The sequence below is a fragment of the Abrus precatorius genome, unplaced genomic scaffold, assembly GCF_003935025.1.
Source record: "Abrus precatorius isolate BTA unplaced genomic scaffold, Abrus_2018 Scaffold7, whole genome shotgun sequence".
Taxonomy (NCBI): Eukaryota; Viridiplantae; Streptophyta; class Magnoliopsida; order Fabales; family Fabaceae; genus Abrus; species Abrus precatorius.
In genome coordinates, this window is record NW_020874417.1 from 21,947,421 (window position 1) to 22,019,509 (window position 72,089).

At 32.6% G+C, this 72,089-nt stretch overlaps 2 protein-coding genes and 2 non-coding genes across 4 annotated transcripts; 2 read left to right on the forward strand and 2 right to left on the reverse strand.

The window, feature by feature from the left end:
- Nucleotides 1-6,747: 6,747 nt before the first annotated feature.
- LOC113873923 lies at nucleotides 6,748-6,854 on the reverse strand. Its single transcript, XR_003505989.1, has one exon. It is a non-coding gene; the product is annotated as a small nucleolar RNA R71 (small nucleolar RNA).
- A 3,094-nt stretch (nucleotides 6,855-9,948) lies between these two features.
- LOC113871173 (sucrose transport protein SUC8-like) lies at nucleotides 9,949-13,717 on the forward strand. Its single transcript, XM_027508046.1, has 4 exons — nucleotides 9,949-11,240; nucleotides 12,641-12,704; nucleotides 12,885-12,928; nucleotides 13,339-13,717. The coding sequence occupies exons 1-4, from the start codon at nucleotides 10,008-10,010 to the stop codon at nucleotides 13,519-13,521; spliced, it is 1,524 nt and encodes a 507-aa protein (XP_027363847.1). The 5' UTR covers nucleotides 9,949-10,007; the 3' UTR covers nucleotides 13,522-13,717.
- A 40,285-nt stretch (nucleotides 13,718-54,002) lies between these two features.
- Nucleotides 54,003-54,407, forward strand: LOC113871620. The gene has a single exon (XM_027508716.1). It carries the CDS (start codon nucleotides 54,003-54,005, stop codon nucleotides 54,405-54,407), a length of 405 nt encoding a protein of 134 aa, XP_027364517.1.
- A 12,397-nt stretch (nucleotides 54,408-66,804) lies between these two features.
- Nucleotides 66,805-66,911, reverse strand: LOC113873985. Its single transcript, XR_003506049.1, has one exon. It is a non-coding gene; the product is annotated as a small nucleolar RNA R71 (small nucleolar RNA).
- Between the last annotated feature and the right edge of the window lie 5,178 nt (nucleotides 66,912-72,089).

The window sequence follows — 72,089 nt, forward strand, 5'->3', positions numbered from 1 at the left end:
AGAAATTAGGGTACGGAGTTTTTGACATTTCTTTAGATTCTTTTGCCACTTTTAGAGCATTTTGCAGAGCTTAGGATCCTTGGGTGACAGCCAAGGCTAATCTTAGGGTTTGATTTACAATTTCCTTTCATTTTCCTTTAATTCTTACATTATGATGTTGATTTCCCTTTGTTTCCATCTTGAATTTGTAAGACCCATCCCTATGGAGGGCTAAACTTTCTTGTAATCCTTAGTGAGTTCATGGGTTCTTGAATCCTTGGATATGAATGTCAATATAATTCCCTTTCTCTCATGAATTTACATTTCCCAACTCTTTGAATTGAATTAATGGTTGAATGAGGGGGATATTGCTTAATTAACCCTAATTCATTTTAATGAAATTCTTAACTTAGTTTGCTTAATCCTAAGTTAATTTCTAAGGTAGCGTTATCTTAGGAATGAGAGATTGGAGCCCATGTAAATTGCTTAATTTGTATGGGATGTTAAGGTTAATTCTTGCTTTTTGAGTTACCCTAATTCAGAGGAAGAGGAAAAGTATTGAATCTTGAGAGAGATAAGGATAGAATTGCATGAACAAACTAAGGATTGCAGATTTCATTGATTGGATTCATTAATTTTATCACTTGTCTTTATATTAAAATTGGAATTACACAAAACCCCTTTGTTTTTAATTGCTTTTATAGTAAATGTTCACAACATGTTCAATGTATGTTACAAACCAAAGTCGTTGGAGACAACCTAGGCTTGCACCCTAGATACTACAAATTTTTTTCTGCATATTTTGATGAAGGTTGACGACAAATCTTTTTGCAAAATGAAATCAAAACTTATCATTCATCAACCTTAATCATCATTAAATATTCATCCAACACAGAAATTCATCACACAAGTTCACACGTCACACAATCAATACAAGGTGTCGGAGGTCAGACACCTCCGGACTCAGCCTTATCGTACAATCCATCACTCACATTTCTCAATAATAGCCATAGAGTCATCTATCCTAAGGTTGGGCATTATTTTAACTACTCCCAAATGATGTTTTCGCATTAAAAGTGTAATATTCCTTCCAGAACAGATTTATTCACAGCCTTTATTACAAATTACATTTAGATAGTAAACAAAATAGTTACAAATCCCTTATTTTAGCTACCCAAGAGAGCTTAAGGTTTGGGATTTACTCCTCCTTACCTTAGAATGGAAACCCACCACGAAATCAACAGTAGAATAGCTCCCCACACGGATCCTTCGTCCTTAAACCATGGAAATCCCCATGAGAAATCGAGAATACAAGAAGATGGAGCAAGAAACCGGAACCCTAACTTATAAACTTACCTCCAGGCATCCCAAACTTGATTTCAACCTTTAATCTAGCTCCCAAACGGGTTGGGAGTGGAGAGAATAAAAAAGGGTTTCAAAGAGAGGGATGGGAAATAAATTTCCCAAACTCTAAACCCTTCAAATACCTCTCAGATCGCAACACACTCACTACAGGGACACACTCTCGCTGCAGCAAGGGCGAAAAACTCAAGGAAAACTTCACCATGGTTTTCTGAAAAATCTTGCTACAGCGAGATTCTCTCGCTGCAACGAGACTGCATCCAGAAATGCACCCTAAACTGTCGCTTTGTTTCTATAACGAGAAGGCGACAGTTTCACGCCTTCCTCCTAGGGCCCTCTCGCTACAGGGAGAATGCTCCAGTATTACACCCTTAACCTGTTTTTCGGTCCAATCATATACATGTATAGTAATTAAAATATTATTACAAAATCTAGGGCATTACATAAGATATTCACACTTATATTTATTTTTCAGGTGACCAAGACAATCAGCACCGGACTCAGTGAAGGAAGGATGAACTGCTATAGGACTTAGATTATATTTTGAAATTATGATGTCAATAAATTAGTCCTGTAGCAGTCTTTGATATAAACTTGTAATCCCTTATTGTTTTGAACTGTTTTATGAAACTCTGTAATAGGATTTTTTTATTTAAATGAAAATTTCATTACTCTCATTTTGTGAAATTATTACTTGAAAATTAATTTAAGGTGTTACACCTTAATTATATATTAATATAATAATATATTTTATAACTTATAATAACTTCATATGGATTATGATAGCTTTTACTTTAAACTAAACTGTGTAGGTTTTTAAGTTATTTAAAGATCTTTCATGTAACATAAAATTTTAAATAAAAATAAAACATACATAATATTAATTGAGAGTTTCTTAAGGTTGATTACACATTTTTTATTTCTTATTTTAAAAGTAATTATTTAAGCAAAATGTTTAAATAAAATTAAATTTTTTGTTGATTTTGAAATTGATTTAATTTGATGTTTAAAACAAAAAAATTGTTGTTTAGACTTGTTGAAACAAACTCATTCACTTTTACTATTAGTGTCATCATCTTTTGTCACTTCTATTATTATTGTCATCACCACCTTCACTATTGCGCTATAGTTGTAGTTATTAGTTGATATTATCATCATCGACTAACTATCATTATCATTGTCATTACCATTGTCATCATTATTATTACTATCATAACTTACTATTAATTTTCATATTAATTGTTATCCCTTACCCACCCTAATTACATATTATCATTATCATTGTTACCATTATATTTATTATTGTTGCCACAAACCCACATCCTTATATGACCACAATGACACACTACTATCACCCTTCCAATTAACACAACCACCACCATAATTGCTACCATTCACGACTAACACTATTTCATTTTTGTCACCTCCACTATTACCTCACCATTATTATTTGCTACCACAAGGATTGTTCCTTCAAGTAGCAAGAAAATTCTTAATTTAATTGTTTTAACTTAAGAAACGTGTGAGAAATTAAATTCAATTGTTGTAAACAATGATTGTAAAGAAACACACTTTTAATTACTATTTGGAGAGCCCAAGGCTTATGGTTTCACTCCTATATGTCTTTATGTTTCTTTTTAATCTAACTCTAATTCTAATTTTTTTAAGATTATCAATCACTCATATAATTTTTATTAATACCTAATGATCATGTAATGTTAGCAATCTTTTCTCTATGCTATTACCCTTAATGGTCATGCAAAGTAAAAAGATTAGGAAAGTATGAAATACCTATGAGTTTGTTAATCAAATAATGACTGGAAGAGAAGAGTTAAGCTTGGTTCACCTAATTTTGTATCTTATTTTAGACTATGAGTCCGTTAACTACATGTGGTACGATCGCTTACTATGCAATTAAATGTTATATGTCAGAAGTGGTCAATCCATAACATACTTTATGTACACTAGAATACAAACTAATCATAAACAGAACTTAATACTATTATTAAAGGTAAAAATCACATAAAGTGATGCAAAGGATTCACAATAGCCCTAACTATGGGTTTAGTTACTCATCATATGACAAACAATTAAAACAACTATAAATAATCTCATAGATACAAAAGAAAAATGCAAACTAGAAAAGCTCTCCCTAAAGGAAAGGGGAGAAGAGGGTTCTTGTTCTTCAAACGTGCTCTCGATCACTTACTTGGACTCTAAAGATGCTTCTTTGTCCTTGCTAATGATCTTTACTCTCTTTGACTCCAAGTGTTGCCAAAAGTGTGCCAAAACCAAAGTTCCCTATTTGTTACTCTTGAGGTCCTTTAAATAAGAATTGGGATCTACTAGAGATAACATTGTTGCTTCCAAAAAGTTTGTTGATAAGGTTAATATCTCTACTAGAGGTCTAATCTATCTAGAATTCAAATTTAAATTCTCCTTCGCTAATTCAAAAAAGGTTTCCAATTGGTTGCAATAGAAGGTGAACATGGCCGTGCTTGTTGATAAGTCTGTAATTAGGCCCTCTTTTACAGCTCATTTATTCATATTTGACCTTTATTTTAATTGGGTTTTACACTAATTTATTTATTAATTGTGCAGTTTGATATAAAGAGACCACGAGTAGATTTCGAGTGCATTTCGGGCCCAAATGAATGGGCTTAAGAACATCACAACAATAAGCACTTCCAGTGAAGCACGGGGGTGCTTCGATGTAATGCATAACCGTACATATGAGCAGCATAACCATGCTTGTTTGCGGCAGTCACTCAACTTTAAAGGAGTTCAGATGCTATAAATAAGAGAGGAAGTCATCGTGAAAATCTTCTTCTATTTTTGGGTTGAGCACGAATTTACACATAACTTTTCTTTCAAGATATTGGATCATTTCCACTCCTCTTGTACGGATCATCAGCACACTCTTGGCGGGACTGGAACTTCAAGTGGACTGGAGCTTCAAGTGACCATACTTGAAGACCGAAGATTCATCTCATATTCTAGTTTGCTATATCTCTTCATTATGGATATGTTATTGATTGTTTTAGCACTTTCTTTCTATATGAGTAACTAAATCCATAGCTAGGGCTATGGGGATTATTATTTATGAATTTATGGGATTTTGATAATTGAATCTAAATTTGATTTTTGTTTCGTGATTAGAATTTATCTTATTGCTTCTCACTCTTAACCCTAATTAATTACATCGTTAGATGTAATGCCTTGGGTTATATGTGTTGAGAATGATAAGACTTGAGTGTAATGCTTGCCATGAATGAATGTGTTTATCTTGTCTTATTGTGTTGATTGTTGAATTATAATTGTATGTAGTATGTGTTGAGCTGATGTGAATATATATGTGTGTGTATATATATATATATATATATATATATATATTGCATAGTGGCTAAATTCAAATGAGAGGGATAGCCTAAGTTCTGGTGCAGGGCCTTCTCGCTATAGCGAGGGGATTCTCGCTGTAGCGAGAGGTCTCAAGGAGAAAGGCATGTGTCTGTCGCCTTCTCACTGTAGCGAGAGAGCGACAGTCTAGGCTACATTTCTGGGTGCAGTCTTGCTGTCATGATAGGCGTTGTGTCACATGCTAGGTGGGTAGTCATGTGGCTTTAGAAAGTTAAGTTGTACTATCTGGATCCAAATACAGGAACGGGTCACTCCCGGACTGGCACAGTTCCTCTGGACCTGCTGAATGTGCTGTTAAAGGCCAGATGGATACTGTTTTCTCATTACTGCATGAGCATGAGTTGGGCTGGGCTGCATGGGCTATAATTACTATTTTCTTGTTGATTTGCTATGATTATTTTACTTGATATGCTGTTCTTTTTGTAAGCTCACCCTTGCATTTGCTGTTGTTGTGATGTTTGTGCTGCGATGATCGTACCTCGGTACATGAGCAGATCAGGCAAGTGAGGCTCCAGCTTCTAGGCTGACAGGAGTAGCTGATGGAAAAGCGGAGGTTTAGACATTAGATTATGTTAGGACATTCTCGTGTATTCGACTTTTGCTGTAATTATTATTTGTAATGACAAACTAAGTCATATTTTGTAATACTATATTGTTAAGAATTATGCTCAATCAATACAGGTTGATTTCCTTGATGTTATCCATGAATGCCTATTTAAGAGGGGTTATTATGTATTGCTGAGATTTAGTGGATTACGTTTATAACCTTAGGTTGTGACATTAGACAATCGTACCTCGATTAATTAATAGATCTATAGGATAAAACAAGATGAAAGATTAGGTAGACCAAACCAATCTTCTTCTTCTAATCGTTATTAAATTAAAAAGTTCATAGGCTCCTTAGGCTTTCTTAAATTGATGTCTTGCATGACCATTGGGGATGTTAATTTAGAGAAAAGAATATTAATATTGCATGACCATTGGATATTAATAGTATTCATATGAATGATTATTAATCACAAGGAAATTAAATTTAGATCTAATTAGAAAAATAACATAAAAGATTGAATGAGAACGCCAATATGCCCTAGGTTTTTCTCCGATAAGTGTAACCAAGACGTGCTTTGTGTTTCTTGCTCTTAGTTTTATAATTGATTTTCTAAATTCTGGTGTTGATTATTCTCCCATATTTGAAGCTCAAACAATTAAATTAGGAAATTCTTAGTAATTGGTAAACAATCCTTGTGGGACGATAATTCGGGAACTTAATTTAAAGAACCCTTTATTACTTCTCGATCGGTACACTTGCCCTCCAAACAAGTTTTTAGCGCCATTGCCGAGGATTACTTTTTCAATATTAAGAAAATCTTAAATTTAATTGATTTAAGCAATTTGTATTTTATTTTATTTTAATTCTGTTTTGTTTATTGTTAAATTTTTTATTTTTATTTTTTTAATTTTCGTATTTATTTTATTTTAATTTTTTTCTTATTTCATAATTTCTTTTAATGTATGCTCACTCGTTCTAAGTGTTCTACAACTTGTTTATTTTATCTGGAGATTGAAAGGACAGTTCGTAGACAAAGAAAAGAAGTAAGAGAGCAAAGAATGGCAGGGGGAAGGAGATCAATCCAAGACTACATGACACCCAATGCCAAAGGCACTCCTGGAAGCATCGCGACACCTAATGTGGAGGCAAACAATTTTGAGTTGAAACTAGCACTCATAACCATGGTTCAGAACTCCATACAGTTTGGAGGCATGCCTAATGAAGACCCCAATTTACATCTGACAAAGTTTCTCCGGTTGACGGACACCATAAAATACAACGGAGTCTCCAAGGATGCTATTCGACTCCGCCTGTTCCCATTCTCAGTGTCTGAAAGGGTGAATGCATGGTTTTCCTCACTCCTAGCCAATTCCATCACAACTTGAGAGGATCTCACTCAACAGTTCTTGGGAAAGTATTTTCCTTCATCAAGATCTTCCAAGCTGATGACAGAAATATGTTGCTTCCAACATAATGAGACAGAATCACTGTTCGAGGCGTGGGAGCGATTCGAGGAATTATTAAGAAGATGTCCGCACCATCACTTTCCAATTTGGAGGCAAGTGCAAATCTTTTACAGTGGGTATGGACCACGATTGATGCCGCCGCAGAAGAATCTCTTATAAGGAAAGACCCAGATGACGCATACAGATTGATAGATGAAATGACATCTGCTAGCTTTCAGTGGCACACAGCTGACACATATAACCTCAAAAGAAAGGAAGTTGCACCAGTCTATCAAGCAGAGAGCAGCAACCCACTAGTAAGCCAAATGACAACTCTCACAAAGCAACTGGAGTGCTTAATGAGAGCACAAGATCAACCCACAAAGTTGGCGCATAATACAGAGTTTGATCAAGAGGAAGCAAACTTTATGGGTAATAATTATAACCCAGGATGGCGCAATAGCAATACAACTCCTTGGGAAAGCCGCCAAGGAAATCAAAATGCGCCCTATTTACCCCCCCATGTGCAAAATCAAGGGGAGAAGCTAGAAAGAAGAGAAGCTCCTAGATTTCAATCCAATTTTCAAGAACAAATGATGCAATACGTGCATAGCTCTGACAAGAGAATAGCAAAACTTGAGGCACAGATGGAACAACAGATTGAGAGGGAAGATAAGAGGTTTGCAGAAATCAGAGCTGAGATGAGGACTCAGTCAACATGCACGACCGAGCTTAAGCTCAAAGCACGGTTGTGCTTATCAAAGAGCAATGGCATGCTTGGCTGTTTTCTCCTTAAATCATGATCAAAATGCCTAGTAATTCTCCAAAACCCTTAGCCAGCTAACTGTGACAATTAATAGCATAATCAATGTAAAGCTTATTCAAAATTGAGAATAAATGCATAAGAATAAGCTCTAAAGGAGTGCTAAAATATGGACTTTATGGGCCATCATCTTTGTAAGCACTAAATCTTTCAACCACTGCTCCATATTGTCGATCATTACTATTACAAACATTCACCACTAATACCATCATACTTTTATCACTTCCACTATTGCTTCACCATTATTGCTTGCCACCCTAATTACCACCACCATTTATTATTATGACTACTATTGTTATAATTGTTAAGAGTGTGGTTCTTGCCATTGATTAACATATTCATTTTTTCCTCTTCTATCACTTTGACATCATTATTTCCTATATGACAATTGACTATCATTGACCACTGTTACTACTACTATGCTATTGTCATTGTTGTTGCCATATCTACTCTCACTTTATTGTCAATCATAGGGGCTATCACTGGGATAGCTATTATTAATCACAACTTTTATTATTATCTTACTTTAAATGAGAGATTTTTATGTTTTAGATTTATTTTAAAAAATAAAAATTATAAAAAATTAAACAAAAATGATAAAATATTATTTAATATTCTTTTTATTTTTATTTATTTATCACTTACAAATGTTTAAGATTAATTTTATTTTCTTAATTTTACTTTTAACTTAAAATAAATAATATATATATATATATATATATATTATTTCTAAGTTCTAATTCTAAATGAATATTTTCAGTAGTCATATTGAACATTTAATTTTGAATAATTTGATAAACTTAATTAATAGCTGACAAAATTAGTAAGTTAGTAATACAAATTTTAAATATATAATGACAAAATAAAAACATAAAATAAGGAGTTAGATTTAAAAATATTGAGAGATATAATTGTATTTGTATATTATATAAAAATTTTCACCTCTAAGAATAGATTCACACCTTTCGAATGGAAATGTTTTGATAAGAAACTTCATTAAAAAAATAATTTTGAAAATTTTAGTTTCTTAAAAATTCTTTTTAAAGCATTGTATCGAAGCATAAAAAATTAACATTCTTTAAGATGTTTTAGAAAAATAAAGGGAGAGAAGGAAATATGTAGAAAGAAGAGAATAAAAACAAACTAATAAATAATATGATAAAAGGAGAGAAATAAAAAATAAAATCGATGAAAGTTTATTAAACTAAAATGATAAAGCATTTGATAAAATAATAAGTTTATCAGTTTCTATGCACTCAAACAATGAAACTTACCTGCATCTAATTATAGATGACTAAACATTAAATTTTTTTTAAAAAAATAATGCTATTATTTTCAATATTTGATAGTTTGTACATATTGCATTATAAATATTTATATGACTATATAAATCATATATAATATCAGTCTGTATAAATAATAAATCAAGTTTAATAAATTTTATGATTTAATTGTTACGCAGATAAATTGATTATTTATTTTATAAAATATTTGATCAATTCTTTTGATTTAAGGTTAAAAAAATCACATGCACGGTCTCTTTAGGTCTAAAAGACTTAAAATTAATATCTGCTCATGATTTGTTATTATTATCAGTTTAAAAATACACGGTAAGGTTGACAGAACTTATTGTTAAATAAATAAATTATATATTAATTATATACGTATGTGAACATAATATAGCGTTATTTCACAAACCTACTCTTCGATTTAAATTATTTTATTTTAAAAAATGTGAACTCATTAAATGAATATTGATAAAAAAAAATAAGTGCTTATCATAAATATAATTTATGCTCTTAAACATGAATTTGTCCTATATGGAATATTTTATTTCACCTTGAAAAAACAAAGCTCATGCACGATACGTTATGCTTCTCTCTGCCAGTGTAAGTTAATCCTCAATGTCGAGATCATTCAATTAATAGGTTTAGAAAAATTATCTGATTGACAGTTGAGTGTGAAGGTAGATAAGTGAAAAGCAATAGACTAAAAAAGCAAATGTAAGTGTAAGTTAAATGTAAAAGAAATAAAAATAAAAATAAAAATGTAACAATAATAATAAATTAGTATTTATTAAATAATAAATATAAATTTATTTACGTTTCTGAAAGTAGAGTAGTGAGAAATAGAGAGGATTATGGAAAAACAATTAAGCAGTAACAGAATAATTCAACATTTAATGAGGAGCTCCAAAATACGAAGCACAAACCCCACCCCAACCGATTATTACACTTTTCAACACTGGACAAACGGATAAGCATAGCCGTCCACCCCTCTGTTCTCATCCTCACTACTCACGTACTTATGTTGTTGACCTCTCCCTCACACGCTATAAATTCACCAACTCTACCTCATTCCTTTTCACCTACACTCACACACTCAGCTTCTAAAACCCACACATTTTCTCTCTCTCTCTCTCTCTTCAACAATGACGCCATCTCCCTCCTCCCTTCACGTGGAGGCACCGCAGCCCGGCCCAAGCCCGTTCCGAAAGATGATCGCCGTGGCATCAATTGCCGCCGGTGTGCAATTCGGTTGGGCCTTACAGTTATCCCTTTTAACCCCTTACGTTCAGACGCTCGGAGTGCCTCACGCTTGGGCCTCCTTCATCTGGCTCTGCGGCCCAATTTCCGGCCTGCTTGTCCAGCCCATAGTGGGTTACTCTAGCGACCGTTGCACCTCTCGCTTCGGTCGCCGCCGCCCGTTTATCCTCGCCGGCGCCCTCGCCGTCACCCTCGCCGTCTTCCTCATCGGCTTCGCCGCCGACCTCGGCCACGCCCTCGGCGACGATATCACCAGAAAGACTCGTCCACGCGCCGTCGGGTTCTTCGTGGTCGGCTTCTGGATCCTCGACGTCGCTAACAACATGCTCCAAGGCCCCTGCCGCGCCTTCCTCGGCGACCTTGCCGCCGGCGACCACCGCAAAACGAGAACGGCCAACGCCTTCTTCTCATTCTTCATGGCCATCGGTAACGTACTCGGATACGCTGCCGGGTCTTACGACAACCTCCACCGTCTCTTTCATTTCACGGAAACCAAAGCCTGCGATGTCTTCTGCGCTAATCTCAAAAGCTGTTTCTTCCTTTCAATTTTACTTCTTTTAGTTCTCTCTCTTATTGCGCTCGTTTGCGTAAACGACCCTCCAATTACACCACGTTGTGGTGGTGATAATAATAATGAAGGAAACGACGCGGTACCGGGGTCACCGTTTACGTGTTTCGGGGAATTGTTTGGTGCGTTTAAGGGGCTCCAGAAGCCGATGTGGATGCTGATGCTGGTGACGGCTATTAATTGGGTGGCGTGGTTCCCGTACGTGTTGTTCGACACTGATTGGATGGGGCGTGAGGTGTACGGTGGTAACGTGGGGGACAAAGCATACGATTCGGGAGTGCGTGCTGGGGCGTTGGGGCTCTTGCTCAATTCCGTGGTTCTGGCTTTCATGTCGTTAGGGGTGGAACCGTTGGGTCGTTTCGTTGGGGGCGTTAAGTGGTTGTGGGGCATCGTTAACGTTATTCTCGCCGTTTGCATGGCCATGACGGTGGTCATCACCAAGGCTGCTCAGCATGAACGGCACTTTAACGGCGTTGCCGTTGGTAGCCCCTCTCACGGCGTGAAAGCTGGCGCCTTGGCTTTTTTCTCCGTCCTTGGTGTCCCTCTTGCGGTATGCTTTTAATTCTTACCATTTTTGGAGATTTAAGAAATCTTTTCTAACTTTCTTTTCACTTTTAAGATTTTTTTTCAAGCAACCAAAACTAATAATTAAATTATTAAATATATATATATATATATATATTTTTTTTTTTTTATTGCATTTTTATAATTTTAATATAATGAATTAAATTTTTTTTTTCAATCAAAACTTATCCAGAGGCTTTAAACGCACTCCATTTTTTGAATTTAAAAAACATTTCAAATTTTCAAAATCATTAAATGCTATTTAAGTGATTTAGAAAATGTTTCAAAAGTTTTAAATCTTTAAATGCTTTTAAGATAATTTAGTAAGAGAATATATAATACTTAATTCGTAATAAGTGTCCTTAAATGATCATAAAGATCATTTTTAAGATGGTATAAGATTATTTTATTCCATGATTGTTTATTCTACTGAAAAAATTAATTGTTTTACGTTTCACTTCTCTAATTAGTTGTCCAATCAAATAAAATTTATATTTTCCTTAATTATTATAATCAATATTTAATTTAATTAATGACATATAATGTGATTTTATGTATCGTTTTAAAATTAATATTTTATTAATTAAATTTTAATAATTTTCAAAATTAAAAGCATTGAATACTTTTATGATTTTATTAATTAAAATGTAAGATTTTTCAAAATTAAGTTTTTTCTATAATTGTTTATAAAATACATATGCATTTAGATTGTATCACACACTAAAAGAATTAATATTTATAAATCTGTGCAATGATAGGGAATTTTAATAATTTTTTTATAACTAATTTAAAAGTAAAATTTCTTATGTATGAATCTGAAATATTTTCATGTGTGTGTCAAAACTGTGGTTTATTGTTTGAGATTTGGTATGCTTGTTTTGCACAAGTAAATTATTGATCCCGAGAAATTTTTACCGTTATCCTTTATCATTATTATTATTATTGTTGCACTTTTACGGCCTATCAATTGTTGGTAAGTATTACTTTACTTAATTTACAGCCTATTAATGACACTCTAAATATATAACAAAGCACTGAAAAGAATATTTGAATATTTATATATTTTTTTCTTATCTCTTTCTTCCTGATCTGTTCATTCCGCGTCAACAAGTAAAATGTCAACGGATCATTACTCAAAATATACATGTAATAAAGATCCATGTTTTTATGGAGGGTTGAGGGGCTTGACGACACAAGAAAGTGACGTTAGCAATTGACTGTTAGTAAACGAAGAAAACTTAGCTTCTTTTTAATTTTTTTTTCTCTCTTTTTAATTTCATCACTTAGCTTTTCTTCGTTTCTTTTTCCTTAACAATGTTACAAGAAATACATGTGAAAATAATTAACAGTAAACTAAAATATTCTCTTGACTGTGTGTCTGCCCAGATTACTTACAGCGTTCCATTTGCTCTAGCATCTATATACTCCAGCACTACAGGAGCAGGCCAAGGTAAAGCAATTCGTACCATTAAGCATAATTATCAGTAAATTTTATGAAATTTTTTCTTAAAATAATTAAGCTTTATTAAAACATGTACTTAGTAAAAACAATTATAGAATTTATCAGCTAATATATAATCAGTTGTGAATAAAAAATGTATTAACTTCATTTTTGCTTCACAAATTTCAGGTTTATCTTTGGGTGTCCTCAATGTTGCAATTGTCCTGCCACAGGTTAGACTTCATATGTCTATCACTTAATTACAGTATTTTATAACTTATTAAGAATTGTACATACAATGTTGAGAAGTTCTCTAAGAATACATTTGCCAAGACAATTGTTTTAATAGTTTCTCAGACTGAAATTTGTTGAAGATTATAAAAATGTAATTCAGTAGTTAAATTAAGAATAAATTTTTAATCTTGTAATTTTTTAGAATATATTAAATTTTGATTTTGTTTTTATTTTAGTTTCTACATTTTAAAATTACAAAGTTTGCTTTTTCACTGACGTGCCTTTACAAAAAAGCGACATGTGTCATAAAAAAATGGCGCAACAGTAAATTTTGAGAGACAAAAAATATATTTAATTGAGAATGATGTTATTTTAGGAATTATTTGACTAAAACACGCAAATAATGCAGTTGGTAGTGGCGGCACTAAGTGGACCGTGGGATGCTTTGTTTGGCGGTGGAAACTTGCCGGCTTTTGTGGTGGGTGCTGTGGCAGCCGCCGTGAGTGCCGTGATGGCAGTGGTGCTGTTGCCAACTCCAAAGCCAGCGGACGTGGCCAAGGTTTCAACCCTTCCGGCAGGGGGTTTCCATTAATATATATAGCTTTTTTACATGTTTCATTTTTGTCCCATGCTTTTGACATGGAAAAATGGATAGGCTCTTTTCATTTCAAGTTCATGCATGTGCACCTAATGTTTCCATTGCCATTTTTGCGGCATTCCATCAATCATATTATTTGTATAGTAATTTGGTGTGGTAAGACAGGAAAAAATTAAAAGTAATGCTTCACATTACAGTAGTATTAAAGCGTTTTGAAATGAGTCGGGGTATTTGCGCCAACATACGAATTATTTTTACTGAACCTTGTACTTTGGTATTCCCTAATTTGCCCTTTTCTTACACCGGGAGCACACACTTGTTTTGAACTATATATAGCTATTAGATTGCTGGCAATTGGAAGAGTTGAGCATAGTTTTGGATCTTTTATTTAGTAAAATTATATAAATAATTTACTAACGCAGTTTTATGCAAAGAAAAGAAATACTAGAAAGTAATGCGAGTAGAATCAAGGGGTAATACTAATTAGGTATTCTTTCCAAGACAAGGAAAATGGCGTAACTTTTTTTTTTATTCTATATTTTTTATTAGATACTTACAAATTTCTTGGCAGAGTAACCCATTTTGAATTGTGGGTGAGAAGGTAAAGGATGTGGATGACATAGAAGAGAAAAGAACGTGACGGTAAGGGGAAAAAAAGGTGAGAAATAGAGAGAGAGAGCATTGTGATGCATTATTAATAGAAAAGGGTTACTACATAATTATGCCAAAAGGTTATAAATTTATGTTAAAATTTATTGATCTGTTACAAAGTCAAGTCAATTGAAAAAGCTAAAAGCTTATTGGGATAAGTTACAAAACTATTATTAAAACTTATCTCCCTGTTAGAATGATATTGGAAAACCGGCAAACAAAAGGAGAGGTTTTAAGACACGTTCAAATAAAAGGACAACCACACACAAAGATCACCACCATTCCCCATCAATAACCAGCTGTCTTTCACATGAAACCCGAAAAGTTCAGAGCTTCGATGTATGGCGTTAAGATGTCCAGTATTGCTCACTTTCAGATTGAAAAACTTTTCAGTCATAGTATGTGTATTTGTATATGAGAAAGCATAGTTTCCCAATGAAGGTAGAATATTTGATCAATAGTTTATATGCTGTGTTCTCGACTTCCTTAGTACAAACTCCTTAAGCGACATAACTGATGGTATTGGTAAGTTGTTTTGTCAAATATTTGGCAGCCCTTTTATGCAATTGACTATATTGGGGAGCAGAAATAAAGATAAAATAATAATTCATATTTTTCATTGGAACTTCCTAATTTCATCGTTTAAGTCATTTCATTTTGTCATTGGAACTTGAAAATTTTATCGTTTAAGTTAGCTGTTAGAAAACAGCAATTTCATCAAGAATTAAAGAATTTCTGATAAACAACATGGAAAATATTACATGATTTATGTGTAGGAAGTTTCCATATAATTCGTATCAGTAGTCAATAATAGGTGTATGAATGGAAATTTAAATGTTGGTTGTAGTTGGACCAAGGCCATATATGTTCACAGGAGTAACATATCAGATACCTGAATCATTTAAAAAAAAGCTAAAGGAATCTTAGAGTATGAATGAAAGGATAAGCTTATTAATTTAGCAGAAAAGAGCCAAAAAGTAAATGGCTGCAGTTGAGATCGGAACGGGGTTCTATAAGGTGTGTTTGAAAGTTAGGCGATTTGAAGAGAAATTAAAGGAGATCAGAGCAAAATTTGTCTAATAAATGTTTAATAATATCATTTTTTAATAAAATAAAATAAAAAATTAATATAATGTTAATATGTTAAAATAATTTTAATATAAAAATAAATATTTATCTTATTTTTTTCTCTTCAAAACTCAATTTACAAACATAACTTAGAGTGTCAATAACTATTGTTTGGTTCCATGTCATCATATACAAATCAAATACTGAAACCAACCAAATAACTTCCTATTTACTACTTCTAGAATAGTACCTACGAAAGCTTCAAACAACTATTGAATTGTGATACAATCACAGATAAAATCGTAGATCCATCAGTCAACTGTAATACAAATTTCATGCACATAATGTGTACTTGCTGCCAATTACTAAACACTCCCATCATTACAAATGTCTAGCTTGATGTTTAATTGTTAACGAGTTTTAAAGCAAATGGAGTAATCAGGAATTGGAGTCACCATGGCAAACATATTATCATAAATATATGTAGGACTAAGCATATTGCATTTTGAATTAAATTGAATATATTATGATAAGATGTGTTATAGAGGAAAAAAATTTTTGTGCTTTCATTGTATACACATAATAACTACGGTGCCACGGTGGCTTTCCAATGTCTCTGGCTATGGAACGCGGTAAAGCTTCGCGGAATTTTCGCAAATTGCTTGCTAAGAGCCACGTATAGGTGATAAGCTAGTGTTATTGTTGTGGAAGAAAACCTCGTACTTTGCTTGAGCAGAGACATGAATTATTACTATAAGCCACTGATGGTGCAACATGAATCTTCCTACGTGTCGGACATTATCCACTACCACTAGTTTTTCATTTTAGTGTGGATAGTTTGTCATTTAGCATTGCTATATATAAATCGGAAACTCAGTGAGATATATATAATCGTGAAAATAGTTCTTAATAATATATTTTTTTATGATGATTCTTAATAATATTTATACTTTGATATCTGGCTAGAAATAAATATGCTATGCACTTATCTTAACTAGAGCATAAAAAAATTCAGATTAGCGATTCAAGCAGTCACGATCATCTTTATCATAAATAAAGTATAATTTAAATTACGTATGAGAAATAATGCCTATGTGAATAAATATTATAGAAAAAAATATTAATATATCTTTCATAATAAAATAATATTTTACATACGATACAAAATCATTGCAAATAGTATTCATAATGTCATATATTTTTCGTTGTTTAACTTTTTAATAAATTCACTATAATTTGTATAATTTTTTAATTTCAATCTATATGAATAAAGCTTCAATCAATCAATTCAAGTTAGCACATGTATATATATATATATATGAATGACAATCACGTCATAATAGTTTCAAATAAAATTAAATTACTCAAATAATTTTTCAATATAAAGAGCAAATCTTGGTCATTTTACAAGAACATAAATTCATTATGTTTCTAATTTTTAAACATGCAATAGTAATTAGATTGAGGGTGATTTTTAAGAAATTAAACAGAAACATAAATTGGCTACAAAGAATTGAATTAAACTCCCAAAAAAATATAGAAAACGAATTAACCTAGAATTAAATAAAGAACGAAAGCAATTAAAACAAATGCAAATCAAAACAATTGAATGCAGATTAAAAACAAAAACACAGATTAAAGCCAATTAAAAGAACACGAATTGAACCCAGAAATCAAAGATGAATTAAAAGCAAAACAAAAGTAATTTAAACAAAAACAGATCTAAAAATGAAAATGGATATAAAAATGAAAATGAATCTAAAGACAAAAACAAATTTAAAAACGAAAAGGAATTTTAAAAATGAAAACAAAAAATAATTTAACCCAAAAAAACAAAAATGAATTGAAAATGAAATGAAATGAAACGAAATGGAAAACAAAAATGAAATGAATTAGAAGCAAAACTCAGAAATCGAAAAACAAATGCAGATTAAAACGAATAAATGCAATTAAGACAAATGCAATTAAAATCATGAATCACAGGCATGAACTAGGATTACTATACCAAATTTGCCTAAATCTCAAATGCAAAAGAAATCAATCGATCAATATTACACTCAAGAATAAAATCAAATTCAATCAAATTATGCATCCACCAATCTTACTCAAGAATTGTGAAAAAGTAAAAAAGACAAACTCGGAATGATCAATCGATCTGGCAGCCCACGCTTGTGACAAGATGATTCGCGAGAAAATAATAGTTGAGAACGTAGCATAATCCGAAAAAAGACAAGTGAATGAAACGATAAAAAAGGTTCTCTCAAAAGCGAGAAAAAATCTTTACAGAAAAATGAAATTATGAAAAGGAAGTAGTCGAAAATTAACCTTTTGACCCCTATACATATTAGTCTTAAATGAAAACAAAAATAAATGGGCCTAGGCTGTGCAAGTAATTAAAATAAAAGCCTAAATATAAAATGTATGTTTTAAGTCTGAACTTCAAAAATTAATAGAAAATAGCTTTGAATTCATATGTCCAAATTGAAGTCCAAAAAGTTAGGAATCCATTGCAGAAAGAATCAGCAAAAAAGGAGATCTACATAAAAAGTTATGGTCGAAATAGTAGACAAAGGTCAGAATAGCAAAAATATGAAATATGAAAACTCTAATTTAATGTAAGAAATGCAAAAACATGTTAAATGAAATAAATAAAGAAGGAAAGATATTTTGGAAGATGCAATAAGGCTATAAATGTGAATACAAAATATGAATCATCAATGAATAAATAAATTATTGCTGGAAAATAATATACTTAATATATTAATTATTATTTTTATTTTATTATTTAAAATTAATTGTTATTAATACTAATATTTATGTGTGGGTGGACATTTACACGTAATGTGTAAGAACAGTTATATGTAATGTTACAATTCGTTAGTCGTTAGGGTGATATATATATATATATATATATAAAACTTACATCTAACGGGTTATAATTTATTACTTCAACGACTATTAGATGTCAGTTAAATAAAAATTTTAGATTGAGTATAAGAATTTTTTGACTTACACTAATGTGAGAAGATTCTTCCCCTTGGAAAATAGTACACAACACTTTTTTCTTATTATTTATTTTTTTTGGGTTACAAAACTATCTCTTTCTAGTTCTTGATAGCTTCGGTCTTCAGCCAAGAAGAGTTTGATGAATCTTAGAGAATTTTTGATTACACTGGAATAATCCTTTGAGGATAGTGTTCTACATGCCTCAAACTAATTTTGTGCAATTATTTTGAGTCAAAATTTTACATCAATTTCAAGAATTATGTCTGAATCAACAAACAATGAAACCTCCATAAAAAATGCTTCAAATAACCATGAAATTGATGGACTCAATGTGAATTCACCTACCCCAATTGTTCCTGCAGCCAAGTATTCAAAACATTTTCCAGATGTGTCAAAGATATAGATGTTTCAAGGAAAAAACTTCAAACGATGAGGAGCATGTCTATTCTGCTCTTGACTTACACTGCATAGATCATGCTCTCACACACCTAAAACTAGATTCATCTGCTACCGTAAAATTGATATATATGTTCTGGAAGACAGGACTTCTGCTAACAAGGTTCGTAGACATCAATACATTATCTAACGAATTGTTTGATGTTTATTGTTCTTATAAGGAAATCAATAATATTTGGGAGTCTCTGATTCTCAAATATATTGTTGAGGATGCCAAAAGGAAGAAGTTCATCATCGAACACTACTATAAGTGGAAGATGAACAATGAAGAAGACATCAAGACTTATATGAATGAATATCACAAGCTACTAGAAGACATGAAAGTTAAGAAGATTACACTACCTGAGAATTTTCTTGTTGGACTATTAATTGAAAAATTTGCAGAATCCTAGAAGGATTATAAGCAACAACTAAAGCACAAGAACAAACAGTTGTCTCTAGTCAAAATTATCACCCACATTATCATTGAGGACACAAATAAGAAGGAAATCAAGGCTACAAGGAGAAAGGCATGGCATCTAAGGCAAATATGATACAAGAAAATAAGAAAAGGTATGACAATGAACCCAACCAAAGGTCTCATTACAATAAACCTGATGCTCCAAAAGTGAATAACCTTACTTTCAAAATTGGTAAAGGAAATTGTTTTGTTTATGGAAAAATAAGTCATTATGCTGCTCAATGCAAACATAGGAAGAGAATTAATAATCCTCTGAAACTAAATGCAAATTTGGTTGAAGGAGATAACATTATAGTTGTGGTCATTCTCAAGTCTTGCTAATGGCCAATGTGAATAATTGGATGGTAGACTCTAGGGCTACCAAGCACATCTATACAAACAAAAATATGTTTACCTCTTACAATTTAATGGAAGATAAAGAAGAACAAGTGTATCTTAGTGACTCAAGGACTGTTAAAGTTATTGGAAAAAAAAGGTTCTTCTGAAGCTCACATCTAACGAGACTTGACTCTCAACAAAGTGCTTCATGTGCCTAGTATTAGAGCAAACTTAATTTCTAGATATATTGAAGTATATTTGCTTAGAAATTAAGATGAGACTTTTAACATGTTTCTTCTATATAGAGCATAAATAGAAAATCAATTAAATTAAAGGATTAAAAGAGTTAGATCAGATAAAGGTGGTGAGCATACTTTATTTAATGATTATTGTAAAAAAGAAAGAATTCTTCATGAAGTTACACCCCCTTACTCACCTTAATCTAATGAAATAGCTGAAAGAAACAAATAGAACTCTAAAGGAAATGATGAATGCTCTTTTAATTACTTCTAATGCACTTGATAATTTTGGGGTGAAGCTTTATTAATGGCATGTTTTTTAAAAAAATAAATTTTACATAAAAAGACAGGTAAAACACCATATGAGTTATGGAAAGGATGTAAAACTCTCATTTTTATTATTGCAATTTATTACATTTTGTTTTTAAAATAGAAAATTTTAAAATTTTAAAAATTGTCAGAGATTTCGCTCAAGCAAGACTAGTCATTTTGAACCACTTGCTATAGGGCATCCTCACTCAAGTGAGATGAGTCTCGCCCAGGGCAAGAATGGATAATATCGTCATAACTATCCTCTTTTTCAAGCAATAAGGTATCTTGTCCAGGTGAGAAGGCATCTCGCTTAGGTGAGATTATAAAAAATTGGGTAATCTTTTTGTCTGGTGTTCTCACCCAAGCAAGAAGGGTCTCTGGGTGAGAATGCATCTCGCTCAAGTAAAAATACATGACTAAAAGGGGTATTTAAGAAAATTCTTATTCTAAAACTTACATTACAATCCAAGCAAACACTTCTCACTTTTCTCTCTTAATTCTCTCTTCCCTTTCTCAAAGATAACTCTCCTAAACTCTAAACTACCTTCCAATCAGAGCTCAGACGTCTTTTCCTTTTAATTTCAAATAAGTTTCTTGGAGCTCAATCTTCTAAGCTCACTTCTATTTCTTCATTTTCTCTCTTCTCAAAAGTGCTTCACTTTGAATACATAGAAAGAACTTGGTCCTTGGACAATCTCTATAAGGAAGGTTCTATATCATTTAAAACTTTAACTATAGGGTTTTATTTCATTTTTGTACACTTTCCTTGTACAGTATGTGATTGTACAATATTTATTTCAAAAATCTAAACTTAAAAATGGATGCTTGCATGATATTTTATATTTTGAGACGTTTGCATGGGATATATAAAAAATATATAGTACAAAATAATTATATGGTGACATACTTCAAACCCTAGCATAGAGGATTTATATTTTAAAGTAATTATAGCATGTAAATGCGATTAGAGCTGAGTTTGAAGGTATTCGACTTTTGACAAATTGTTTGATGATGTAGTTGTATTTAAATGGCATGTTATTATGATTGTGGATCTTTGTTTGAAAGTTGATGTATGTTCGATTATTCTCTCAAGGATGTTCAAAATTATAATTTTTTAAAAATATTGAGAAAAATGATAAAATCACAATTAAGTTAATGTTTAACTTTATTTTGATATAGATTTTAGATTAATTTACTTAAATTTAACTAAATTATTGTTTAAACATATAAACTATAATACTATGTTATTTATTTAAAGTATCATTTATTAGATTTAGATTTTCTTTTCCATAAAGGTTTGAGAAACTTTCTTATGTCTTCCTAAATTTTCTAAAGATTTTTTTTTTATTATCATTGTGTTGTTGTATTGTTTGTATATTTGTGTTTCTAAATCATAGTAGGATGAATTTTAAGTTAAACTTTTTGCTAGTATTTTGCAAAGTATTACTCTTATTCTTAATGAATCAACAACAACCCAAAAGAAACAAAATTAAAACAAAAAACCATCCCTAACTCAAAATTGAGAGAACTGCATAGAGAAAACGTTTGGCAAGAAAAAAAAAACATAGTGAGATAGCCAGGTCAAAAATCTAGAAAAGCCATAAAACATCGAGTAATGCTAGCAACATACCTGCGTGGGTATGAACATTAATATCCATATCCGTACCCTCTAGGTACCCACATACCTATCTTATATCCATTACCCGCACTTGTTTGAGAAAAAAATATGTTTATATAACTTCACATAAGTAGCATAATAATACAAAAATTTAATATGTAGTTATCAAACAAGGTATAAATATAGATAAAAAATAAATATTCAAATATCACAAGTGCTAAATATATCTTAATACAATAATTTTTTACACTAAAATTCTTAGAAACAATAAGCAAAACTAAACACATAAGTTATTTATCAACGATAACCAAATCTTGTGTGAGATTCCATCGATCGGTAACGTCAGAGCGACAACGAAATAGATCTGCACAATAGGTGGTCCTTTGTGTAGGATCAGTTGGTGACCTCTTGTGGCGGTATTAACAACTAACTCTAATGAATAACGTTTCATAGTTGTTAGGTTTTAATGAGACAGATATTAAGGATGAGAGTAGAGTTAGGGTAGAGAAGTTCAAGTATTAACAATGAAAAATGGATACATAAATTTTTTTTTTAACTTTTGAATTTGAAATTGTAAGTATAATATATATATATATATATATATATATATATATATATACACTAGCATTTTTAACTCATACTATACAAAAAGTATTTTGTCAAAAATATAAAATTTTGAAAATTATTTTAATAAATTAAATATTTATAATGTATATAAATTTTAAAAGAAATAATTTGAATGAAAGATAAATGGTCACAATAAAATTTTATAATAAAGAAATATATGTGTATATAAAAAAAATTATACTTTTTTATCTAAAGAAAAAACTAACAAATAAAAATTAACAATAATTTTTTATATTTTATATCTTTTCAAAAACTTCTTTGAATGTAAATAAATAGTAAGAATAATATTATTTAAATTTAATATATTATAGTTGTGCTTGTAATGCATATGTTGCATAGAAAAATATTATTTTAAATTAAAATTAAAAATAAAATTTAAATATTATCAACAAATAATAAATTTACAGTAATAGTAAGTAGCTGTAAAATTTATAAAATATTTACAATATGTTTATTATTTATCATTCACTTTATGATTTAAATATCAATATGATTTTACTAACAAAAATATTTATGTGAAAAATATTTTATGTGTGTCATATATAAATAATATTTTTTTTAAAAAGTCAATCTCATATCAACTATGTAATAATTAAATTATATTAGCCTAATTAAATGATATAAAATAGTAAATAATTTTTTTTATTAAAAATATAAACCAAAATAAATACAAAAAAATATTTTATTATTAAATATATTTTTATATTAATCTTATATAACTTCATATAAGTAGTATAATAATATAAAAATTCAATACATAGTTATAGAACAAAGTTCAAGCATATATATATATGTGTGTGTGGCAGAGTAGGTACTTAGATACTCATACTCACACCCATCTCCATTAAAATTTGCAGGTTTTTACGCACACTCGTACCCGTATTCATGTAGCGGATAAATACCCTACTCATTGTGGATAAATTTTGCGGATTCTCATCAGGTGCTTAATCCATTGTCATCCCTAGCAACACACATTCTTTGTAACACACTCCTTATTGGCTAAAATTTATTAAAAATAACAAAAACTATGTACGTTCCACTTTTTCTTATTCTTAAATTAATGTTTTTCTCTTATTTTTTTTAATTTTTAACAAATTTTAACCAATAATAAAGAGTGCGTTGTTAGTATTCCTATAAAGCATAAAGTATAGCTGTGTGATACTATAAATTGTCATATAATATGTAGAAACAACTACGAACCTACATGCTTGCATCTTATCAATTTAAATTATTAAATATATTGTCAATGCAGAAAATATTCTGTCAACAATATATACAAGTGATTTCAAATTAATTATTCAAACTACGTTGTTAAATTTATTTTAATTTGAGTCAAATATACAAAATTCATAATCACCTTATATATAGTTGTAACAATAGTTGTGATTAATTGTTAAAAAATTAGTTAATTCAATCAAACTAAATAAAACATAGGTCTTATAGATTACATGCTTGATTCAATTTTTAATTTTCGTTGACTTAATTATAGATATTAGTTTATTTTAAATCAATGATAAAGTAAATATTACTTCAACAAATTAAAAGAAAAAGAAACTCGTAATACAATTTGAACTAATTTGATAACAAACTTCAAAATTAAACCAATCCAAATTATATTTTAAAAATTTGTATTCAATAATTTATTTTAATATTTTTTATTATTTTAATTTTTAAAGAGATAAATTTGGATTTTATTATAATTTTATAATATGTATGTACCTTAATCATAATTAATTTCAAAATATCATTTATAACTTAAAATAATTTCATTATAAAGTTTGATAGATTTTAAACTAAAAGTGTAAGTTTTTTAAGCTACTTAAAAGTTTTTATGCAATTTAAGATATTAAATAAAATTGATGGTCTATTGAGGTTGGTTACAATTTTTAAATTGTTTATTTTCTAATGTAATTTTTTTAAAAAAATGTTTCGAAGAGTTAAATTTTTACTTTATTTTAAAATTGATTAAATTTAAAGTTTTAAAATAAGAAAAAAAATTTAATTTTTTGTTTATTTTTACTTGTTGAAACAAACTCATTTATCTTTATTACTATTATTATCATCTTTTGTTACTATTGTTATGATGTCAGCACGACGTTTACCATTGTACTACAGTTGTAGTTGTTGATTGTTATTGTCATTGTACATTGACCATCATTATTAATACCACTACCATCATTATAACTATTAAACAGGCAAGTACTATCATTGAATTTTATCACCAACACTATTATCATCATCGTCAATTATTGCCACTACAATCATTCACTATTGACATTATTCTATTTTTATCATTTGCATTATTGCGTCACCATTATTGTTTGCCAACCTAACTACAACAATCATTAATTATCAGTATTTCAATTGTCAGCATTATGTCATTTCTAGTGATTACCATATTCATTATTTCCATCTTGTCATCCTAACTTCATTATTGTCATTATGACTATTGCTGTCACTAATCACCATCTTTGTTAGCACCACTTCCTTCAACCATTGCTACCATCGCTATCAATCATTGTCACTATAAACATTCACCACCAACACCAGTTCACTTTTGTTACCTTCACTTTTGCCTCCACCTTATTACTTGCCACTATACCTATTACTATTACTATTACAATTTCTAGCACTATGTTCACTGCCATTGATTAGCATATTTATATATATATTTTATTGATCTCTCTCACTTCATTACTGCCATTATGACCATCGATTACTCTATTACCACTGTCATTGAACTATTGTCACCATCACTACTATCATCATGATCAATTATTGCCACTTCAATTGTAACATCCCAAAATTTCATCACTTCTAAGTTAATTATTAATCATATCAATCTAAATAAATTAAAATTAGATAATACATAAAAAGTTAGAAATAAAAACCTACTTAGCAAAGTTTACCTAAAAAAGAGCCAATTAAGGGAGAATCAGCACTTTGTTTCTTTTACTGTGTAATCAATTGAATGGCTAGAAAAATTAAGGTTTGAAACCTATTGGGCACTATAATATTATGCCATTATATGATATTAGTGCTTTTGTGTAAAAGAGTTAGTTGATACTTTAGGTGTAATTGACTTTTATATATGTTATAAAAAATTTGAGTATTTTTCTAAGATGTATCAAATAAAGGAGATCAAACCATTATGAATAGGGATTTCTCAACAATCATTCACCATTGACACTATTGTACTTTTGTCATTTGCATTATTGTGTCACCATTATTGTTTGCTAACCTAACTACAACAATTATTAATTATCATTATTTCAGTTGTCAGCATTGTGGTCATTTTTATTGTTACAATTACTAGAACTATTTTCATTTCCTTTGATTACCATATTTAATGTTTTTTCCTCGGTTTCTCTGACTTCATTACTGCCATTATGATTGTCGATAACTCCATTATCACTGTAATTGAACTATTGTCACCATTACTGCTATCATCATCATCACCAATGATTGCCACAACAATCATCAACCGTGGACACCATTCTACTTTTGTCATTTGCATTACTGCGTCACTATTATTGTTTGCCAACCTAACTACAAAAATCATTAATTATGGTTATTATTATCATTATTTCAATTGTCAACATTATGCCCATTTCTATTGATTATGATATTCATTATTCTCCTCCCGTCATCTTGGCTTCATTATTTTCACTATGACCATTGCCATCACAATTCATCATCTTAGTTAGCACCGCTTCTTTCAACTATTGCTACCATCGCCATTGATCATTGTCACTATAGACATTTATTACCAACACCAGTTCACTTTTATCACCTTGACTTTTTCCTCAACCTTTTTTCTTGCCACCATACCTATTATTATTATTGTTACAATTACAAGCACTATGTTCATTGCCATTGATTACCATATTTATATTTATTCCCTTTGTCTCTCTAACTTCATTACTACCATTATGATCATCGGTTACTCCGTTACCACTGTCATTCAACTATTGTCACCATCACTACTATCATCATCATTGAAGATTGTCACTACAATCAATCACCATTAACACCATTCTACCTTTGTCATTTGTATTATTGTGACATTATTATTGTTTGCCAACCTAACTACAAAAATCATTAATTGTAATTATTTCAATTGTTAGTATTATGGCCATTTCTATTAGTTACCATATTCATTATTTTCCTTTTGTCATCCTAAGTTCGTTATTATCACTATGACCATTGCCGCCAACAATCACCATCTTTGTTTGCAGCACTACCTTCAACCATTACTACCATTGCCATCGATTATCGTCACTATAAACATTCATCACCAACATTAGTTCACTTTTATCACCTTCATTTTTTTCTCAACCTTATTGCTTGCCACCATACCTATTACTATTATTGTTACAATTTCTAGCACTATGGTAATTGTCATTGATTACCATATTTATATATTTTTTTCTCGATTTTGCTGACTTTATTACTATGATTATAACCATCGATTACTCCATTGTCACTATGCTACTCTCACCATCACTACCACATCCATCCCCACATTTGATTGTCATCATTATCGTGTTTACTATCATTATGACTACCATTATTAATGAAAACCTTTATTATTACCTTACTTTAATTCTCTACCACCCTCGCCGTTTCCTTCCCCTTTCCCCCTACAATTTGTCACCTTTATTTCTAACAAATAAATTTAAACAAATAATTTGTATGTTTTAGATTTATTTAAAAATTATAATTATAAAAAATTAAAAATTATAAAAAAATTAAAAACAAAAATAATAAATATAGATTAATATTCTTTTTATTTCCATTTATTTATCACTTTTAAATGTTTAAGATTAATTATATTTTTTGAAATTATACTTTTAACAATTACAAGTTACAATCTTATATCTTTTAACTAATTTGATGAAAAGAAATTTATAAATTTATTTTTATTTTTATTGATTAAATTTATAAAAGTATAATAATATTTATTTTTTTTAATAAATTTTACTATTATTAGTTATTTATCTACGACCCTAAATGTTAAGGTTAACAATTTTTAATTATTAAATATATTAATAATTTAAAAAATATTTACCAAACAATAAAATGTACGCCACCTTAATAACTTTTAATAATAGTTATAATTATAATAATAGGTGTCTGTGGTTAGAGATGGAAACAGGCCAGGCCAAGCCAGACTTTACTCTAAACAGGTCTGGCTTATAACATAATTATTAGGCCTGAGCCTGACCTGTTACCTGTTAAAAGCTTTATTTTAGGCCTGACCTGGCCTGTTTAAGTGGCCTGACCTAAAGCCTGTTAACAAAGTCTGTTACAAAAAAAATTAATATTAATAAAAATATAAATATTTTATTATCAAAATAGTTTATATATTTTTTAATTTCTATCTATGTTCTTAATAATTATTAAATAATTATAATAATATATATATAATTTTATAAATAATTTTTAAAATATTATTTCAGTATTAATTATAAATATTTTATATTAATAAAATTTATATTTATATTTTTCTTGATTTATTTTTAAAATTATATAAATAGTAAATATTTTAGTTTTATTTTAGAAACATATTTTTTTTATTTAAAGACATCTTATATTCAACAAATAAAGTTATAGTAAATACATAAAATTGATAAAAAAAAATAACATTCACATAGTTTGTTTAATCAATTAAAAAAAATTATTATGTTTAAAAAAAATAAATTTAAACCTGATGTAATATATATATATATATATATATAATGACAATAATAATAACTATTAAATTAAAAAAATAATTACAAAAAATAACACTTACAAAATTTATTGAATCAGCTAAAAAACTTATTATATTTTAAAAAGTAAATAAATATCGTCATTATAAAAATTTATATGGTAAATAATTATATTATAAAATTCATAGATGCAGAAAAATAACATATGAGCATAGGAAGAATTATTAAAATTTATATTTAAATTAAACTAGCTTATATTTCTAAATTTTTATCTTAATTAAAAAATATGTGATAAAACTTAATATAAAAATTTAAACTTAATGTACTATATATATATATATATAATGAAAACAATAATAACTATTAAATTAAAAAAAAATTACAAAATATTTAATTTTATTTGTTTCATTAATTTGTTATTTTAAATTAACAAATAAATGTAAAATTAACTACACTATAATATTAATGTAATATAGAAAATATTATTGATACAATAAATTAAAACACATACTTATATATTACATATAATATAATAAATTAACTAATAATTTAATTAAAACATGTGCACGTTACAAAAATATATATTATTATATAATTTATTTATAATTATATCATTTATATTATTTGCTACATGGTCTGATTATATATATATATATATATATATTAATATATATTATAATAAATTTTTTATTTTATTTTGTTATCATTTTTTTTAATAAATATTTACTTTCAAATAAAATATAATTCAGATTTAAGCAATTTTTATTTATTATAAATAAAAATAATTATAACATAATATATTAATATAATAATTAAATAACTAAATTAATAATAATGAAAATAAGAGTATAAAAAATATGTTAATATTATTTTATTATTTTATTTTTTAAATTTTATTTCGTTTAGTTTTGATTTCGTCTTAATTCTGTTTAAAGATTTAACTATTTTTTAAATTGTTTAAATATAATAATTTTTTATTAAATAAATTTATTATTTAAAAAGTATAATCATGTATAAGTATTTTTAATTTTTAATAGAATATATTTTCTGTTTATTATAATTATAAATAAATAAAATTATAACATAATATATTAATTTAATAATAACAGAATAAAGAATATAAAAAATATATTATTAAATAACTTTATTATTGAAATATATTTTGATAGTTCTATTTTTAAATTATATAATATATATATATATATATTTATATTTATATTTATATTTATACAGGCCAGTCTGTCAGGCTTAACATGCTTTATAAACAGCTTAGGTCTAACTTATTTACTTAAACAGGCCTTAAAAAAGGACTGAGCCTGGTTTGTTTATTAGAAAGGCCAAGCCAGACCAGGCCTAAACCAGGTTAGGTCACAGGCCCCTGTCAAGCGGCCTGACCTGTTTCTATCCCTATGCGTGGTTAGCGTGTCATGTCTATAATCCTAGTGTCTCGGCCATGAAGTCGTTGGAGACTGAAGGCAAGTCAGGAGGTGAAAGATTCGATGTATATGTAGCCAGTCTTCGTGACACTCAGTCTGACTCTTAAGCCCGTGCAGGAGAGAAGGAGGAAGTGCCTAATATTGACACAGCACTGCTGAAGCATGCACTAGAGGATGAAGAGGTGGTGGGAGCTAACATTACTTGTGCTCTGATGTGGGCAAAAATAGAGTTGAGCAGCCACCTATAGACCACCTGAAGAATAGTGTCGTGGATGGTTGTGCTCTTGGTGAACTTAGGTTGGTAGATGTCCTGCATGCCTGTAACCTCCTAGCATGTCACGTCTTTAGATTAGTCAAGAGGGATCTTCACCAAGGCATCTCTATATGTGACGGTCAGGACTAATGCCTTTGTCTTGAACCGGTAATGGATGTTGAACTATGCCAACATCATGTCTTGTTGGTGGTTAGGACTAGTTCCTTGTATGTTGGTGACTTCACAACCTGGACTCCTTCCTAACTGATTGCAGTGATGTAATATGAGACTTACTCCTAGAGGCCATGTGGTTGTAGAATAGTCTTGTCAAAGTAACAAGTGTGGAGAAACTCAAACTTAAGAATCTTGTCAAGCTTCTTGCGATAACCTGCTACCGTACCTTTATCCTTGCAGAACTATATGTTGTAAAGAGAAGGTGCCTTATCGGGCTCTCTTTAGTGGCATTTTCTGTAACAATAGAAAGCAGAAGTTAGCATGCTATGGGCACAAAATAAGGAAGCACGAGCGTGCTCAACAAAGAGGCATGCCCTTGATAAGAGTGCATGGCCATGAATCACAATCTTGCTTGAAAAAAGCATGCCTAAACTAAGGGTGCTTAGTGGGGTAGCACGGGCATGCATTCCTAGAGGCACGGTCATGTTGGTTTCCTATGACTGACTTAATCGCCGCCAGCACGGTCATGCTATTCATAGACATGACCTTGCACATTAGTGTGCAGCCCAGAAATGGTCATGCACGACCATGCTGTTCATAGGCACGGCCGTGCTTGTCACACATAAAGCAAATAATGAGATTTTTAAGATGAAAACTAATTCCTAGGGTCCCTAAGCATGCAAACAACTCAATGATAAGCAGAAATTATGTACCTTAAGCAGCCAAAGTGGAAAAACTTAAGAGAGGAAAGAGTTAGGGCTTTAGAAGGATCTGGGAGTGCTTCAGAGAGAAAGGGCATGCATAGCCGCCCTCTAAGCATTTCGTCCCTTTTATTTTCAAATTTTGTGGCTAAGTACAACTATGCATATAGTGGACAGAGTTGTGCATAAGGGATGAGCACAGTGGTGTAATACCCTAAATTTCCTTCACTCTATAATGATTGTTGAATTATATCAACCTCATTCAATAAAATACAAGTAAAACATAGAGATTTTAGAACTAAAATTTTCTTTAACAAAATTTACTGAAATAAATTTGATCGGTAAAGAATCACGTAATATAAAAAAAAATATTTATATTTTTTTTAGACAATCTAGAATAGTTTTTTATGATTTATAAGAGGGTTAGAAAGATCCAAAAATGGAAAATAAACAAAATTTCAAAATTTGACCAAAATGACTAAACTATCTCTAAAACACCTAGAATGAGGCCTCTTTTGGGCAAGCAAATGAATGAGATAAATTCTGAAATTTTTATGGTAAGTTATTGGACCAAATAGGGTTATGTACATTCAAAAATCAAGCCAAAAATTCAAGTACAAAATTCAAACCAAATTCCTCAAAAATAGCTCACATATGATGTGGAAAATGACCTATTTTGTGCCAAAAACTTGCAAAATTTGTAACATACCAAACCCAATTTAATTTGCACATTTTCTTGGCTTGAAAGAGAAGCCAATTGACCAGTAAATGAAGCATGAAAGAATCTGGAAGGAAGTAGCCAATAAGATAGAAAGGCAAGTCAAGCAAGTCAAGGTTTCATGATTAAGATTTTGAATAAGTGCAAGACTCAATTTCCATCCAATTTTGAACTTAGGAATTGTGAGTACTTAGCCAAATGGGACTAGAAGATACACTCTAAAGTAAATAAAATAATTAGAAAGCAACCAAGAGGATTTGAGTACAATTGGATAAGGAATCTAAGGACGAGTCATGATGGAGGGTAATTTTGGCATTAGGAAAGATGGCCATGTGTAGGCTTACGAGAGAAGCTTCAATTGGACCCCAAATTAAATCTCCACACTTGCTACAAGAGGGAGTAACCGTGAGGGGCCAAGGGAGAGAGAGAGAAAGAAGCCAAATGTTTTTTATAAACTCCTTGCATAGAAAGAAGACTACTTTCACATAAGAATGGAGCAACCATGCAAGGGAGAGAGAGTTTCCAAACTTAACAATCTTCAGCAACCTTCAAACACTTCTACAATCAGTCCCACACCTATCTCTTGAACTCCACCAAGTTGAATCATCCATCAATTTACCATAAAAATTCTAAAGTAGACAATAAACCCCACAAAATCCACAAAGCAATCAACTTTTGTGATGGAAGCCTTGATCACGTGGAAGAGGAGACCAAAGGAGGTGGAAGATCAATTTCAAAAGGAGTAAAAGAGTAAGAGAAGGAGAGAAAGAGGACTTCCCAAAGATCAAGCTAAGAATCAACCAAAAATCAAGTAAGGGGGGAGTACTATTTTATAAATTAAGGGAATACTTTGCTAAATGAACTTTTGAGTCAAAGGGGAGCCTTTAACCCTTTTTGTATGATAAAAATTTTTGGCCTTGGTATACATATGAAAGAAAAATTGATTGGAAAAAGAATACACAAGAAAACCACTAAAATAGCAAAAACAGAAAGTTTTGCAGAAAAATGGAAATTAACTGTAAAACAATATTTTAATGGAATTTTGTTAATGATTTTGTTTGTTATGTGTTATTTTCATGAATCCATGATATATTTTCTGTAAAATTTGTTTCTAAGGGTGTATTCTGAAAATTTTCTCTTTGATCTATGTTGTGTGATTTTATTTGAGGATAATTAAGTAAGATATATTATTTTCTCTTTGGTTTGGATAATTGGAGTTAAAAAGTTATTTTAGGACATTATTGAAGATTTTCATATGAAACTTTAATAAGAAATGGACTAAAATTGGAAATTTACTATGAGGAGGACCTATGGAACCTTGAACATATTTGGAACCTCTGGACTATATGAGAAATATGATGAAAACAAAGATCTAAGAATAAATTTGAAAGATTAAACCTTGACATGATGATGGACTATGATTTTGGACCAAAATATACCTTAAAAGTGCAAGGCGCTTAACCACATGTGTGGTAGAACTAAGAGAATATTTTAGAACTTGTGAAGACATGATTCAAGACCCATAAGCTGATTAGAAACGTTCTGGGCTATCTAAGAATTACCAAAAAGATTGAGAAAAGGACCTTTTTGCAATTAATATAAAGTAAAAGGACTAAACTGCAAATAATGTAACATATGAGAAAACCTTTGCAAAAATTTTTGTTAGTATTTTATTCATATGTATAATTATATTTTGAAAATTTTCCCACTAGTTTTACTCTTTTTGGAATTAAATTGAATTATTTATGATTTTTCTAAGTTTCTACTACATGAAAATAGTATTCTGGGAGCAGTGTGCCTTGATTCAATTTTGTTTTAATTTCTCTTTGTGGAGTTATTTTATCTCTATTTTTGTATAGAAATAGACTTATTAATGGAACTTTTCTCACAGGTTTCATTAATTTCTCTCTGTGGAGTTATTTTATCTCTATTTTTGTATAGAAGTAGACTTGTAAATGGAACTTTTCTCATTGGTTTCATTTGATTTGGATTTGAAACAAAATAGATATGAATTTTTGAATATTATGATGTGTGTGAATGATTTTTTGAGAATAGCTCACTATAAGTTCTCTTTGTCTTAAGTTCCATCCATAATATTATTTTATTTATATTTTTTTTTACAAAATTATACTTCATAATAAAAATATTTGCTCTGAGTTTTCATAAATTGAAGTTAAATTTAAATACTTATGATTTTCTCAATATGATGTTTTATTAGAGTAACGTTTTGTGCATGCTACTGAGAAACCTATTTTCGTTTTAAAATTTATAAGTGGTGTTATTTTATTATTATTTTTGTATGAAAATAGAGACTATAAGATAAATATTTCCACTAGTTTGATGAATTTTGTACGTAAAATAAAAAAGTTATGACTTTTCTATTTGATTGATTCTGAGAAGTATGTTACTGAGAGTGATAGAGAATGTTTAGGACTTGTTCTGGAATCTAGAAGCCATAAATTTTTAATTATATTTTTATATGAAACTAGATAACCAAATTGAAAGAATGCCATTGATTTCATGAGTTTTGATGATGAATTGAATAACTTATGATTTTTCAAATATGTTGTTGTTAAATTGTGCTATTCTGTGACATGAATTGAGAAGCTAAAGCACGAATTGATTTTTGGGAATAGTTTTATTTTGGAAGTATTTTTACATGAAAATAGTCTCACTGGTCTCATGTGTTTTGAATGAGAATGGAATTTATTATGAATTTTACAATATGCTGGTTGTTTAGTGAAATGATCTAAGAACAGTAGAGGTAAATTGAAACTTGATTAATTCTTTGGAAGCTTTTGTATCTTGACTGTAATTTTATATTACAGTAGACATTTAAAGGAAGAAAACCTTGGTGATTTCATGATGTTTGGGCTTGTATCGAATTAGTTATGAATTTTACAAGTTAGTTCATGAAATCTGGAAAATTTTGATTGTTAACCATGTCCATGTAATTGATTATTCTCTTGAAATAGAGATGTTATAATGTGCCTGTTGGACAATTAATGGCTACGATATTATTTGTGTTTGTGATTGTGAAAGAGATTGAATATGCCACGGTACAGGCGAGGAGCAAATAGTGTTGGTCTTACCATAGGGGATAAGAGAGTGCCCAAGACTTACAGGGGACCAAGTCTAGCTAACTTGTGTCGTAGGCAGTGGAAACTTTGCTAGCCTATCCTGACAGACACTTGAGCATACCAAGATTGGTTTGAGTGTGGGCTGCTGGTAGTGATCATAAAATGAGAATTGTGCACTTATGTTTTATCTCCGGTAAAGGAAGAAGATATACCTGTGACACTAGCCGAATTGCAGACACGAAACTCCCAATCTCAACCTGAAAACAAAATGTTGGATGATTAATTAATTACTCCATGGAGAATGCATGGACAAAAAACATTGAATGATTGTTGCTTGATGCTTGAATGTTGTTTTGTTAACTTGTGTCGTAGGCAGTGGGAACTTTGCTAGCCTATCCTGACAGACACTAGAGCTTACCAAGATTGGTTTGAGTGTGGGCTGCTGGTAGTGATCATAAAATGAGAATTGTGCACTTATGTTTTATCTCCGGTAAAGGAAGAAGATATACCTGTGACACTAGCCGAATTGCAGACACGAAACTTCCAATCTCAACCTGAAAACAAAATGTTGGATGATTAATTAATTACTCCATGGAGAATGCATGGACAAAAAACATTGAATGATTGTTGCTTGATGCTTGAATGTTGTTTTGTTAACTTGTGTCGTAGGCAGTGGGAACTTTGCTAGCCTATCCTGACAGACACTAGAGCATACTAAGATTGGTTTGAGTGTGGGCTGCTGGTAGTGATCATAAAATGAGAATTGTGCACTTATGTTTTATCTCCGGTAAAGGAAGAAGATATACCTGTGACACTAGCCGAATTGCAGACACGAAACTCCCAATCTCAACCTGAAAACAAAATGTTGGATAATTAATTAATTACTCCATAGAGAATCCACGGATAAAAGGCATTGAATGATTGTTGCTTGATGCTTAAATGTTGTTTTGTTCATTTAAGCATAAGTATGAGGATGCTTGATATATGCTTGAATGATGTTTTGTTTATTTAAGCATATGTATTGCCTTGTATTATTGTTTATGAATGTTTGTACTCACCTATCTTCTTTGTTTTGTGTCTTTTGACAATGTTATGGATATAGAATGACTCTCCTCTAGATGGACTAAAGGAGTAGGTGATGAGCTAACTAAGGAGTAGCTTAAGATTGTTGCAACTAATTACATGTTTAGTGATTTGTTTTTAAGGGTCACTATGTAGACCTTCGGTTCTTTCATGATGTAATTAATTGAATGACAAGAAGAAATTTAGAAGGTTTGTAACCTATTGAGCACTATAATATTAGGCCAATGTATGATATTAGTGCTTTTGTGTAAAAGAGTTAGTTGATGCTTTAGACATAATTGACTCTTATATATGTTATGAAAAAAAAACTTGGGTATTTTCCTAAGAAGCATCAGAAAATAGAGATTGAACTATTGAAAATGGGGACGTGACAAGTGGTACTTCTTTGGAAGCACGAGAGTGCATAAGTATAGAACACGACCTTGCATGTAGATGAAGCAAGGTCATGCATGAGGCGAAATCATACTTTACCTCCTTATACTTAAGTATTAGGTGCTGTTCTAGTTTGCTTAAATAAGACAAAGAATACAATAATAAAAATGAAATAAAATGGGTAAGATAACATAGGGTGCCTTTTCATAGTGACTGTTAGGCTAATGAAGGCTCATGATGTGACCTAAAGGGGTGACATTCTCAATGTACAACTTAGCTCTTAACCCATTGATTTGAAATGGTTCATCTCTATGTTTAGATACCTCAAGTGCTTCATATGGAAGAACTTTGACTACATTGTCTAGTTCATACCACCTTGATTTCAGCTTTCAAGAAACAATTTCAACCGAGAGTTGTATATTAGAACCTTATCTCCTACTTGGAATCCTCGATGGATGATGTGTTTGTTTTGCCACTTCTTAGTGTGCTCCTTGTATAACTTGGATTCTCAAATGCCTTAAGACGCATCTTGATAAATTCAAGTTTTACTAGGTTTTTAAGTACTTTTCTATGTTGTTTTTTTTTATAGAAAAAGATAATTTGGAAGGTGAAAACTGCACAAAAATATATAAATGTTTAATAAAGTAAATTGTTGTCTTTAGTGACTCAAATTGTGTTAATTTAATCGAATTTTGATGTAATTTTGTTGATTGAACTAGTTTTACAGAAGATTCTAAGCTAAGAGTGTTGAGGAAAAGGATTAAAGAAGAGAAAATAGAAGAAAGTGACAACTCTGGAGTGAATTTAGCAAAATAGAGTGAAAGTGTTCACTTTAATTGTTCAAAGTGAACAGTCCTAATGTGTAAATACTTTATGTGTAAATTCAAGAGAAGTCTGTGCATAAACACTTTAAGTGTTCAAAGTGAACATTCCAAAGACAAAATCTAGGAAAAGAGCTGCACGTAAATACTTTACGCACTTAAAGTGAACACTTCAACTGTGCATAAATACTCTGAACACTTAAAGTGAACACTTCAACTGCGCGTTAACACTTTGAATAGTCAAAGTGAATACCTCAAAGGCAGAATTCAAGAAAGGAGTTGCGCGTGTTCACTTTATACACTCAAAGTGAACGTGCGCATGACAAAACTTTGAAGAACCACATTAAGTGTTTAGTTTAACCATTTCAAGTGCTCACCTTAGCCTAGGAAGGTTCCAAAAGACTTTTTACGTGTACACTTTAACCATTTAAAGTGTAAACTTAGAAAGGGCTGGAAAATTATAAAAACCCCGAAACTCAGATCTTTTGGAATCTTTTCTCATTTTTCATTTGTATACCTTAGGAGAGTTAGAGAGGGAGATTGGGGACAACTTCCAAGCTTTAGACCTTGAGGAATCAGGCTGAAAATTGGATTCATGAAGAACTCTAAAGCTCCTCTTCTTATACTCTTTCTTTCTTTTTTCTTTCATGAACATGTTCTAATTCCTTTTTGTTAGGGATTGATGAATCCGATTTTGATATTGTAAATTAATTGTAGATCTAGATTTTAAGACTTTGATTGTATTGAACATTTAATTCTATCCTTAATGCAATTCTTGGATTAGCTATTCAAATAAATTAAACCTAGAGGATTTTCATCAATGAAAGTTTAGTTAATTTCTCAGATCTGAATCGAATGTCAAGGTTATGGATATCTTAGGGATAAGAATTCGTGATCTTGTGATCTCTTAATTTCTAATACCTAATGCAATTTTTGATTGATTTACACCTAAGGAATTAGGGTAATTAATTGAATATTAGGATCAATGAGTCAAGAAATTGAACTTTGATTAATCTAGTGAAATTGATTATCAATCAATTAAGGAACTTAAGAGTTCAGATTTCATTCAGTTTTGCAATTGATAAAGAGGTGAAATCGATCCTAATTACATTACATATAAATTCGTAGCTCTGTTTTACTAAACATTTGCATTTTACTGCACCTTTTATTTTTGTTCTCAAATGATTCAAAACATCTCCAATATTTGTTTCGCTCAACTAGTTATTGATTTGTGAAGTAATAATTGAAAGAACCAATCCCTGAGGATAATACTTAAGACTCAAATGAATTCCAAATTTTATTACTTACTACAACTACCTAGTACACTTGTTAGTTAGTGTTCTCTGAGCTTTGTGACACATCTCATCCAATTCATTGAGCTGTAATAGCATCTTCTCCCAATAATCTATGAATCAAAATTTAAGAACTTCAAAGACTAATAGGCCTTATGCTTGAACTCAATAGGTAAGTGACAATATTTACCAAAAACTAAGTTATAAGGAGACACAACAATAAGAGTTTTAAAAGCAGTATGATAAGCCCAAAGTGCATTATCTAGTTTTACAGACCAATCCAACAAAGGCAGTTAGGGCCATACCCAAGGTCAAATGGACTGGACTGCTCTAATACCTCTAAATTGTCACGACATAAGTACACTAATCCAAATAACTTGGGAAAGGGTAAAATGTCACATTGAGAAATAACTATATGCAATAAATGATGAAATCAACATGCATAATGATGGACTATTGTAATCGATCAAAATATGAGAAATTAAATGTAGTACTAAGTCAAGCCAACTAGGTCGTGCTCCTAGAAATCATTGATTGATTGACTCAATATGAGATATATGTCATGCATTATTTATAGATAACAGGGGGAGTTGGTTGTGGTTTTAAAGTTCTTTATCACCAAAAATAGAAATTCAAAATTTAGAAAAATAATTCAACAAATCAGATTAATCTAGGTCGGCTTAAAGTTCTTTATAACCAGTAATTCCACGATTGATTCAATCATTAGTTAATAAAGGAATAAATCGTAAATCCTTCACAGATTCAAATTAATCAGATCAAGCGTCAATTAACTCTTAACATCACAGACAAGATTAAGCAACTTGCATGAATCCTAATATCTGATTCTTGGAATCAAGCAAATCTTGAATCTAATTTAGAATTAAGAAAACTAAACTATGAATCATTAGTTAAGAAGAGAATGTGAAATGAATTAAGCAAACAATTCTTGTTCAGATCAAAACTTAGATTTCAAGAAATTAAGAAAGATAGAAACTGTGTAAAGAAGGAATTCCAGTTAATAAAGCACCAGAACTTAGAGAATCAATGTGAATAACACTAGAGATCAATCCTTAATCCTTAGCCTTCCATGGGGATGGAATTCAAAATTACAAAAACAAATACAATCCAAATCTAGAAGAATAAAGAAGAAAAGTGAAAGGAAGTGAAAACCGTAAGATTAAGCCTTGAAAATTGATAGACGATGCCGAGTCGCTATCAAAACAACTAAGGTTTTTAAAGATTTTGTAGTATAGAGCCAAACATAGGTTGATTCATGGAGATAGATTATCAGTCAAATTCAATTTTAGGTTTTCTTTTAAAAAATGCAAATAAGGTTTTTGGAGTTTTGAAAATTGTAAATTAATCGAATTGAATTACGAACAGAATAAAATTGAGTAAAAATGAATTAAGAAACGTCAATTCACAAAATACCAAATGCCTGTAACTCCGACTATCACAATATCTAAAGATTTAAATCTGCGTTTGAACAATCAATTGAACAGAGTTACAAATTAAATCAAATAATTATTTAACCTAATCCGCATTAATTATCAAATTAGAGCATCAATCGAGTCCTAATTTGAATTCTAACAATAGAAAAGTGAATCATAATCGCAATATACAATTCTGATATTAAAGAGAAAAAGAGAAGAAACTTGGAGCAATTTAGTGCAAAACTCAAGTCGGAATTATAGTGTTTGGATTCGTGGATTGAGCGAGAGGTTTAGCCTTCCATCGAACACTTAAGCCACGCAAGAATAAGAAAAGAACGAGAGAGTTTGAGAGAAAGTAAAAACAAGGATTCGTATTTTGATCAAGTCTCATAATCTCAAAGTATTTTTTCACCTCCCCTAAATCAGAACCATATTAGTCTATTTATAAGCTTCGATTAGGGTAAACTAAGTGGCCAAAATTTGGGCCTTAATTATAACAAGCCCAAATACAATTATCTAATAACAAAGGGTCTAAATGTAATCTCACAATAATATTCAACAAATCTGCCTCAAATTCAAAAAATTATAAAAAATTGAAATAAACTCCAAATCCAACAATCCATATATGCATTTTGAAGTCGTGGATGTGTACAATCCAATGCAACTAAAATCAGCCAAAAATGATATCTGTAGAAAAATTTATGGATGAAAGAGTAGTTAGAGGTTAGAATTACCAAAATTAAAGAATAGGCCCAATTTATTCCAATAAGTAGAAAATGGTAAAAAATCTAAAAACAAAGCATATTAAAGTATTTATAAACTAAAATAAAACTATAAATATAAACTTAAAATATGTCACATCAAATTCCCCCCACACTTAAGACATTACCGTTCGGGACAAATCACAAAATCAAACCACAGGGAACCTAAAACAAAGGTATGCAAAATTTCTATCAAGTTCAAATATCATGGTTACAATGGAAATCAATCCTCACACTCTAAATCCAAGTGAATGAACCATAAAAGATAGAATCCTCACATGATATACTCTCAATCACTCAAGTGTATAAGGTAAAGTGTATCACTCAAAATGCACAACATGAAGCATGATTAACCATAAGATTGCCCATTGCCTACTTCTCCATTAGAATTCACACATACACACAAAAATTAAGAGGACTTTGCTAGGTTATAAAAGGGCATGGTAAAGGTGGAAAAATTATAAAGATAATCAAGTTAAAACAAAGAGGATATAAGAACAATGGAGAATGAATCCAAAGAAAGTAAGCATGAAAGTAAATCTCCTAAACAAAGATATAATGTAATACAATCCAAAAACAATCCTTTTTTACTTTTGCTAGCCATCCAATGTTCCTTTTCCTTTTTATTGCTTACTTTTTCTTTTTCTTTTTCTTTATTTCTCCTTCTCTTTTTTTTTAAATGAGCCAATTTTTATTTTCTGTTGCATGTTCTAAGGTAATCTCCCCCACATTTATTTTTATGATTGATAACCACGTCGCAATGGTATCAAACAAACTAGATTTTCTTAAAAATTTTGCAATACAAGGAGTAAACCTAGGTCATCTCACAAGGACATAAGATAGATTCTGTTTCTGGTTCCATCATGTGATTTCAGATTAGCTTAGAGAAGGATTGTTTTGAATTAAATTGTAAACAACAGCAAAGAAAAGAACAAGGAATAATTATAGCGAAACAAAATATGAAATTCAACCAAATCAAGATCTCAATCACTACAACACAATTCTCATTGTTACACGAATATAATTCCAACGAATTTCCAATCAACACTAATTCAATACGACATTAATAACCCAAAATCTAAATCTAGATTATGAATTTCATCAAAACAAGAACTGCAATCGCAAATCCAATGCTCTAACAAAATTCAGAACAATTGATTTATTGAATTAGGTGAATTCATTTATTTCAAATCTGAAATTCTCATTCTCTGTTTAGAATGCAAACGAAAAATCAATATCATGAAAAACGTAATTATCCTAATCAGAAAAGAGGAGAAAAAGCGCGAATTCGATAGAACCTAACCCAAAACTCAAACGCAATGTTGTTCTTGAAACCTTGAACCGATTGATGGATTAGCCTTGCTTCATGATCATGTTTGCTTTGGCCAAAACCAAAAAATATGAAAAGATGGAAGGTAGAGAGACAAAAATAAAAGAAAGAATTTAAAATAAAGACTTGTAATTCTAAAAAAATTGTGGGAAAAGAAAAATAAGGATCCGTACATAGAGTCATAACCTCTATTTAAAGATAAATAATTGGGCTTAATTAAGGCCCAACTCCCTAATGAGTTTCCTAAACACCTAACTAAGTAAAAGACATAATAATTGGGCTTAATTAAGACCCAACTCTCTAACTAAGTAAAATCAACAATATAATCAAATTCTGAAAATTTTAGTGCAGGGCCGCAACATTGTGACGCAATTTTGGACTTGAAGATGCTTGAACTGGGATTTTCCCCCAACAGAGAAGTTTTAGATCTCTGTCGTATCTTTCCAGGGACACCAATTTTGTCCAATTCTGAGTAGTGTAGCTCCAGATATGGTCTTTGCAAGAAAATGTGTCAAAATAAGAAATTATGGCGAGAATTAAGAAAGATTTATATTTAAATCCTAAATTACTTACTAACACAAATCTAAACTAACACATCAAAATAATGCACTAATGAAGCACAATTAAACCAAAAACAAGGAGAGAAAGATGTACTAAAATATGATTATCAATGATCATTCCCAAAACAATTCCAAAGTTCTTGTATCCCCTAAGGTTAGTTCATGTTATTGTTTTATGCCTTTGGCCTTAACTGAACTAGGATCACAATAAATTGGACAATTAGGCTTAAAGGGGGCTCAAACAATGGAAATAATGCAAGGTTTGCTTTTTGGCTAGTAGTTTGCAAGAAGGAAACGGTGCCTCTATCATGTTAATGCAAGCATATGAAAATATAATCTCAAAAAGGCTCAAGGCAAGTTCTAGTGTCATACATCTATAAGTGCAATCATACAATGAAAGAAAGTAAAATGACATGATATTGTCATCTATATAGCTCAAAACCTCACAAGGTATATGTTCTATCACAAATAATCCAACACACAAGATATCAAAGTCCACCTATCAAATCAAAGAATGATTCAATTAATCTATCAAAACCATAAAATAATCACTTGAATAGATTATGTACACACTAAAAACACAATACCCCCTACTTGAAATTAACATTATCCTCAATGGAAACACAATAAGCATAAGGACAATTCAAGCAACCTAATAAGTGTGAGCGACGTAAGAACAATTCCTATAAATCGGGGTAGGTGACTAATTCAAAAGTGGCCTCCTCTTGTACATGTTCTGACAAGTACTCATGAAAAACCTTGAGCCGATGCCCATTAACCTTGAAGCTCCTTTGCAATCCCATATCCTAAAGTTCAACACCACCATAAGGAAAAAATTAATAATAGGAAAAGGACCGTCCCACCTAGATTTCAATTTACCAACATCAACTAAAGTCTAGAATTATATAAAAGGACTTTGTTACCAATGTGGAACTCTTTACGCCCTATTAACTTATCATGAAAAGCCTTGGTGCGCTCCTTGTAGATGTTGAAGTTCTCATATGCTTCTCTACGAATCTCCTCCAACTCTTGTAATTGAAGCTTTCTATGTCAGTCAGTTACCCCCATCTCCAGATCACATTGCTTGATCGCCCAGAATGTCTTATGCTCCATTTCTACTGGTAAATGACATGCCTTGCCAAAAATAACTTGATAAGGAGCCATTCCTATGGGTGTTTTGTAGGCAATTTTGTAAGCCCACAGAGCTTCCTCCAAGCGCAGACTCCAATCCTTCCTATTGGGTTGGACAATCTTCTCCAGGATTTGCTTTATTTCCTAATTGAAGATCTCCATTTGTCTATTAGTCTGTGGGTGGTATGGTGTGGAAACTCTATGCATAACCCTAAATGTTCTAAATAAGGCATCTATTGTGCGATTGAAAAGTGTGATCCCTGGTCACTGATTAATGCTCTGGAAAATCTAAACTTGTAGAAAATATATGACTTCACAAAATCTACAACAACACGAGCATCATCAGTATGAGTGGCCTTTGCCTTTATCCACTTGGAGACATAGTCTACTGCTAACAAAATATAGGCATAGCCAAATGAAATAGGAAAGGGACCCATAAAATCTATATCCCATACATCAAACACCTCAAAGAAAAGGAGAGGTAGTTGAGGCATCTCATTCCAGCACGAGATGTTCCCAGTCCTTTGGCATTGCTTGCATGTCTTACAGAAGTGGTCTACATCTTGAAACATGGTAGGCCAATATAGTCTAAAATATAAAATCTTTTGGGCTGTACGCTGAGGTCCAAAGTATCCATCGACAAAATCTAAGCACAGACTAGAACTCAGGTTCAGGTATACATCGTCTAATAACCTTGTCACTGCACATCTTCCACAAGTATGGATCATCCCAAATGTAGTATTTGGAATCACTTTTTAGCTTGGCAGCCTGAGCTTTGGAAAAGTATATAGGAATCTCCTTGGCAGTCAAATAACTCACCAAGTTTGCATACCAAGGATCATGCCCTCCAATGTGGTAAAGCTGCTCATCTAGAAAGGTGTCTCTAATGGGGAGATCCTCAAGTGGTGATGAATCCATATTTTTACTGATATTTTAGCATAATTCTAGCTCATTTAATAAGGAAAATATATGAAGAAAGCAGAAAAACTCAGAAAAAGAGAATGATTGAAAGTTTTATTTCAATTTGTAGTTATTTTCGCATTTGTAGAATTTATGCTTAGTTCTTAAGGAATTTATCTTGTTTTTGAAGGAATAATCTGAGCAAAAGTCATGGAAATGGATTATCAATGGAAAGGAAGAGGAAGAATGGCAATGTTGGACTCCAAAATACAAGAATTATGGGATGCAGGCTGGGCGTGATCACTATTGTTAGTGAAAGTGATCATTCCAGAGCCTAAATGAGAAGAGGAGCCTGTGCGTAATCACTTTTATTTACAAGAGTGAGCGTTGCCAGTGTGCGTTATCACTTTCGCCAACGAAAGTGAACGTTCCAGAGAGACTTCATTCCTGATGAGCTGCGCGTTGTCACTTTCGCCAATGAAAGTGAGCGTTCCAGAGGCACTTGTATCAGGACAGCTTGCGCGTGGTTACTATTACTCACGAAAGTGATCACGCGCAGCCCTCGACCTCCTGCGTTGCCACTCTTATGAATTAAAGTGAATGTTCCAGAGAAGCCTTCAACTCTGCAAGTTGCGCGTGGTTACTCTTGCTCTTGAAAGTGAACACGCGCACTACATAAAGCTTCTGCGTGGTTACTCTTGTGAAGAAAAGTGACAACGCGCAGAACTGGGGTTTCTATAAATACATGATTGAAGCGCGAAACTAGGGGTCTTTTGCTCATTTTCTGTTTTGTTAGTTAGATTCTCGTTGAGAGAGAGTGGAGAAAAGATTGGGGTCGAAGCTTGAAGCTCCAAGAAGAGGGATCGAATTGGAGCTCGTGGCCATGGCTGTTCTGCATTCTTCTTCATCATCTTCTTCTTCTTCTTTCTCTGTTTTTGTTGCAATGTGTGCTTAATTTCCCATAGTTAGGGGTTTATGGAACTCGAATTGATGTATTGATTCGACTTTATCTTCTGAACTTTAAGTTCTTGGATTAATTGAGTTGTTAATTCTGCTTTTCATGCAATCTTTGAATGGAAATTCATTTGATTAATCAAGAGGAATCTTTACCAATGGGAATTGGATTGTTTGCTCCGATCTGAATTGGCAACCAGAGTTTAGGGATTTCTTAGGGATAAGGAGACCTAATTCTGCAATCTTATAGTTCTAATTCTTAATGCAACTTGAAATTGAATCTCACCTAAGGGATTAGGGAGGTTTAGTAGATTGTTAGGGTCAATGAGTTAAGGAATTAACCTTTGGCTAGGTATATGTGAAACTGATTGTCAATTATTCAATTGCTTGAATGTTCAGAGGATTTAATTGGATTGATATTGATATTCTTGTGAAGTAAATTCCTAACTATCCTTCATTGCTATTTCATTTCATCACAAATCTTATACTCTATTTCTCTGCAAGTTCTTTGCTTTAATTGCTTTGGTTTATTGCTGTTATATGTTACAAATCTCCTTCAAAAATTCGTATGGCTCAAATGGTTATAATTCTGTGAAGTGGTACTTGAAACCTAAATTCCCTGTGGAGACGATATTCTGATCTTAAATTTACTCATTACTTGCTGCAATCCTAGTGCACTTGCTAGTGTTTAGATTGCAAACAACAAGTGTCTATTGAATTATGCTCAAATGAAGTGTTTGAGATGAACTTGGATGTGTTTAGAGATAGTTAAGATGAAGAAGACAAGAGAATTACTTAGGCTTGCATGAAAAATGAGTGAATGTTCTCCCCTTTTGCATGCATGCCTTCAAATAGCATCTTGATTTTGAGCCATCCCAAAAGAACCTCATGGCTTATCCCCTTCTCTTACATGTGTTGAGATTTGATTTTGGTCTCTTTTTGGCTTATTCCATAAGCCTACAAATGTGGACATTTGTAAGAGTTCAAATTGCCATTTTATGATGCTTTTTGTACTCCTAGTTGGATTTTAACCTTCCTATGTAATGTCCCAATTTTTGTAATGTTGTTTAATAATTAATATATATATATATATATATGTGTGTGTGTGTGTGTGTGTGTGTGTGTTTGTGTGTGAATTGATGTTTGAATGTGCATTTAATTATGTGATGAGTTGGATGTGAATATGATGATGATGGGTATTGAGTGGTGGTGTGAATATGTGTGTAAATACATATAGATATGTATACATTTGTATAATATGATTGAAAAATGAATGTGGACTTGTGGATTGGATTGGAAATATAGGCTAAGTGTGTGTTACAGGGGTGTTATCACTATAGCGAGTGGATTCTCGTTGTAGCGAGAAGGCCTTGGGTGTAGAGCATGGGTTTGTGGCGTTCTCACTGTAGCGAGAAGACCCTGGGAGAAGGTGTGAATCTTTTATGCTCTCGCTATAGCGAGAGGTGCCTTGCTCTAGTGAGAGAGCGACAAAAAAGGGTGCATTTCGGGGTGCAGTCTCGCTGTAGCGAGATGATACGTGCGTAATTAAGTTCTCTTTTACAGCTCATATATTCATATTTAACCTTTATTTTATTTGGGTTTTACACTAATTTATATATTAATTGTGCAGTTTGGTATAAAGAGGTTGCAAGTGGATTTTGGGTGCATTTTGGGCCCAAATTGATGGAAGATTAGAGCTGTACAGTAGTCAGCACGCCCAAACCCATTCAATAAGCACGGGGGTGCTTCGAGCCCATGCACGATCGTGCTTAAGGCCTTGCACGGCCGTGCTCATCTGCGGGAAGTCCAATTATGAAGAGTTTTTAGGGTTTTCAAATCCTATAAAAGGGAAGATCTCAGGCATCATAAAGGGACCGTTTTTACACCGTTTTTATGTTGGCTTTTGCTCTGGGATACATCTTTCATCTTGTCTCTCTTGCACAGGATATATTTTTGATCGTGGTTTTTATTTCGTAAGCTCACCCTTGCATATTGTCTGTGTTGGTGTATGTGTGTGTTGCAATGATCATACAGTGGTACGTGAACAGAAGTAACAGGTGCTGTATCTACTGCTCATGTTGGAAGGTCTAGCTGAGGAAGGTGTGGAGTCAAAGTGCTTTTGTGAAGATTGTAGCTTTATTCATTTTGTTACTCTAGGTTTTAGTAGTGGGTCTAGACTATTTAGCTACATTCTTCATTAATGTAATTATTATGTGTAAAATCACAATTTTGAGCTCCATGTTGAGTAACTCTAAAGTAACTACTGTTATGTATGTGATGAACGAAATATTTTCTCATTTGTAAAAAGATTTGTCGTCAACCTTCATCAAAATATGTAGAAAAATTTATGTAGTCTAGGATGCAAGCGTAGGTCGTCTCCCATGAATCATTGGACGAGTGACCAAATATCAAACATGTAGTGTGCAATGTATTTAGAAAGCAAGTAAAAAGGGGAAGTTTTGTGATTTTAAGTTCAATCAACTTAAGCAGAAAATTAAATTGCAAAGTTCAATCGATAAAATGTAATAACCCTAGTTCATTCATATAAACTCTATCCCTATTCCTCTCAAGATATAATACTCTTCCTCTCCTCCCAGAATTAGGTTAATTTAACAAGTGAAAATCAACCTTATGTTTTCATATGAATTAAGCAATCCAATGAACTTCAATCTCTCATTCCTTGATTACGCAATCTTGGAATTAAACAAGAATTAAGCAATTCAAATTTAGAATTTTCTTAAAACGAATTAGGGTTCATTAAGCAATGCTCCCCTTATTCAACCATTAATTCAATTCAAGAGTTTGGGAGGAAGAAATTCGTGGAAGAAAAAGATTTGCATTAACATTCAAAAAACCAAGAATTCAAGAATCCATATGAACTCACTAGAGATTACAGGAAAACTAACCCTCCATGAGGATGGGTCTCAGAATTACAAAATGAAAGTAAAGAGAAATCAATAACATCAATACAAAAATCAAAGAGAAGTAAGGAGAAATGGAAATCAAACCCTAGGTTGGACCCTTGGCTGTCACCCAAGGCCACCCTAGGCTCTCCAAAATATCCTAAAAACCCTAAAATATCTCAAAGAAAAGGTTCTGCAAAAGTTCTCCTTTTTCTTACCCTAAATGATAAAAATCTATATATAGAAAAGTTGACGCATTCAGAGTAGTTACTCTCGTTAACGACAATGAACACTCTCGAGCATAGTGATTACTATCGTTTACAAGAGTAAACATGCGCGAGCATAGTGATTACTATCGTTCACAAGAGTAAACATGCGCAGGGTCCTGAACTCTGGGGCTCTTTGGAGTGTTTACTATTGTTTTCGAGAGTAAACACGCGCAGGTCTGGGTGCTTTCTTTGGCTCTGGAGTGATCACTATTGCTTTTGAAAGTGGTTACTCTGGCCTGCCCTTTGGATCTAGCTTGTTGTAGTGTCTACTATCACTTCTGAAAGTGGTCACTTTCAACTCAAAATTTCTCAATGGCTAAAAATCCATGTAATGAGTCTAGAAATTCCTGCACAATTATTCAAATGATCAAAATTGCAAATTATATCTATGTAAATCAATGTAAATTAACCAAAAATTAAGAAACCTATGAAATTTGACCAAAATAATGTTTTTATGTTATTTACATTTCCTAAATCTATTTTTTCTATCAAAGAACACTGAAAAGATAAGTAAAAATCCAATAAATTGTGGATTCATCACAACCCCAAACTTAAACTTTTGCTTGTCCTCAAACAAATCAAAACTGAAGAAAGTTACAAGTAAAAGGTTGGATTTATCCAAAAGTTTTTCTCAAAATTTTTCATTCTAATCTTACACTCTAATTGGCACTTCCAATATTTCCAAAATCATTGATTCATTCAACAAAGAAATCACTCTCATATCAAATATTTTCAAGCAAAGTCCCACTAAACTGAAACGAAAATCCAGCAAGGTTTCATGCAATTCACACAATGCAAAGAAATTATCCAGCTCACAGTATAGTGTTTCACTCTTCACTCATTAATGTTTCAGGCTAAGTGTTTCTCTCAATTCATGCATTTTGCCTCACCCTAACATATATTTTCCCATATTCTTAATCTCCTTTGCCTACATACAATGAACCACCTATCATAAGGGCTTTGTTAGTCACAAATGGGGTTAGGTTAGGTTCAATTTTGATCAAGGAAGGACAAAAGCTCAAGTGGGTTTTTAAAAGGAGGGAATTCCTTTGAGTGAGTGAGTACAACAACTAGAATGGAATGCATTAAAAGATGCAGTTTATGTGGTTCAAGCATTCTTTCACCATGTTTTTCATTATTTTGCCTTATATGGGATTCTTTTCAACTCAAGGCCCTTGCTGTATTTTTTTTTTTTTTTGTTTTCATTCATTCATCATCAATTTTTTATGGACTTGACAATCATTCTCTTCTTCAATTTCAAACATTTTTTTACATGTATTATTAACATGTATGATGTTCACCACCCCAAACTTAAGATTTCGCTTGTCCTCAAGCAACTACAGTAATAATCAGCACCCCAAACTTAGTTTCTTGCATTCACTCTTGATGCAACTCAAAAGAAATACCTCTCTTAAGGTAAGGAAATATGTTTGCAGACTAAGTTTGGCAAAAAAAAAAAGAAAAAATGTGGAACAAGGACAATTAGGTGCAAGGGTGTGTGTGTGGGTGTGTGCAAAGAAGGACTCAATCATCTAGATGAAAAATTGCACAATGCATATTCAATTAAGAAACAGGGCAAGTTCGAGAGGATAGATGCAACAATACATGTTATAGTGCACATAAAAAAGAAATTAAAGGCTCAATTCTCTACCAAGGCAAAGGTGATAATTTCTTAGCAACATGTGAGTACAGTTCACCTTTCAAGAAAATATGTTCAGTATGGTAGGAATGGTAAATATGTACAAAATAAAGAATGATTGAGTTGAATGGGAAGTGCAATTAGAATATAAAATTAGAATTACAAATTTGGACTAAATTAAAAACAAAAGCACAAAGGAAAAATATATTTTTGTATGTTTTTGGCTATTACTGTGCAAGGAATTTAGACTGAGTAGTCATGAAATAAAAGCAAGGAGATCACTCCCCTTTCATGGATGATGGCTCACAATTCAGGAATCAAATTGATGCTCCTCTTGATAGGACTAAGGGCACACTCTGCAGAGAGACGCACAATGGATTTAGCACAAAAAGGAAGTCTGGAGACTGGACAAATATTTATATATAAAAGAGAATGAAAGCATCAAGTAACTATTGAAAGATAAAGCAGTAAAGTAAAAGTAAAGAAAGAAAAGAAAAGTGATAAAGTGTAATAACTATGGAAATGGTGGGTAATATGTACAAGGAAATGAAATAAAAAGAACTAAAAGGTAAATGACATAAGGGAAACTAAAAACTAAATTAGATCTTCGTTTGAACTGGAGGAGTAAAAACTATCAGCTGCATCCTCTCCTTCTTCCTCTTCTTCTTCCGCTGAGGAGCTTAAAGAGAGGAAAGTGTTCCAGCAGTCCTGCCTCTTTGGTCCTTCTGGTGTTTCTAGGTGTATTCACCATTTTGCTGAGCTGAGAGTAACTACTTTTGCTTTGGAAAGTGATTATCTTCAAGATAGACTCTTCTTTTTCTCACCAAAGTGGTTACATTAAGCTCTGAAAATGTTTACTCCTGCTGCACTTGATCCTCTCTTGAATTTAAGCAGAAATTAGATCCAAAATTTGTATTCTCCCTTTACAAAATTCAGAATTATGCAGAAACACATGTCAAATATCAAAATAAAGTGCAGACCAGAATGTTTATGCAGCAGAATTCATGAGATATCCAAAACTCAAGTGAAGGACCAATGCTAAATGCAGAAAACACAATTAAAAACTCAAATCCAAGAAAATTTTGTGAGTTGCCTCTCACACAGCTCTCTTTTAACGTCACTAGCTTGATACCTTATGATCTTTAGTTCTAGGAGATACTTTTGATGGTAACGGTTTAAGTTGTATCCCTAGATATTCTTCCTTTTTCTCAAAAATCTGCAACACTTTATTTAATTGGGAACATGGAAGAAATAACTGCAGAGGGACATCCAGCGGCTTGATTAACTCAATGAGCTTGTCTTCATGCTCTTCATTGCCTTGATGTGCAAAATATGATGTCCTGCTATTGTACTTGGGCTGCTGCTCTCTTGGATATACAATGATGTAATAGTCATACTTCAAGAGCTCAAGCAAAGACTTCAATTCAGATATAGGAGGCAATGTAAAATTTGGAGCTGGATGTGGAGCTTGCACTTCAACAAATGCCTCATGATTCATTTCCTTAGAACTTGCAATGGCTGCATCATGATTTGCTTCCTCAGAATCTATAATAGCTGCATAAAAATCACTATACAGATATGTATCAATCTCGGCACAAAAGCTACATTTTGCAGAATTACTAGAAGCATCACAAGTAAAGGAATCAGAATAATTGGCTAAGTTAGGATAATTAATACAATATGAAAATTCAGAAAACTCGACCAAATTATCATCAACTAAATCATTCAACAAATTATCATGTAAAATCGAATGAAATGGAAGAGGAACAGGTTGCTCAAAATTTTCTTCTACATCAGTAGAAGTGGCATGAGCAGTAGGAGCAAATTCTACACTTGCTGGGCTGCAATCACTTGCTGAAGCAGTAGCATTAAGATCTTCTTTTGTTGGTTGCGCTCTTGTGAGTCTTAAAAGGTCTCTCCTGATATCAAGGTAACATTCTCTGGATTCATAACTGGTTGTACGAATAGATTACCAGAACCTTGAGATTGCAAATGATTTAAAGCGGAAGCAATCTGTCCAATCTGATTTTCCAAGTTTTGAATGGATGCTTCTGTTCTTTGCTGGAAATTCAGATCGTTAATTGCCATTTCCCTCATCAACTCTTCCAAGGAAGGCTCATTCTTGGAAGGTGCAGCAGTTTGTGGTGGAGGTTGATATTGTTGCTGCATAAAATTACCCCATCCCAAGTTCAAATGATTCATCCAACCTGCAGGCTTATACAATGTAGGACAGAAATCAGTGGAATGTTCAGGTGAAGCACAAATTTCACACAACATATCATCCATCTGTGATAATGTCAATTGCTTGATCAAAAAAGCTAAATCATCTAGCTTGTTTTCTAGTCTTCTATGATCAGCAACATGAAAAGTTCTCTCAGACATATTATCAAAATCAAAGTGAAAAGATAGGAGGAAGAAGTAGGAAAAGAAACGGAAATAGAGTCACTATATAACAAAATGATGCAGAATGGGAATTATGCAGAAAAATTATGCAGCAAAATGCTTAAAAACAACAAAAATAGAGTAGAAAACAAATGCAAAAATCTGCAGAAAAAAGAAAATTATGCAACAGAGTTAAACAGAACAAGAGCAACACAAATTGGAGAAAAAGATGCAAAATGCAGAAAATGCTGCAGTAGAAAATTATGTAGAATTATGCAGAGAAAACTGAAAATAGAACAAAAACGGAGCAGAAAATAAATGCAGAAAAATGCAGAATGCAACAAGCGAAGTGCAAAAATTTAAAGACAAAAACAAAATGCAGAATTGCAGAATTCAAATGGAAGAAAAGTGCAGAAGTTTATGCAGCAGAAATGCAAGAATTATGCATATTTGTGTACCAAAAAGTCTGCAGAAAAATAGAATTTGAAAACAGAATGCAAGGTGGAAAAAAATGAATTTAGAATGCAGAATTGTGAAAGAGTGAAAAGCAAAATTATGCAGAGTAAACAGAATGCAGAAATGCAAAAATTATGTGCTAAGAAATTTGCAGGAAATTATGCAGCAAAATTCGTATGACAGATTAACGAACACACTAACTCTACGTAACTTCAAAACAGAGAAATTAAACACTCAAACATAGACTCATGCAGAATTAAATGGACAACCACACAATTGAAATTATGTTATACTACCACAATGCAAAAATCAAAATAAAACAAACACATTAACATGCAAAATGCAAAAATAGAACACAAAACATGTTTAATATCTAATCAAGCACCAATGATTCCCCGGCAACGGCGCCAATTTGATGAACGAAATATTTTCTCATTTGCAAAAAGATTTGTCGTCAACCTTCATCAAAATATGCAGAAAAATTTATGTAGTCTAGGATGCAAGCGTAGGTCGTCTCCCATGAATCATTGGACGAGTGACCAAATATCAAACATGTAATGTGCAATGTATTTAGAAAGCAAGTAAAAAGGGGGGGTTTTGTGATTTCAGGTTCAATCAACTTAAGCAGAAAATTAAATTGCAAAGTTCAATCGATAAAATGTAATAACCCCTAGTTCATTCATATAAACTCTATCCCTATTCCTCTCAAGATTTAATACTCTTCCTCTCCTCCCAGAATTAGGTTGATTTAACAAGGGAAAATCAACCTTATGTTTTCATATGAATTAAGCAATCCAATGAACTCCAATCTCTCATTCCTTGATTACGCAATCTTAGAATTAAACAAGAATTAGGCAATTCAAATTTAGAATTTCCTCAAAATAAATTAGGGTTCATTACGCAATGCTCCACTCATTCAACCATTAATTCAATTCAAGAGTTTGGGAGGAAGAAATTCATGGAAGAAAAAGATTTGCATTAACATTCAAAAAACCAAGAATTCAAGAATCCATATGAACTCACTAGAAATTAGGTTGATTTAACAAGCGAAATATTTCCATGTCTGTTTCTATTTAGAGAGTTTTTGAAAGGAAAAAAAAAATTACTCTACTATTTAACTTTTTATGAAAATTTATTATTTATTGAGAAAAGAAATATAAGGAGTCACAATTTTGGTATCAGAGCAGTTCATCCAGACCAGACTGGGGTATGGGACTAACATGTCTGTGTTGTGTAATAGATATACTAGAATATGAAATGATTATTTGCTAATATGACTTGTTAGATGTGAATTACGTGAACTAGATCTATCTATGCTAGATTAATAAGTGATTTGAGTTTATTGCATGATTAGAGCTATGGTTGGTAGAGGTAGACCTGCTGGTGCTACAAATGAACTCCTGGAGCGCATGACCCAAGTCTTAGAGACTTTGGCACATAACCAGGAGGCTGAACCAGCCGAGTATAGAGGACTTGCTTCTTTTACTAGGCATAACCCTCCAAAATTTGAAGGAAAGTTTGATCCTGAGGGAGCTCAGAGGTGGATAGCAGACGTGGAGAAAATTTTCCATGCCATGGGATGTAGAGATGAGCATAAAGTAACTTATGCTACTTATATGCTGAGTGGAGAAGCTGAGAACTGGTGGAGATTTGCTAGTCAAACTCTACTGCAAGAAGATGGTTATATTCCTTGGGAGACATTCAAGGCAACCTTCTTGGGAAATTATTTCCCTAGAGATTTAAGGTATATTGAGGATGGTTGATATGATTATATGATTTTGTGATATGAAATATACAAAGAGATGGATGTTTCATGTTTGAATATATTGTGTTTCATGTAAAAATGATGTGTATTGTTAATATGCCATGGTTTGATGTATATGATGAAAAGTATGTGGAAATATGACGAAAAATATGTGTGAACTTGAGAAATGGCATATGTGAACATGTGAATATACTCAAAAGAGTATGAGATGGAAAAAAGATATGATGTAAATAGTTACAGAGATACACTGGGGAGTGGAAGATAGAGACGATATGGGATATCTTGGGGAAATGTAGGGTGGTGAGTGACATTCGGGATTGTGCACGGAATATTGTGTTCGAATGCACCACATGGCCACACACTCATTTTCTGACTTGACTCCTGACCATTACCTTTGCTAAGGGGCCGTCTATTGCATGCGTTGTATCCGTATTGCATTGGGCCATCCGGCGACTATTTACATGGATGTGTAAGACCTCGGGATAGAGGCATCGGATAACTGTGGCCACAGGGCGCGGTAAGCGCAGATAAAAGTAAAAGAAATTGTGAATCTGTAATACACGTTGAGATGAGAATATGCTTTATATGACCCTGTGATATGTAATGCCATGATGTTTTCTTTAATCGTGATAAGATGTGTTTTGTGAAGAATGTATGTGTTATGTATGAGTGGTAGGGTAGAGACTCACCCTTACACAACATTTTTCAGGAAACCAGGACGAATAGTACCAGGCTCACAGTGCATGGATGGATGAGAACTGCTATAGGACTTAGTTATTTTGAGTTATGTAATGAATATTTTCAGTTCTATAGCATTCTTTTGAAACAGTTGTAAAACTACTATTTCTTTTTATTGCTGATGAAAATTCTAGAATCTTTGTTTTTCTAAAGTACTTATAAATTAATAAAATTTTAATCTATGAACTTTATATCATTTCCATGTCTGTTTCTATTTAGAGAGTTTTTGAAAGGAAAAAAAAATTACTCTACTATTTAACTTTTTATGAAAATTTATTATTTATTGAGAAAAGAAATATAAGGAGTCACACAATTATAATTTAAAATAATGATGTAAAATGTAGTAAAATTCAAATTAGAGAAACTGAGATTGAATTTCATCTATCTCTCTCTCTGTATTTCAGTAATTTAGTGATAAACATAGCAATCATTTACAATAAATTTGATGCAAAATACAAAAATCATATATCCCAATTTCTTAAAAATATATTTCTAAGATAATTTCTAAAATGTTAATCCCTCAAGCAGTTAAAAAACTATCCAACATTATAATCATGATTTAAAACAGTCGATAACTTGAAATCTATTCTTTGAATAACCAGTTATTGAGTAATCTCAATCAGATCTGGATCTAAGAAATATATCTTTCCAGATATAACTCATCAATTAGAAAGATTCAAGCATTACACATGGATTGAAATCACCCAACCAATAGAAATGAAGAAGAAACAACTATATTTATATAAATTACTAAGAATACATCAAGTTTAAAGATTTACATTCAATCCCATAAGAATTTTAGCTACTCATTGCAACCATAATAACAAGAAATGAGATACAAACAGTATTAAATATGAGATAATATGTGTTCCTACTCTTTCTCTCAGCTCTCTGCCGTTCTCTCTCTTTAAGAACAAGAATGGAAGAATAGTCATTTGCAGAAACACAAAAGTGGCTTTTTATACTGGTCTAGATGAAGCTTCTCTCGCTACAGTGACATCCTCTCGCTATAGCGAGAAATGGAGGCAAAATTAGGTCATTATGCTTGTTTCTCACTGTAGCGACCTCGGTTTTGCTATAGCGAGAAAAGATACTCTCACTACAGCAACAAATTCTCGGTGTAGTGAGAGTAGCACAGATTCCCTCTTAATAAACTTATCGCTTCTCGCTGCAACGAGGATCTCTCACTACAGTGAGAAACCTCCAGAATCTCTTTCTTCTTCAACATTATGCTTTTGTGTGCCTCTTAATTAACTTTCCAAATTTCTTCAATTTTGAATGATGTTTCTATTCTAATTTCAACTACAAAATATATAAAAAAAATGAATGAAAATACTTACATTTGCATTCCTCTCCTCAAATATACAAGTAATTGTAAAAGTTTCAAGTTTAGGAGAAATTTAACCATCCAAATATTTAACATGAAAAATGTTCAAGTCATCATCTAAAATTACCCAATTTATACATTTATCAGGAACTCGAGATAAATGAAATAAAAAGAGCAAAGAGAGTAATATCACTGAGCATAAGCAATCAAAAGGTTTTCCAATTAGAATCTTATATTCCCTAACTTTTCACTCAAATATCAAACTAAGATACTCAACTTTCCTCTCTGAATAATTGTCTAGGGATAAAATAAGATATCACTCAGATCCTTTTAAGAAAATTATGCTATCATAGGCTTGACTATAAACCGACTCTCCACTAAATAAATTAAATGCTAGTAAAAATCATGAAGTTTTTTTTAGGTTGTAGTGGGCCAAAGGTTTATAATAATTGAGGTGACATAAATGAAGGGAAGGGATATACAATGGGGTAATAAATTATATAAATTACAAACATCCCCTAAATATACAAATGAAGCTCTTGGAGTAATTTTTATATTTTTATATATAATCAGTGTCTTCACTCCTCTCTACTTTCATTCATATATAACCTTTTTTCTTTTCTTTTTGCTATTTTTCATTTTCTTGTTCATACTTTCCTTCTTTTTGCACATGAGAGATATGGAGGAGAATTTATCAAACAATTCAACAACTATATTGCTCCATTCATAAACTCAAGGTCATCAAAATATTTTATAAATTTAATGCAAGGGACCAAGAAAATCAATAAGGCTCAAAGTGGGCAACTAGTTGTATTTTTGTCTTAAACATGCTGAAGGCTAAGAATAAAAATCCTATTATGCCTCAATCACATTAAAACATGCAATAAAAAAGAGTAGTCTTAAGTCGGTTACAAGTCAAGTTCTAAAGCATAAATTTTAAGGAGATAATCACACAAAATAATGAGGAAAGGGGTATAATTAATTAAATTAGGATAAAAATCCCCTTTAAGGCTCAAAACTCACATTTAAGGGTTAAAGTTTAATATAGAGCAAAAAAAGTAAGGAACTTAGCTAATTATCAAACAATCCAAATGAAAATATAATGCCAATAATAATAACTCAACATGCAGTTCTATCTGGAAAAATCGGGTTCCATAAGGAAAAAAGTTTCAAATTATCATAAAAAAGTGGCACAGACACTTCTTAAGAACATGCAATAACAATTATATAATTTCGAACCATTCTCTCATACTTAAAGCAAAACATTGTCCTCAATGTTAAAAACAAAAATATGTAAAAAATGGCAATTAAAAAATAGAGAGGAAAGAGATTTCCTAATAAGTCTAAACGCATCAGTCTCTGATGGAGAAACACGACCATGATTAAACCATAACATGCTCATGCTTATAATATAAAGTTTTCTCTAACAACTGCGACTAAATGCAGAGGCGTGCATGTGCTGAGCAAAGGCGTGCATTTGGATCAAAGCTCAAAGTGTGTACGCAGAAATGATCAACTCAGCTCTTTCGAGCTTCTAGTATGCTTATTCCGCATCCAAAAAAAATTGAAATAAATAATTAACTAAACAAAAACAAAATTAAAATGAGTGAAAGGAATAAAATAAAAATGAAAGACACAAATTGCCTATTAGAAGCACCTATTTAACGTCACAAGCCTGACGTTTCTATTAGATCAAGGTGAGAAAAAGGCACGAGTCTTAGAGGTGACTCCTTTGATATGCAGTTGTACCTTCCAACATTTGTTACATTAGAAAGATTATTCATAGGATGAGGATTAAAATAAAGAGAAGAAAATGTGAGCTCTAAATTAGGAGGTTATTAAAGGATGGTTTGAGTTTTTGTCTTTTATTTTTCTTATATTTCTTCTTCCTTGGCCCTTTGCTTGGAGTTTCATGCTTCATAGATTTTAGGGAAGGAGAAATAGCATCCACAGTGCTTACAAAGTTGTAGGAGTCTTGGCTAGAAGAGTACCTTAATGAGATAAAAAAAATTGGAAAAAAAAAAACTTCCTCATCATTTAGCCGCAGGGTGAGCTTTCCTTCTTATACGTCTATGATGGCCCTTGCGGTGGACAAGAAAGATCTGCCCAAGATGATGGGGACATCACTATCTTTCTCCATGTCAAGTATTACAAAATATACAAGAAATAGGAACTCTCCAACCTTCACAAGTACATTTTCCACTATTCCTTCAGGATAAGTAATCAACCTATCTGTCAACTGAAGTGACATGGAGGTCGATTTTCGTTTATGCACCCAAGCTTCCAAAAAATAGAATAAGGCATAAGGTTAATATTGGCTCCTAAATCACATAAGCCTTATCAATATGAGTTTTTCCAATTGTGTAAGAAATAGTAAAACTCCTTGGGTCCTTAAGCTTAGGTGGAAGCTTTTTAAGAACTATAGCTAAGCACTCCTTAGTGAGCTTCACAGTTTCATGTGCTCTTAGTTTCTTCTTATTGGTCAAAATCTCCTTGACAAAAAAAAGGCATATTGATGTGCACTTTGCCCAATAACTCTAAGAATTTGTTGAACTCTTTATCGTACGAGGGTGACCTTGCAACTGTTGTGGAAAGGGAATTTTAAGCTCATAGAGCCTTGGTTGTACAAGAGGTTCTTCTTTCTTTTCTTCTCTAGGTTTTGTGATTGAAGCACAACCTTGCTCATGAGGATGCACGGTCATGCCTATTGTTTCAACATGGGCGTGCTTGTATGTTAATGTAATTGGCAAGTGTACCAAGTTTTGATGTAGTATAAAAGATTATCGTATCCACAAGAAGTGGTGATATACAACTAATTTTAGTTATCCTAACTAAAAAGTAATAATCCTAAGTATTCACAAATTCACAACTACCCTTCATGTACTTTTGATTAATTGGATTCATGAAAATTTAGCAAGATGACAAAATATAAATTTACTACGATAACAAAAAGTAGAGATTGGATTTCACCTATCACTAACTTCGTATCTTAGTTATATAATATATTTTGCACTCCCCATTATATTCACTCGTTGGATTCCTCTCACCCAAGATTCTAAGATAATTTATTGAATTATAATCTCTTACTTAAACAATAAATAATCCAGCGTTACTAGCAAGAGTTATATAACATACAACAAATTAAAACTTATACCTAGAGTCCCAATCTATTGCGTGTATTTACCTAAACTGGGTTCCAAGGTAGTTTCCCAACTTACCCCGTATTTTCGAATCATGAACCATTCCCCGTAGGGTAGAAGCAAGCATTAATATCAAGATAAACACACCCAACGCATGAAAAATGAAAAATTATATTAATAAACTAAAATACTTATGAAGTTAAGATTACATCTAATCCCCTATGAAATTCTAGCCACTCATAATGTACCAAACAACAAGAAAATACATGGAAAGAGGATAGAAATTAGTTCCTCAATGGTGTAGTCATTCTTCCACGCTTCCACTCTTGCTCCTCGACTTTCCACAACTCCTCAAAAAAAATATGTTCCCCTTTTTCTCGTGCCTGGACTCTTTTAATTTAGAGCATTTAATGAAGTCTCCCTTAGGCGAGGTTATTCTCGCTTAAGTGAGAACTACATAGAGGCGCCTTTCAGTACCAGTTATTGTCGCCCATACGAGATCTCTCCTCGCTGAAGCGAGATTCTTGCTTAAGCGATGGTTATCTCACTTGAGCAAGAATATGGCAGAATACAGGTCCTGCAGCTCGACGCCCTCGCTTAAGCGAGATTTGCTGGCTATGAGGACTTTGCTTCCCTTTTTCCATTTTCATTTCACCAAGCCTTGCCCCTAAATATTTAGCACAATAATAAAGGATCAAATACCTTCATGCAGTCACAAATTTAAGACAAATAATTACTAAATTTGAGTGGCTAAACTTCAATTAGCATGGGGTATAAATACATTGAATTAAAAGAGAATTTAAGCATCGACTAATTAGAAAGGAATTGAACAAGTGTCAAATTATATACCAAAAATTACTACTAATTGGCACTTATCATTGTATAAGCATAATTGTGCTTATATTGTAGTAGTGGCATGCTCATCAGTAAGCATGGTCGTGAGTATAGAATCAGCATGGGTGTGCATGAGACTCTGTTCAACGATTCTTGTAATTTCTTTCCACTTCTAAAGGTGATGGCATTGCATTGTTGCCTTGGATTAGGTTCTGGCTAGGTTGGTAATGTCCCTAATGCTCTTTGACTTAGCAAATTGGTAATTTGCTCCAATTGTGCCTGCATCTCAAAAAATTAGGCTTTCATATCTAATTAGAATTCTGTGAACCTATTATCATTCTTGTCAATATATTGATCTGACTTAGATTCAAGCTCTGTCATCCTCTTATCAGAATAATGCATATACTATATCATTTGTTTTTGAAAGTTGGACTGAGATCTAGGGCCTTCTTCCTTTTTTGGTCTTGCTCCCTGATTTTGTATATGGGGAAGGCAATAAACGTTTAAAGTTGGCTTCCAAAGCCATTCCCCTAAGAGTTAAAAAGATTACTTTGCCACCCTAAGTTGTGATTGCCAATGAAATTTTCCACCTCTTGCATAAACTCTAGACTTGCAGGAAGTCTTACAGGTTGATCTTGACCCTTCATTAAAGATTCTAATTGCTTTGCAAGGGCTGCCATTTGGTTCACTCGTGGGTTACTGCTCTCTGTTGGTAGACTAGGGTGATCTCTTTCCTCCTGATGTCATAAGAGTCAGTTGTGTGCCACTGGAAACTAGCATATGTCACCTCATCTATTAGCTTATATGCATCATCTAGATCTTTTCTTTTGAGTGACCCTCATACTATGGCATCGATTATAGCCCTGTTGGTGATTGATAGACCACTGTAAAAGATCTTCACTTGTCTCCATGTCAAAAAATTGTGATGAGGACACCTGCTTAACAGCTCTACAAATCGCTCCCATGCCTCGAACAAGGATTCTACTTCATATTGTTTATCTTCGAGGATCTTGATGAGGGAAAATACTTTCCTAAAAATTTTTGGTTGAGATCCTCCCAAGTTATGATGGCATTGGCTAAGAGTGAAATGAACCATGCATTCACCTTTTTAGATACCAAAAAGGGGAAAAGGCAGAGTCAAATGGCATTGTTGGAGACTCTATTGTATTTGATGGTATCAGTCAGTTAGAGGAATTTTGTTAGATAAAGATTGAGGTCTTCATTTGGCATGCCTCTGAACTAGGTGGAGTTCTGGACCATGGTTATGTGTGTTGGTTTCAGTTCAAAATTGTTGGCCTCCACATTAGGGGCTACGATGTTTCTAGGAGTACCTGTAACAGTGGGTGTCATATAATCTTGAATTGATCTCTTTTCCTCTGCCATTGTTTACTCTCTCACTTCCTTCCTTTGTCTACGCATTGTTCTATCAATCTCTGGATCAAATAAACAAGTTGTTCACCATAGCCCTAACTATGGATTTAGCAAAACATAATATAAAAGGAAATCAAAACAATACTAAATAAATCCATAGAACTCGAAAAGTAATACAAACTAGAGAAGTCTCTAATAGAGAATAGACAAGAAGAGTTTTTGATTCCAAGATGCACTCTCGAAGCTCCAATAGTCATCAGTGACTGGCCAACACCAATATTGAGGATGTGGAAGAGATGAGTAAAAGGCATGGAAGGGATTAGATAGAAACAAGATAAAAAAAGGATGATAAGTTGCTGCCCTGAGGTCTCTTCTAATAGGGTTTGAAAACCCTAAAATTTCTTCATAGTTGGACTACTTGCAACGAGCACGATCGTGCATGTAGATCAAAGCATCTCTATGTTAACTGCTAGGGTCTGGGCATGCTCGATACTACAAAGCTCTATTTTTCAACCAATTTGGGCTCAAAATTCAAATGTGGCCTTCTTATACTAAAATGCACAATTAATATATAAATTAGTGTAAAAATTAATTAAAATAATAGCCACACATAAATATATAAGCTATAAAATTATGCCAAAATACAAACTTATCAGTAGTACAAGTGATGATCCTCATAAGCATTTGAAATAATTCCACATAATTTGTTCAACAATGAGACCTCAAGAAATTCCTCTAAATCACATCAAGCTAAAGGCATTTCCATCCTCCTTGGATGCTACAGCAAAGGACTAGTTTTACTATCTGTAGCCAGGTTTAGTCACCAGTTGGATAGACTTGAAGAGGATTTTCCTTGAAAAATTCTTCCTTGTATCCAGAGCAGCAATAATCAAGAAGAAGATGTGGCATAACACAGTTTAGTAAGAAAAGTTTATGAGTACTGGGAAAGGTTCAAAAGATTGTGTGTAACCTGCCCACACCACTTGAATAGCGACCAGTTACACATTCAATACTTCTATGAAGGCTTTACTCCAATGGAAAGAAATATGCTTTATGCAGCAAGTGGTTGTCAGGCCTGTAATTTATTATTGAGTAATCTATAATATTTTGTACTTGTTAAATGTTAATTGAAGGATTATTTGGTATTGAAATAGATATAGATAGAGTTTGAAATTAATTTTAAAAAAAAAGTGAACAGTGTCAGTGAACAGTGGGAAACACACGAACAGTGTCGGTGAACAATGCAAATGCGTGAATAGTGGTGGTGTGAACAGTAATTTTAGCATGAATAGTAACTCCGTCATGAACAATGCCAAAAGTTTTTTTCTATAAATAGGGTCCTTGCACGAAATTTTCACTTCTTCACACTTCTCAAAGGTTCCAAGGCCATATATCTTCATTTTCTCTCAAACTAAACCTTCCTAAACTTAGATTTCTCTCCAGATTTGTGATTCTGCGTCTATTCTAAGGGATTTGAAGTAAGTTTCTCTAAGTTTGAAGTTAGATTCACCGTTCGTTTCTCTTCTTCTTCTCTTTCTCATAGAAGTTCATGTGTTCTTAGGAAAGACTCCGTTCTAAAGCCAAATATTCAGTGAATCTTGCGTTAAAACAAGTAATATTTGGTAGATCTGGTGTGAATCACCGTTCTAAGGTAAGGGGAGCTTACCTTAGTCTATGAACTATGTTTCTAATGGTTTGATATGCTATGAAAAGAAAGGATTGAGTTAGTTTTGTTAGATCTCATTGATAAAAGTTGAAATATAAAGGATTTTATACTTGAAAGTTATTTTTCTATGTTGTAACTACTGATAATTGATTTAATAACACTGATATTTGGTTGATTTATTATAAACATGTCTTAGCTGAGCTGTTGAAATGATTTTAGCCATGATACATCTAGCTGAGATATATGTCTTACGTCATTATAGAACCGAGTTACATGTTTAGGTGGGTAGACGTGTAACGATAGAGCATGTTAAGTTGTGCTGTCTAGATCCAGATACTGGAATGGGTCACTCTCGGACCGGCTCAGTTCCTTCTAGATTACTTAAGCTATGAAACTAGTTGGAAACTATTTTCATGTTGTGGATTAGATGAGCTGGGAATGCATGGGGTTGTTGCTGTGAGTAATATTTTGCTCTCTCTCTCTCTCTCTCTCTCTATATATATATATATATATATATATATATATATATGATTTTATTTTATTTTTGTAAACTCACCCTTGCATTTTTGTCTTTGCTGTTGTGTGCGTGTGTACTGCGATGATCGTACGATGGTACGTGAGCAAATGTAGCAGGTGTTACATCTACTTCACAGGCTTAGGGGCTAGTGGAGAAATGTTAGAAGCTAGAGTCGAGTAATTTTGCATTAAAGTCAGAGGGAGCTATGTAGTATAATTTTGTGTATTTTGAGTATTATGAACTAAATGTAATATTACGTTGTTCTATTGGATATTTGTTGTAAGGAACTTTGTTTTATTTTGAATAAGAAGTGAATTTTATACTTATATTCTCTATTATTTATCTATCTTAAATAAGTAAGTGGTGTAGAAATAATATTCTCGGTTCCTTATAAAAAGGGGTCATGACATTTTAGTGGTATCAAAGCATGGTGTAGGTAAACGTACGGGGTAAGGTTGTTAAGTATCAATTGTGCATGTTAGGCATGTGATTCTTAGCTGTGAATCATATATCATAATTTCTAATCATTAGATTATGAGAGAACGAGCTTGATCACCTCGGTTCCAGACATGACAGATGTAGGAAATCTTGACATATGATACTTAGGTGAGCTATAGGCGAGTCATACGGCATGAAATAATAGGCTGTTAAGCTAAGTTGTAAATAACTGCTGAGATAAGTGTGTTTGTTATGCTGTGTGAATGCTAACATGATGTTATGGTAAGTGCTAAATTGATTAAATTGTTATGATATACTTAATATGAATATATCACTGTAAGCTGAATCTATGGATATAAATATGTGGTGGTATTGTTAAATGTGTTAAATGTTAGTAATCTAGGCTACTTTTATTCTATATATTAAGATGGTTAGACTGAGAAGTCTACTACAAACCCTCTTCCTTTTGCTGACATGAACCAAATGGCTCATGATAAGTATGTAATTAGGCCCTCTTTTACAGCCCATATATTCATATTTGACCTTTATTTTATTTGAGTTTTACATTAATTTATATATTAATTGTGCAGTTTGATATAAAGAGGCCGCAAGTAGATTTTGGGTGCATTCTGGGCCTAAATTAATGGAAGATTAGAGCTTCGCAACAGTCAGCACGCTCAGACCCATTCAATAAGCACGGGGTGCTTCGAGCCCATACACGGTCGTGCTTAAGACCTTGCACGGCCGTGCTCATCTGCGGGAAGCCCAATTATGAATAGTTTTTAGGGTTTTCAAATCCTATAAAAGGGAAGATCTCATGCATCGTAAAAAAATTCCTTTTTGATCTTGGCTTTGGCTCTAGAATACATTTTGATCTCGTCTCTCTTGCACAGGATCCTTGGCACATGCTTGGCGAGACTTGGAGCTTCAAGCAATCATACTTGAAGACCGGGAACACATCTCACACTCTAGTTTGCTATTTCTTTTGATTATGACTTTATTTATGATTGTTTTAGTTCTTTTCTTTAGAATGAGTAACTAAGTCCATAGCTAGGGCTATGAGAACTATTGTTCACAGATTTATGCAATTTTGATATTTGAATTTAAATTTGATTTCCATTTTGTGATTAGATTTTATCCTATTGCGCTTCTTTTTTTAATCCTAATTAATTGTATCATCAGGCGACTGTACCTCGGTTAATTAATAGATCTATAGGGTAAAACGAGACAAAGGATTAGGTGGACCAAACCAATCTTTCTCTTCTAATCGTTATTAAATTAACAAGTTTATAGGTTTCTTAAGCTTTCTTAAATTGATGTCTTGCATGACCATTGAGGATGTTAATTTAGAGAAAAGAATATTAATATTGCATGACCATTAGGTATTAATAGTATTCGTATGAATGATTGGTAATCACAAGGAAATCGAATTTAGAGTTAAATAGAAAAATAACACAAAGGATTGAATGAGAAAACCTATATGCCCTAGGTTCCTCTCTGATAAGTTCAACCAAGACGTGCATTTGTATTCCTTGCTCTTAGTTCTTAGTTTTATAATTGATTTTATAAATCTTGTTTTTAATTAATCTCGTATCTTTGAAGCTTAAACAATTGAATTAGGAAATTCTTAGTAATTGGAAAACAATCCTTGTGGGGTGATATTTCGGGAACTTAATTTAAGAATCATGTATTACTTCTCGATGGGTACACTTGCCCTCCAAACAAGTTTTTGGCGCCATTGCAAGGGATTGCTTTTTCAATATTAAGAAAATCTCAAATTTAATTGATTTAAGCAATTTGTGTTTTATTTTATTTTGTTTGTTTATTGTTAATTTTTTTTATTTTCGTATTTATTTAATTTTTTTTATTTCGCAATTTCTTTTAATGTATGCTCACTCGTTTTAAGTGCTCTACAGCTTGTTTATTTGATCCGGAGATTGAGAGAACAACGTGTAAACAAAGAAAAGAAGTGAGAGAGCAATGAATGGCAGAGGGAAGGAGAACAATTCAAGATTACATGATACCCACTGCTAGAGGCACTCCTGGAAGCATTGCGACATCTAATGTGGAGGCCAACAATTTTGAATTGAAACCAGCACTCATAACCATGGTCCAGAACTCGATACAGTTTGGAGGCATGCCTAACGAAGACCCCAATCTTCATCTGATAAAGTTCTTCCAATTAACGGATATCATCAAGTACAATGGAATCTCCAACGATGTTATTCGACTCCGCCTTTTCCTCTTCTCATTATCTGAAAGGGTGAATGCATGGTTTTTCTCACTCCCAGCCAACTTCATCAGAACTTGGGAGGATCTCACTCAACAATTCTTGGAAAAGTACTTTCCCCATCAAGTTCCTCCAAGCTTATGACAGAGATATGTTGCTTCCAACAATATGAATCAGAATCCTTATTCGAAGCATGGGAGCGATTTAGAGGGCTTTTGAGGAGATATCCTCATCATGATTTTCTGACATGGAGACAGGTACAAATTTTTTACAGTGGCCTATCAATCACTACCAGGGCTACAATTGATGCCGTAGCAAGAGGGTCCCTCATAAGAAAAGATCCAGATGATGCATACAAGCTGATAGATGAGATAGTATCTTCTAGCTTTCAGTGGCACACCGCTGACTCTTACAACATTAAGAGGAAAGAGACCACTCTGGTCTACCAAGCAGAGAGCAGCAGGCCACTAATGAACCAAATGGCAACCCTTGCAAAGCAACTAAAATCTTTAATGAAGGCTCAAGACCAACTTGTAAGAGCTCTTGCAAGCCCAGAATTTAAGCAAGAGGAGGCAAATTTCATGGGCAATCACAGTTCAGAGTGGAGGAGTAATCCTCCTAACTCTTGGGGGAATGGCTTTGGAAGTCAAAATTCAAGTGTTTATCGCCCTCCTCATGTGCAAAGTCAAAGAGCAAGACCTGAAAGAAAAGAAGCTCCTAGATCTCAGTCCAACTTTCAAGAACAGATGATGCAATATGTGCATTACTCTGATAAAAAGGACGACAGAGCTTGAATCCAAGTTGGACCAACATATTGAGAGAACTGATACGAGGTTCGCAGAGGTCAAATCTGAAATACAAGTCAGCTCCTCTAAGATGAGTGCACAATTGGAGCAAATTACGAATCTTTTGAGTCAAAGAGTGATGGGAACACTACCATCTCAACCTGAGCCTAATCCAAGGGAGCAATGCAATGTCGTTACTCTAAGAAGTGGGAAAAATTTGAATGGGACACAAACACATAAGTCATGCACGCCTGTACTGAAGAAGGAACACGCCCTTGCATCACCCTGCACGCCCATGCTGCCTGAAACAGAACGGTCGTGCTTAGAACAGCACGCCCTTGCAGACAACGAAGGCACGACCGTGCTAGACGGAAGCAAGGTCGTGCTCAACGAAGGCACGCCCATGCTAGATGATGAGCAAGGTCGTTCTTACCACCCAAATGCGAAAAAGGAGACAAGGGAAGATGCACTAGTGGTGACAAAACTAAAAGTTCCATTTCCACAACGATTGATGAGTAGCCAGAGAGACCCTCAGTTCAATAAGTTCCTTGGGATCCTCAGAAAGCTCCACATCAATATTCCTTTTGTTGAAGCCATATCACAGATGCCGAAATATGCTAAATTTCTCAAGGAGATGCTAAGCAACAAAAAGAAATTGGAAGAATTCGAGACAGTCAGATTGAATGAGGAGTGCTCAGCAATTTTACTATGGAAGCTGCCGCCTAAGCTTAAGGATCTAAGGAGTTTTACAATTCCATGCACTATAGGCAATTCTTATTTTGATAAAGTGCTCTATGATTTAGGCGCTAGCATCAATCTAATGCCATTTTCTGTGTTTAAAAGGTTGGGTATGCAAGAATCCAAGCCAACTTCAATCTCTCTGCAGCTTGCTGATCGTTCAATAATGTATCCTAGGGGCATAGTGGAGGATGTCCTAGTCAAGGTAGATAAGTTCATGTTTCCTGCAGATTTCATTGTCCTTGACATGGAAAAGGATGACAAAGTACCCATCATACTCGGGAGGCCTTTCCTAGCCACAGGAAGAAAGATAATAGATGTTTAACAAGGGAAGCTCACATTGAGGCTAAATGATGAGGAAGTTGTATTTCAAGTTTTCAATTCTTTCAAGTACCCTTCTAGCCAAGAGTCCTGTCACTTTGTGAGCACTGTGGATGTTGCTTCTCCTCCTCCAATTTATATGAAGCATGGAACCATAACAAGAAGGCCAAGGAGGAAGTAATATAAGAAGAAGGAAAGACAAAAGCTTACACCATCCATTAATAAGCCTCCTAATTCGAAGCTTAAATTTTCTTCTCTTTATTCTAATCCCCATCTTATGAATAATTTTTCTGATGTAATAGGTGTTGGGGATGCAAAGCTGTTGGGGGAACAATTGCATATCAAGGGAGTCACCTCTGAGACTCATACCTTCTTCCCACCATGATTTAACATGAATGTCAGGCTCGTGACGTTAAACAAGCGCTCCCAGGAGGCAACCTATGTCTTTTATTTTATTTCAATTTTATTTCTTTTTGTTTATTTTAATTTTGCTATTGTTATTTTATTTTTAGAATAAATAATAAACATATTGAAGGATTGTAAGAACTGAGTTAATTGTTCCCGCACACACTTTTGATCTCTGATCTGGAAGCACGCCCGTGCTCATCACATACACGGCCGTGCATTCAGTCGTAGTTATGAGAGAAAGCTTTACATCATAAGCATGGGCATGCTCAAGATTTCAGCATGGCCGTGCTCCCTCACCCGAAGCTGTCGCGTCAAGAATTATTAGGGAACCTCTTTCCTTTTTATTCAATTACCCTTTTTGCATGTTTTTAATTTGATTACTTTCAAACATTGAGGACAATGTTTCGCTTTAAGTATAGGGGAGTAGTTCCTAATTATATGATTGTTATTGCATGTTATTGAGTAAAGTGCCTATGCTATTTTTTATGATAATTTAAAATTTTTTCCTCATGGAACCCAATTTTTCCAGATAGAAGAGCATATTAAGTGATTATTATTGGCATTATATTTTCATTTGAAAACTAATAATTAGCTAGGTTCCTTACTTTTATGCTCTACATTAAACTTTTTAACCCACAGATGTAAGTTTTGAGCCTTAAAAGGGATTTCTATCTTAATTTAATTAATTGTACCTTTCCTCATTGTTTTGTGTGATTATCTCCTTAGGATTTGTGCTCTAGAACTTGACTTGGAACTGACTTAAGACTTCTCTTTTTAATTGCATGTTGTTAAAATGATTGAGGCATAATAGGATTTTTATTCTTGGCCTTCAGCATGTTTGAGATACAACTAGTTGTCCACTTTGAGCTTTATTGATTTTCTTGGTCCCTTGCATTAAATTTATAAAAAATATTTTGATGATCTTGAGTTTATGAATGGAGCAATTGAGTTGTTGAATTGTTTGATAAATTGTCCTCTACATCTCTCATGTGCAAAAAGAAAGAAAGTATGAAAAAGAAAAAAAAAGAAAAAAAAAAGAAAAAGGGTTATATATGATTGAAAGGAAAGAAGAGTAAAGATATTATTCACGTACAAAAATATAAAAATTACTCCAAGAGCTTCATTTGTAAACATAGGGGATGTTTATAATTTTTATAATTTATTACCCCTCTGTATATCCCCTTCCTTTCATTTATCTCACCTCAATTATTATAACCCCTTGACTACATTATAACCTGAAAAAGACCTCATGATTTTGACTTGCATTTAATTTATTTAGTGGAGAGTCGATTTATAGTCAAGCCTATGGTAGTACACTCTCTTTAGGAGAACTGAGTGATATCTTATTTTGTTCCTTAGTGAGAGAGGAAAGTAGAGTACCTTAGTTTGATGTTTGAGTAAAAAGTATGGAAATATAAGATTCTAATTGGGAATCCTTTTGATTGCTTATGCTCAATGATATTACTCTTGTTGCTCTCTTTGTCTTCTTCATATCGGGTTCCTTGTGTGGTATTATGTTTTAAGTTATTATGTTACGCTTAACCAGCACTTTGCTTGAGGACAAGCAAATAAATAAGTATGAGGGAGTTGATAAGTATGTAATTAGGCCCTCTTTTACAGCCCATATATTCATATTTGACCTTTATTTTATTTGGGTTTTACACTAATTTATATATTAATTGTGCAGTTTGGTATAAAGAGGCCGCAAGTGGATTTTGGGTGCATTCTGGGCCCAAATTGATGGAAGATTAAAGCTTCGCAGCAGTCAGCACGCCCAGACCCATTCAACAAGCACGGGGGTGCTTTGAGCCCATGCACGATCGTGCTTAACGCCTTGCACAGCCGTGCTTATCTGCGGGAAGCCCAATTATGAATAGTTTTTAGGGTTTTCAAATCCTATAAAAGGGAAGATCTCATGCATCGTAAAAAAACCCTTTTTGATCTTGGCTTTGGCTCTAGAATATATTTTGATCTTGTCTCTCTTGCACGGGATCCTTGGCACATGCTTGGCGAGACTTGGAGCTTCAAGCGATCGTACTTGAAAACCGGGAACACATCTCACACTCTAGTTTGCTATTTCTTTTGATTATGGCTTTGTTTATGATTGTTTTAGTTCTTTTCTTTAGCATGAGTAACTAAGTCCATAGCTAGGTTTATGGGAACTATTGTTCATGGATTTATGGAATTTTAATATTTGAATTTAAATTTGATTTCCGTTTTGTGATTAGATTTTATCCTATTGCGTTTCTTTTTTTAATCCTAATTAATTACATCATCAGGCGACCGTACCTCGGTTAATTAATAGATCTATAGGGTAAAATGAGACAAAGGATTAGGTGAACCAAACCAATCTTTCTCTTCTAATCGTTATTAAATTAACAAGTTCATAAGTTCCTTAAGCTTTCTTAAATTGATGTCTTGCATGAATATTGGGGATGTTAATTTAGAGAAAAGAATATTAATATTGCATGACCATTGGGTATTAATAGTATTCGTATGAATGATTGGTAATCACAAGGAAATCGAATTTAGAGTTAAATAGAAAAATAACATAAAGGATTGAATGAGAAAACCCATATGCCCTAGGTTCCTCTCCGATAAGTTCAACCAAGACGTGCATTTGTATTCTTTGCTCTTAGTTCTTAGTTTTATAATTGATTTTATAAATTCTTGTTTTTAATTAATCTTGTATCTTTGAAGCTTAAACAATTGAATTAGGAAATTCTTAATAATTGGAAAACAATCCTTGTGGGACGATATTTCGGGAACTCAATTTAAAAATCATGTATTACATCTCGATGGGTACACTTGTCCTCCGAACAAGTTTTTGTAGTATAGTGGTGAGTATTCCCGCCAGTCACGCGGGTGACCCGGTTTTGATCCCTGGCAACGGGGCCAAAACCTTGTTCACCAAGCATATGCCAAGGATCCCGTGTAAGAGAGACGAGATCAAAGTGTATTCTAGAGGATTGGCAAAAATAAAAAAATTCAATAAAATACAAATTTTCGCGGGCGAAAATGATCAAAAAGGGTTCTTTTACAATGCATAAGATCTTCCCTTTTATAGGATTTGAAAACCCTAAAAACTATTCATAATTGGGCTTCCCGCAGATGAGCACGGCCGTGCAAGGCCTTAAGCACGACCGTGCATGGGCTCGAAGCACCCC

What these genes read in the sequence shown, in the direction of transcription:
- LOC113871173 (XM_027508046.1), top strand. Translation starts at nt 10,008, where the DNA reads ATGACGCCATCTCCCTCCTCCCTTCACGTGGAGGCACCGCAGCCCGGC. An exon ending in CACTACAGGAGCAGGCCAAG is followed by an intron (nt 12,705 to 12,884) that starts GTAAAGCAATTC and finishes CACAAATTTCAG; the next exon opens with GTTTATCTTTGGGTGTCCTC. An exon ending in TTGCAATTGTCCTGCCACAG is followed by an intron (nt 12,929 to 13,338) that starts GTTAGACTTCAT and finishes CAAATAATGCAG; the next exon opens with TTGGTAGTGGCGGCACTAAG.
- LOC113871620 (XM_027508716.1), top strand. Translation starts at nt 54,003, where the DNA reads ATGGTTGGTAGAGGTAGACCTGCTGGTGCTACAAATGAACTCCTGGAG.